The sequence below is a fragment of the Falco peregrinus genome, chromosome Z (genome assembly GCF_023634155.1).
Source record: "Falco peregrinus isolate bFalPer1 chromosome Z, bFalPer1.pri, whole genome shotgun sequence".
NCBI lineage: Eukaryota > Metazoa > Chordata > Aves > Falconiformes > Falconidae > Falco > Falco peregrinus.
Genome location: NC_073739.1, coordinates 37,123,163 through 37,195,251, shown reverse-complemented (window position 1 = coordinate 37,195,251; position 72,089 = coordinate 37,123,163).

The following is a 72,089-nucleotide window of genomic DNA, read 5'->3' as shown; positions in this document are numbered from 1 at the left end:
TAAGGATGTGAGGTGTTTTTCTCACTTCAGCCAATTGACAGCATAAATATGCATATGTGTGCCCGCACATTTCCTCTTCTGTTAGATTACCAGTCTGCTCACAATGTATGCACCAACTATATTCTGCCACACTGGAGAACAGTCTGCTTCTTTCCCCACTCGCATTATGGCTGGAAGTGAAGCTTCTTATTAAATGAGAGAAGTAGATGAGGATTTATCTTGCCCTTGGGAGCTGCTGTGTTTTTATATTCTGCTCTGTAAAAACAATTAAATCTTTTCTTAATGTACTTAGGTGTAGAATGTGGCAGTATATTGCAATTGGTACGTAGAAAGCACCAATGAATTGAACCGGCATTATAGCCTGAACTGCCAACTTGTCATGTCTGATTTAGGGATGTATAAAAGTGGTGATCAGGCCATGAAGACTTTGAAAATACAGCTAGCATGCAAAATTGTGTGGCATATGTGGGGCCCAAAAGCTGCTTTTTTTGTCAAACTGGTAAAGACCTTGGGTTTTGGTTCCCTATTTAGATATAGAGGTTCATTAGGCTGGGCTTCATATAGCCCTCAGCACTTTTGTTTTATTTCCTTCCCCGCGCCCCACCCCGACCCCCAAGTGGTCACTACCTCACTGTATTCAATACTCCATTCTGAGAAAATTTATATACACTTTTTTTACCATTCAGTGCTCTAGGGGTTTTCCAATAAAAGTGGCTGTTAAAGGAATATTAACTCAGTTTAAAAGGCAGAAGATGCAAATGCTTAAGGACCTAGTCTTGGTTACTGTTGTAGCAAGTATGATGAGGAACTGAACTATTTATTGGATCTGTATGAAACAGTATTATTAATTTTAACCATATTTCAGTGTATGTATCTGCCACAATCGTAGCAGTTGTGTATTATAACCACAGCATCTACTGCGTTATTTATATAGCAGTAGCCAAGGGTGCAGATTTCAGCAATCCATGGGACAGACAGGTAGATGGGGAAAACACTGTGCTATTGTAACTTCCCCAATGATTTCTTAGTCTGGATAGAAACCTGATGGTATTGCGTTTGTGTGACGAGGTTTAGGTAGCAAGGGGGCTACTGGAGTGGCTTCTGCTAGAAGCATCCCCTATGTCTGACAGAGTCAATGCCAGCTGGCTCTGAGCTGGACCCACTGCTTGCCAAGGCTGAGCCCATCAATGACAGTGGTGGGCCTTCTCTGATAATGTCACCGAAATTGGGAATATGAAACTCCTTAACACCAATGTAGCATTAAAAAGCAGGCATTCTTTATTGCAGCTCTGGATGCATGGAGGATCACTCTACCTAACGTGCATGGCTTCCTTCTCTCAGGTAGCTCTTTTTATGCAGTACATGTATACACATTCAACAAATTTCCTGGAAAATGCATAAATATTCATAATACTACCCCAAACTAATTATAAAATTTTCCCCCTCCCTCACACATGCCCAATTGTCCAGAGTGAGGGTCTTCAGTGGACTCAATGGTCTGCAAATCTGCCCACTCCTCTGTTCAGTTTACTAGAGTTCTCCTTTGTAGTCCCCATATATGCCTTAACCAGGTCATCCCAGTCTTTTTCTTGGCCTGGAATCACTGGCCTTGGGCCAGTTTTCCTTCATCCTCCATGGCTACCCCTTTGTTAGAACCTGAATTTATTGCTTATAAGCATACCATGATTAGTTTCAAACAAACAAGGTACCTTAACGCTGACTGTTCAAAACTAGAATGCATGACTACTTCTAAATTCTTAGGATTAAACCTTAACCCTTCTGTAACAATAATATATCTTACAACAAGGGGGAAAAAAACCAAACCTGGCAACTTCAGTGGAACAAAGGAATGAGAATATATGAGAGCAACAATGCTGCAGACATCAAGGTCAGTGAAGAAAGAGGGGAGGAGGTACTCCAGCTGCTGAAGCAGAGACTCCCCTGCAGCCTGTGGTGAAGACCATGGTGGGGCAGGCTGCTCCCTCGCAGCCCAAGGAGGTCCACAGTGGAGCAGATAGCTACCTGCAGTCTATGCAGAATCCCATGCCACAGCAGGTGGATGTGCCCAAAGGAAGCTGTCACCCCATGGAAAGCCTGTGCTGCAGCAGGCTCCTGTCAGGACCTGTGGATCCATGGAGAGAGCCCAGGCTGGAGCAGGCTTGCTGGCAGGACGTGTGACCCCACTAAGGACCTACACTGGAGCAGTCTGTGCCTGAAGGGCTGCACCCCGTGGGAGGGACCCTCCTGGAGCAGTTCATGGAGGACTGCCTCCCGTGGGTGGGACCCCACGCTGGAGCAAGGGAGGAGTGTGAGGACCCTCCCCCTGAGGAGGAAGGAGCAGCAGGGACAGTGTGATGAACTGGTCCCCCTGCTCTGCTGGAGGGGAGGAGGCAGAGAATTGCAGAGTAAAGTTGAGCCCAGGAAGAAGGGAGGGGCGGGGGGAAGGTGGGTTTAGATTTGCTTTTATTTCTCATTAACCTACTCTGATTTGATTGGCAGTGAATTAAACGGATTTTCTCGAGTGTTTTGCCCCTGGCAGTAACTGCTGGGTGATCTCCCTGCCCTTATCTCCACCCAGGAGCTTGCCATTGTATTTTCTCTCCCCTGTCCAGCCAAGGAGGGCAGTGACAGAGCGGCTTTGGTGGGCACCCGGCGTACAGCCAGGGTCAACCCACTACATCTGGAAATTTGGCCGTCTGTGTGAGACAGACTGCGTAATGTATTTCAAAGAAATATTATTAAAGATTAACTAGAATTATTATGTGAATGTTCTTGTATTCGGAGGCTGCCACTTCTATCACGTTTTTAGCCTTTTCTAATTTAAAAGGCAGAATAGAACAGCAGGTGTCACTATTGTAGTAGCAAAAGGAGGAAGAGTAAAATCTATCTTCTTACACTTTTTTTTACTCTTTACCGTTTTTATCAGAGAAAAGGATCAAAGGCAGCGTGATGCTTGTCCTGGTCTCCTGACTGTCCGTTTATTAGAAACCAGCTCAACTTATGTCAGAATTTAGAAGCATGAAGAATTTTTGGGAGACTTTAGCACTGAGAGATAAAAGTATTTTCTCTGATTTTCTGCACAGACTAGCAAAGGTACAGGAAAAGATACTACTTTTTGGAAACAGCCTTTTGTACTTTCTGATTTTTACTCAGACCGGGGAATTTTCAGTGAAATGGAAGTGAAAACACTGAGAACAATTCATGTATGTTAGCTTTTGTATTTTGACCGGAGTGCCTGAGGCTACTAGCCCCCTAGCTTTGTAATGAAGCACATAAACTAATGTTGTGATACAAAAAATTGCTGGCCTCCCTGGAGCTGCTCTTTCATTAACATCTTGCCAGTGAGCTTCACTTTCAGACTCAGTCATTCTACTCTTAGTATGCATTAAATGAAAAATCTCTGTCCGGTAAATGACTGCTGCAGCGTACTGAATTCCACAGACTGTTGCGGAAGAGAGCATCTTCCTAAAAAGGGAATTCTGAAGTGGAATAGAATATTTATTGAAATAAGAGAGTAACCAGTAAGTCCAGAAACTGACCAAATGAAACTTTCGATTTTAAATACCTGTAGTGTAAGGAGAGACGAAATATAGTTACCTATACTGTAAAGCTGTGAGTGTGTAAAAAGGGGCAGAAGGACAGGCCTGTCCATTTCTGAGTTTCAAAATGGTGAGGGTTTTTTCAGTAATGGTGAGCTGAGGAAAACCTCTATGAGGCTTTCCTCCTTTTCTGAAGTCCAGACAGTGCAGTAATAAATGTCAGTCAGGTATGTCTCTTGTTGTTTTATAAAACTGCTGCTCTCCCCTGAATTCTCCAGAATGGGTGGCAGCCTGTTCTGGCGTGGTATTTCTTGTGCTCCTAGGAGTTATACTTCTGTGTGTGACTTGTTTTCATTGGTGCTATCCAATTATTTCCAGTGGGTTTTGTTTACTCCAGCCATCCTGGAGGGACAGATTAAATATTTTCCAGAATTGCATTACTATGAAAAGAGCACAGAAAAAACTGGCAACCAGACTAAAGCCCCATAAACCAGTCTCTTGATCTGGCATTTCAAAGGGCACTTAAATATGGGTTTACATCTCAATACTGCACTAGGAAATAAAACACTTCCCAGTGCAAAGTGAAGGATATAAATTACCCAAACAGTGAAACTAATCAATTGATATAACCCCCAGCCTTTCCTAATATCCCCAAACTTTCTTTTACTAGCATATATGTCTCTTTACAGGTGCGATGCTTAGAATGATAAAAAAAAAATTATAACCAAAACTGTATGAAATTGAGAACAGTTACATCAGTTTAAGAGAAACAGATAAACCTGGAAAGCAGTATTGAGGTGCATTCAGAACCAACATGGATTGTACCCTGAAGTTTGGAAGAAGCTCAGTTATGCTGTTTTAATGCTGTGCCTTCATGCTGCTGGCCAAGACACAGGCTGAACCCTTGTAGGAGAGACCAATTTCATATAACTTTGAGCATCTCTGATAGCATTCAGTACCTGTTGCACTAAAAGGGATTGGTTTTACAATTTACCTAGTTAAGACAGATATAGGTTAATGACAAATACCAGTTTTAAAAGTGGTTTGAACAGCTATAGTTAATGTGGCTTTAATTGTGATTTTGAAGTCACAGTTTCGGTTGAGTCTGATGCTGCAAAGAGTCTCTGCAGCAAAGGAGCAGAGCTAGCTGCTTATCCATGTCCATATCATTTGTCTGTAGCATTGCTGATCACAGGGGCAGAATGGAACGGAAGAGATTACACTGCTGAAAATGTTTTAGACCTGTGTGTTTTAAAACTATCAATTAGATTAGAAGCTGTTGGTGACAAATACTGAGCAGAATTTGTGTATGCTATAGTTCTATTTGTCTTTAGGATCAAGGACTTCAACAGAAAATAACACAGTGGCACGTTTCTCTCAAATTTCAGCTTTCTGTATACTACTTTTCTTTTTAACTTTTGATGTTTACATACTGTTAAAGTCTAACCTTGCTTTTAATGCAGCTATCAACTTGGGATTTAGCTATAATTTGTCAAAGCTTTAGAGTGGAACTTGATTTTAATCCAGACACACCATGTGCTTTCATAATCAGGCAAGTTATAAGCTATTGCCTTTGTTTTCATGCTGAACAGCTATTGTGTGGGTCATATCTGTTGTGTGCTTCAACAGACAGCCTAACACTGCTGGGAATAAAACTTGCTAGAAAAAAAAAATCTGGTTTTCTAACAGCACAACAAAATACAGATTAAAATCAAGAATTCTGACATTTGGTTCTAAATAAAACGAATGTTTTGTTGAAAATACATACATTGAGAGGGGAAAAAGTTGAGAGGTCATCTCATTTCCACATTTTTAAAATCAACCTTTGAAATTATGGAAAATACTTGATTTTTTTCACTTTTGTAACCACAAATGGTGCAGGAAGTACACTAGTTAAAACCTATTAAACACAATTAATGAGTTAATGAACTCTGAGGTTACATCATTAGAATAACAGCTTATGAAGATGAAAGCTGTTCATGACCTAGGGAAAGAGAAAAGTGAGTGGCCTGGCTTAGAGTGAGTTTCATGATGCTGGGTACAATTAGGACTCCAGAAAAGGTTCATTTGTAAGCTAGACCAGTTCAGGATGGCCGTGACATGGAGGAATTTTATATTAAAGGAGCACCTCTGGATCTCATTTCTTGAAAAAAGAAGAAACAGCCCAGGAGCCTTGATGGGGAGACTGGAAATTTCTGGTCAGTGGAAACACTGCAATTAATGACCTGAGTCACAGCAGACATTCAGCTGCAGAGTGGGAGCAGGTGGAGGGAAGCAGCGGATGCCTGCCTGGGTTCTCAGCACTGCTGGGGTGTGAAAAGGAGTGCAGGTATGCATGCAGTTCCACCGTCCCTTACCTTTAAAAATAACTGTTTTGTTCTTTCCTGTTTGCTTTGAATGCTCTAAGTCATGCAATGCTAACAGGTGAAGCTTCTGCAAATGAATTTATTGGAATCTGAGTGAACTGAAGACCACCTTGCAGAAGCTGTGGTTTCAGATAACCCTGCAACTTGAGAAAAGGCGTCAAAAGGCCTTTTGGGCATAATGAAAAGGAAGGTCTTTCCCTTGTGAGAAGGATTAAACAGAGTTGTGTGAGCATAATGAGAGCCAAGAGTTTGCCAATAACTGTAAAATGTTGCTTCAGTATCAACAGCTGTGTAAGTGCTGCATATCCTATACCATCATAACAACAAGCAAGGCCACTGTGGTACCACCCAGATCTTTATTTCTGGCTGACTTTTTGATAAGGACATCTTCAGGATGCAGTCTCAGTCTCTTCCATGACTTAAAGTCTCCTTGTACCCTTGAGGACCTCCAAACAAATCTCATGTTATATAATTTCCCTTAACACATGCATTCCGTACCAGGTTCTCCAAAGAGGGTACTGCATTATCTTGGTTTCCCATCCTTATCTTTGCTTCCCCACTTTTTCCTACTTTAAATTCTGTTTCACATCACTGTGTAATCTACTGATTCCTTTAAAGCAGCAGCAAACTTCAAACTTTGACAACCACTTCATTAATATGTGGTAATATAAAGGAGATTGTAGCCTTCCAGAAAACTGCACTAACTTCATCATTCAGGAAACAAATCTGTAATGATAATAGGAGAGAAGTATGTACACATATCCCTGGAAAAAGCAGAAGACAATTGTAGTGAACGCTTGAATGGTGATGATTAATTGAAACCTCATAGTGTGAAATGAGACTTCTGAAATTATGGTTTGTGCCAATTGGCATGTATAGCATGCTTGTTTCTTCTTGGTATACCTGTAGACGTGAGTCCTTCTTGCTTCAGCAAAACTTTATTGATTTAAGCTCTGTAAAAATCTGCAAAAATAAATAAGGAATGCTGGGGACCAAATGCTTCTGAGACTTGTGCAATCGTTTTCACTTTGATCTGCATCAAAGGTGCTTGCTTCAAAGTTATTTTTAAAGGACAGAGAATGAAATTTAAATAGAAAGGGAAGAGAAAGTAGTGGATGAGTGTAATGTGTTAAAGAGCCTTTGTTCTTCAGGCTGCTTGGTTTCCATGTTACAATGAATGCAAGATAAGAAACAGAGCAAATGAACTCGAAATAAGTAGCAATACTAGCAATGCATTTGAACTATCTGTTTGTGTTGTTAGTCTGTTAGTTTGTTGGCCACAGATTCTACCCAGAGAAATGCTAGGAATATTGTATTTGAGGAGTAGAAAAGGGAGAGTAATGGAGGAAAGAGGGGAATAATAGTGGGGGAAATGTTAAGCATAAAAGACATCTATAATAAACATGAAGGTTAAAAGTGTCTTTCATGTGGCATGACATCCGGGTTTTATTAAATATATGAGCTCCCATAAAGACACACTTCTTACCTGAAAGATGTTATAATATTAACACATTTTTATTCAGTGGGCTAACTATTCTATTTCAGTTAGAGTAAGCTGCAGGGTATTTATGCATATATAAGCAAGATTCTGCATTAATCAGGGTTGCCCAACTGACTGTCCAGCATGCTAACTGCATCTGTCAGCATAAGGCACAGTGTCTACAGTAGCTACTTTTTAGATTTCCTAAATAATTCATAGACCTGTTGTCTAAGGGAGGAAGTACAGGGAAGTGATATTAAGGCAATTCTCTACCTACCTGACCTACTTCCAAAAAGCACCTGACAAGCTTGGACAATGACTGCAGCTGAGATCAAGATAATCTGATATTGCTTTTGCCTTCTTTTACTTACACAAAACTTAAAAAAAAAAAAAAAAAGGTACAAAAAATAGTTCTTCTGAAATGGTCAGATAGGAAGTAATATTCCCATTTCCTATGCAATTAACTCAGTTAAGTGAAGTTATGTGCCAAAGTTTCTAATAAAAAACCCCAAGATATGAACAGAGTATATATTTGAATAATTTTCTATTAAAAGGAGAAATATGTAGAAATGCTTTAAAAAATCAGTAGCATTCTGTAATGGTGTTGTCCAACCTCATCATATTTCTAAAATCTGAGGCATAGAAGTCTATAAACAAACCCCGATTTTTGGACCTTTTTTAAAAACACAGACTACTTCTCTGAGGTGTATTGTATTACTTTTTGAAACAATCAGGCATTTGAATGTATTTCTTGACACTATGTACATGCAAGAAATTGATACAGGCTCACTTGTCAAGAAAAACAAATGGCATCTTGTTCGAAGCTAGGACGTAATTTAGGCTGAAAGGTCTGGGGAAACTATATAAAAATGAATTAATTACAGCTAAGGAATAAAAATACGGGAATTACTACTTCCTCATCAATTTTACGATCCTAAATATTCCAGAAGATAGGAGTTTTGAATTTAGGAAATGTATTTAGCAATTCCCTATCATGAATATTTTCATGTCTAGGGTAAGTGGACGAGGGGAATTAGAAACTTCATAGAAACTCCAGTGCTGGATTGCTGAGAATGAATTTTTGCAGACTCAGGGATCAAAACTGGAACCGAATGTTGATATCTCTCTGAATATATATTTAAATGTAATGGGTAATGAGACAAATGTAAATATTACACTTATTTTTAGTAGGTCTTTTTAATGGAGACTAAGGAGTAGTCTTAGCACCAACGATATCGCTGTGGGCTTTGCCTTTGATTTCAGGGAACTGAGGAGAGCAGTAGATAAGCACAGATTCCTCATTAGCCAAGGAGCCACACCAACAGGGCTAACATTGCATCATCTCAGTGCTGTGGTTTATAAAGAACAATTGGAAATGGGAATCAGGTTTGTGGTTTTAATTGCCTTACTTCTTCATGACATATTTTTGCTTTTGTCTTTGAAAAAAATGGATTAATCTTTATGGAAGCAAGTTTGAAATATGCTGAAATTCTGATCAAGTAAATCAATAATAAGCATCATATTTTAGGGATGTTTTTTCTTGGAACATACGATGTTCATCAAGAAAATCCAAAACTGCCTGGATGACTGGAACATGCTCTGTATAAGGTGAGGAAAGAATGATGATGAAAAAGAGCTCAGCTGGTAAAGACTGTTTTCAGAGCTTAATGCCACAAGTGTGAGACTTCTTTTGGATGATAGGTCCCTGTTCCAGTTGTGTGTATGATTTATCCACATACAGTCATCTCAATTATAATGCAGAGATGGCTGTGATTTAGGGCATAAGCTTGCCCTTTATCCTGAGTCACAATTCTGTGCAAGTGTAACATTTTGTCTAACTTAAATTAATACCCAGAGAAGCTGAAAACAATTCCCTATCTGAATTTGGGACTTCACTTTTTCCTGGCCTATGGTTGTTTTATGTTCTTTTTCATTTGAAATATGCTGCAACCGTGTCATTAAATTAGTCTTTTCCTAGTAAAAAGTTTTCGCATTCAGGAGTAAAGTTAAGCCTGGGAAGAAGGGAAGGGTGGAGGGAAGGTGTTTTAAGATTTGGTTTTATTTTCTCATTATTCTACTCTGATTTGATTGGTAATAAATTCAGTAATTTCCTCAAGTCAAATCCGTTTTGCCCATGACAGTAATTGCTGAGTGATGTCTCCCTGTCCTTGTCTCAAGCCCCGTTTTGTTATATTTTCTCTCCTCTGTCCAATTGAGGAGGGCAGTGATGGACTGGCTTTGATGGGCACCTGGCATCTAGTCAGGGTCAACCCGCTGCACTGTCCTTGGGTTTGGCATGTAAATTTGATGCACTAACACCATAAAAAAGGAAGCATTTGGGTTTTTTTTAAATTTGGTCCTGCATATAAATCTCTCTCGAGTAACCTTTTTTGCTTACTTTTTGCTTCCTTTCTTTCCCACTACTGCCTTTCTCCAGGGACAACCTTCAGCTGAAAGTGAAGACTCAATCCTATAGAGCTGTCTCTTTTACTTTATCTCTTTTTGTGATCAGAATATGAATTTAATGAGGAATCCCCAAGAGTTTTGGTGGTGCTTGTTATCTAGTGCGTATCTGAATATTTATTTTTCCTTCAGGCTAAACTTCAATAACAAGACATTGCTAGAAATGTGTTGTCTCCTTTGAAATATTGGAACAGTAACAGGAATTTAATTCATACACTTGAATTTAACCATCTATTAGAACAGTCAATAATAACGTACTCTGCAAAAGGTGCTATTAAAATGTCAGTGTTTGTTACAGCTAGGCAGTGTAGCACTGCAGGTACTGCTTTCTCACTGCTGTTCTTTCATTAGGTATTTTGGGGCAGCTCCGAGTACCTCAGAATCATCTGGGCTATCTGGTAAGAGTGGGCAGAAGAGGCAATAAGAAAGATGTTGACTGAAGTGTTACTCCCCTCTGATACAATTGTGTACTTGTTCCTTGGAACAGTCTGTGATGGGTTTCCTCCTGCAGCTAAGTAGCATCCTTTATTGATAGACATGTGCTCTGAATTCCAAAAATAACATCCATTTTCCCATCCTAGCTTGAAAAGCAAGAGAGTGGTCCTTGCTCCCTAGATATCTTCCTGTCGCTATCCCCACTCTTCTCCGCAACAGAGGTATCTATGTCTATTCCACAGAAAAACAAACTGAGGCTCTGGCTGTATTTATCCAGTCAGATTGTAATTTATTTATAGAGATGACCATAAAGCAAAGGAACACTGCCAGGTTTTGGCAGTAATTTTTAGGTTAGAGTTGCAGTACTATTTGTGCTCTGAGTTACTCCTTCTATTATCTGAAGGGGAACAATCTCTGAAAAAAAGTAAGCTAGATTTTTTCCTGTTTGCAACAGCACTAATCTTATCTAGAGCACTGAAAAGGGCTGGAATCTTCCTCAGAGAAGGCAAAATCTAACTTGTATGATTTAGCGTTCCTTGGTGTGTGCTGTCACTTGGATTTCATACTAGTGAGACACCATGCCATAAACCATAGCTGTATTTAGACAAAAATAAGCAGATTCCATTCAATGACTGAGGCACTTTTCAGATGCAAAGGGGCAGTTCCTGACAGTTTGGTGTCCCACAGGAGCTGCTGAACTTCAATCTGCAAGGTCAGCTATACTGTTGTAATGCAGGCTTGATTGACTTCCATTACTGTGAACTCTTGTCCCAGGCAGAGTGCAGTTGTTTTTTCAATCTATAAACTGCTGAGGGTTTTGGTTTTTGGGGTTGGGGGTTTTTTTTGTTTGTTTGTTTGGTTGGTTTTTTTTCACTTATCTTTCTTCTGGAGAAATAAGGGGGAAATGAGAAAAAATGGTATTTGCAGCAGTAAGCATGCTTTATAGGAGCTAGCCTTAGAGGCAGGCAGACCCAGGAGTTAGATCCTACCTGCTAATCATTCTTGGTTCTCATTGCAGAATGTTTTACATGGAGTCAGCAAGTTCACAGTCAACCACAGCTTTTGAGCTTTTTTGTCGTTCCAGTGAGGTCAAATTCAATTCCTTAGCAATAATCTTGCTCAAGGCTGTGTACTGTGGGTGTCCTGCAGTGCCATTGCTGAGGATGGATCATTTCAGAGGGTAGACACACAAATCAAAGCTGCAGGTCTCTTTCACCCTTCCTGCCTATTCAAGATCAGTATAGAACTGAGCCCTTTTCAACCTTTTGGGATAATCATCCACTCAGGATGTATTCAGTGTTTTTCATTGTCTTTTTCTTACAATAAACCCCTTTGCATTTACTACTCAAGGCAGTGGGATTTTTTGGACCAGCTGGCTGTCTGCAGGTATTCTTTCCCATCACTGTATAAATGTTTGTAACCTGGTAGTGGAGGTTGTTGTTGGGTCGGGGTGGGGTAGTGCTATCCTGGGAACACAGATCCTTTCACACAGCTCCTAGATTTCACTTCTATGAGATCAGCATTATCAAACTGGGCCTATTTGAAGGTGAAGTTTTCCTCCTGCAAAAATACTGTAGAGAATATATGGTCTGGTTAACAATGAAATGAACTAATCAAAGATAGAATTGTCAGTTTAGAGAAACGTATCAAACAGGAGATTATTCCTTTGCTTTTGCTCTTTTGTTTTTAGCAACAGACAACTTTTAGTTAAGAAAGAGAGGCAGAATAAACTGGCAATGAGCTGTAGCCATACACATGGGGGAAGTAGGTTTGATTCCCTTGTCTGTGGTGACAGATGTTCTTCCAGAAAGTTACTCCTAATTTAGGCACTCTGCACCAATTCCAGGGAGAGCTTTGCTTCTTTTGAACTTAGCCTCCCAAGGCATACCTAATTTAAATTTTCATGTCACCCTGTGTGCACCAGATTGCTAATGTTCGCTTATGGTGACAACCTGAAGCAAAATTGGCTGAGAATTACACTGCAGTTCATGGACACACAGAAGCAATAAAATAAAATAAAAAATAATCATATCTCTTCAACACTCCATATACAATGCAGAAAACCAAACGACGCACTTGATACTTTTATTTGTCATCTCTGAGGAAAACTAAGTATTATGTAAGTACAGTGGGAACAATGCTCCTTATTCCTGCTGCTTATGTGTCGTCTCTGTGGGATGGCAGAGCTTTTCCTGTCCTGATGTGTTTAGCATAATTGTTCAGGAAAAAAGTTTTGATCCACTGATCAAAGGGAAATGTTATATATGCTACAGACACCAGCTCCATTCTTTTTATCTGTTTAAATGTAAAAAGATACAAACTGCAGCCTGGTAAGAGTGCTGCTTGCTTTTGATGTCTTCACTGTCTGATGTCTGTACTGGCTCAAAAATCAGGATACATGAGAGAAAGGGAAAAGGAAGGCTGTTTCCCCCTGGTGTATTTAACCAAACCAAAGTGGAGGAGTACCTGATTTCTTTCATGTACTGTCAATCTGTGTTGAACTCTTTCAGCCTTAAACCCAGGCCTGAGCATCTGAAAGCATAAGGTTAACTGGTATCTCAGGTGTTTTGCAGAACTTTTCTCCAGTAAACATGGAAAACCTCTATTTTTGTGGGGATGGAGTGAAGGAAAGAGAAAGCTGTAGAACTGTGGCAGAGCTTTTACACTTAGGAAAAGCTAAGCCAGACTGATGTGCAGAGCTCACCTGGGTCCCTTAAGTCAGTGATACTTGAACAAAGTTCAGCAGTTCTAAGAACTTATTCCCACAGTAATATACCCGCATCTCTTGACCTTGGTTCTTTCCACCCAGCCCTCTTTTATGCACTGCTTTCTAGCACAATGTGGTGAGTTTTGAAGTCTTCAATAGATTACACCTACTCAATTCAGACAAAGTATGCTATCTGCAATTTCACAAGACAAAGGTTCTCTCAGCCTTGTGCAAGTGCAGTCCAGACCTGCCGTTATAGCAAGAAATGGCTTCCATAGCCTTCCTAGTACCACATCAGAAACCTTGCCAGTACATGCAGTCCTCTGCTGCATGATGAATGTCACTAATAAGAACCTGATTTCAGTTTGTATTGGATATTTATTGTGATGCGACTCTATAAAATGCTACTAGTACCTTCCTGTTGCTCCGACTGTGACTAAAGCTAGCATCAAGCAGAAGAGTTATTTTCATGTACAGCTGCCGTGTCCATAGCTAAAGATATTTTATGAGCCGGGTAACCATAAATGACTTTACCTTGAAGGCTTTTTATGCACATATTTCTTTTCATCTGCTTTGGCAACTGTCCTGCATTAATTGTAGAGTGGGTAGAAGGCAAGAAGGATTGATAGTCTTCAGTATTCAGAAGACCTTCCACTGTCCAGGCAAAACCTGATGGGTCTTGATTACACGTAAGAGAAGTAAATAATGCAGCTAAAACTAACTTTTCTATGTCAGAAAAGTGACAGACTAATATTTAATGGCTGGGTTTTAGGGTTTATGACCCATATACAATTAACTATGCCATTGTAATGAAACCATTGTCTCTTTTTGACAAAGCAAAGTTGGACCTTTCTTTTGAGTACCAGTTTTGAGAAAGGGCTGATCCAATTGTGTTAGATTGGGTTAGAAGGATGTGAGTTGTGACAGCAATACTGTCACATGGACAAGAGGTGACGTGCCATGAGGTACAAAGCAATTGAGAAAAAAAGCTTACAATAAAACCCCTTTTGTTCTCCTTCCCAACTAACTCTCTGTCTACTCAGAAGCTGGTCTTGGCCTCAACACATTTAGAAATCTCAGGAGAAAAGGAAGGCAGGTGGGCATGTTCCAAATGCATACTAACAGCATAAGAAGACTTATGATTGTGACACCTCTTTTACCAAGAACCATTCTTTATATGAAGACTCCAATTAAAGTTTTACCTATATTTAGCACCTGCTTCAACCCAGCTGGAGCTCCTGAAGTGCCTGGTTGGTCCTACCCAATGAGGATTCAGTTATCTAGTTCATCTGTTTTTCAGCCAAGGCTTTTCAATAGTAAGTGCTGAATAGGTCTGCTGTTCTTATCCAGTGATTTACAAACAGTTGAAAAGTAATATCTCAAAATAGTGAATACAACACTCACAATGCCATTGCCCCAGAGAACTCTTTATTTTCTTGGCAGTGTGTGCTGATGCTAGACTAGTTTCAATGACCTGTATGTTCCTGATGGACCTTCAGAATCCCAGCTTCCAGTTCTGTTTTGCTTACCATATCAGATGTGCACAACAACAATATAGTGTGTCTCAGTTTATCTAATTGCTAGTCTGTATTTTAGCCTCTTTATATGTACATAAACTAAAACACTGAATGCAAGAAGTATCTACAAGAACTCAGATCTGAAGTGGCAGTTCTTCTTTCCCATTTTTTAGCCCTCACTTTTCTAATAAGAACATTATCATTGATCAAACAGAAGGCAAATTGAATTTCATTCCACGTCACAGCTTATTTTAGAAATGTGTTAAGTATGCCCAAGTGAAGCAAAATGGTTGCATTCAACTTTTTATTCTACAAAGGACAATTGTGTTTTCATTAGGAAAAAGAGCAAACTTGTATATACCGTTGTACATATTAATGAAAAGAAGGATAGAGTCTGCAGTTCCTTATGCCACCAAAGCTTCTGCTGAGAGCAAGCTTCAGATATGTTTACAGAAAGGATTGTGCCATGTACTATCTTAAAGAGTACAGGCTGGACTCCATGACCCAGAAAGACTACCAATTTTTGCTTGTATGAAATGAACAGAAATTGTGTTGCAGACTTGTGGAGTATTCACAGGGCCTGTATTTGGCAAACTAGCTTCTGTAACAACAGCAGCTCAGATAGGAATGTAAAAGTAACAGACAGTGTGGGGTATTTAACTCACATAGACTGAGGGAGTGTCTCTCCAAAAGGGATCATGTTGGAGATTATGACTGCTGGCTGTATTAAACAGCACCTGGGGAATGACAAAAGGGACTCCTGAAGCAAAGAAGGTGTCAACCTACAAGAAAGTCTAGAAGCATAAGACGTTGCAGTGGTGGAATGGGCCTTGGTGTGGGAACAGATAGAGTCAAAGCTCAAGGTGATGCCACCCGAAGTCACCTGGGTACATGCCCACTTCTGCCTGCTGGTGCGGCACACCCTCCCCAGGGGTGCCATGAGCAGCATCTCCCACTGCCTGAGTGCTGGGGGACCAAGAAGGACCCATGCCAAGGTGCTGGCTGGGAGCTCACATGGTGGTTCCACCCCAGGAGGGTGCTCAGCTGGGGATCTCAGGAGGGGTGAGCCCCTCTCTGCCTGGGGCTTCCCTGAAGGGGACTGCAGGGACTGTACTTGGAATAAGTTACAGAGGGGTAGTCAGAGATTTGGGGTCAGATATGGGGGTGTTTATCAGCATTGTCTAAATGGCGCCTGATGTGGTTTATGGGTTGCATTACTGGCACTGATCTAAAATGCGTAGCTTACTCATTGCTAGTTAATTACACATTGCTAATAAATCAATAAACTGCTTCCATCCTGATTTGGTTTACCAACATGAACATTTTTTTCCCCTGTGATACAGGGTTTATTCAAGTAACTGAACAGACCAATACAATGTTTGGAAATGATATATAGAGAGACTATATGTAGCTATAAATACACTAAATCATTGCAAGTACAGAAGTGCTCTCTCTTTGAACATCAGATTGGACACCAGACATGCCAGTGATTTTTGCTGTATGTGTGTTCAAAAGTCTGAGTTTCAGGGATGGAGTCCTTTCAAGGGGAGATGCCTGATATTTGTAAAATGCACTTTCTTACTGTCATGGCCTACATCACTTTCCTGAATCTAACACAAGAGAATGGACATTTGGATGGACTTGACTGACAAAGCCAGTGACTTGCAAAATGCAAAAAAACAACACGGAGAGTTAGAATTGTCCCCACTCCCTCCCCTCCCCTCCCCTCCCCTCCCCTCCCCTCCCCTCCCCTCCCCTCCCCTCCCCTCCCCTCCCCTCCCCTCCCCTCCCCTCCCCTCTCCTCTCCTCTCCTCCTGTGGCCTTATGTATTTATGTCCCAGTCTGCTTCTGAGCATGCTGTTGAAGGAAGAAGGATATGGTGGGTTTTATTCAAGACATGAAATTTTTATGACAAAGTTTTTCTTACAGAAGCCTGAGGGGTCTGCTCAGCTATTTTTCATGCAGCATGTGACTAGGTTTGAAATGTTTGGGTTAGGCTTCTGGTTGTCTCAGAACTGACAAGGATAAAGAATTGCTGTTTAAATTTGTGTGGTCCTTGATCATTCATCTTTTCTGGAATGTTCCACAGGGGTTTATTTTGCTTTTTTCTGCCTCCCTCTATCTTCACTTGTATATTTTTATACTGTATCTCTTTAAACATGCCTAATAAGGCTAAGGAAGGACATGATGATGGTAACATTAACCATCAAACATGCCAAATTGTTTCTTTTTGTCCCCTTTCTTGCCTGTATCTTCCTCCTGGTTTTTATTCTTTATGGCTCCTGCTAGCTTAATTGTATTAGTGTTTATTCTATGAAAGGAAAATCTTGAGTGACTCAACAGTACACTCTTTTAGGATTTGGTTAAATGTTCTACAAATAAATGTGTTTGACAAAGAAGGTGAATAATAACAGCAGAAAACTTGCCACAAAATACTATGGGGGTGGTGGGGAGAAAACTGTGGTGCAGTGCCTAGGCAGTGGTAAAAAATCATGGGGGAAAATGGAAGAATAGTAGACATTGTAACCTCCTCCTAAGCTGAAGTGGTCCCAGCCGTGAGGAAGAGGATATCATTGTTCCTGCAAGCAAGAATGCAGTGCAGAGGATTTGCACGGAAAAGGAAGCACAGGGCTTAATGGTAGACAGAGTTTGTCTGGAAGAGACATGCATGCGCTGTGAATGTATACAGCTTAGAAATAACTTCTGTCTACATCCACAAACTTTATCTTTCCTAGTCCATCATGGTTTCACCATCATGACCACTACAATGAAGCAAAAGGTTGCCAGTAGTTAAAGCACTGAAGTATGCATAGCCCACCAAAATCTCTGGATTTACTGGAGTGTTTATGTTGATTATGCTTCTATTGTTTGGTATATCAAGGGGTAAACACAATTGTTTTTCAACAGGAAAACTGGCACTGTTGTTCATGCAGCAGTAAGCTGATCACAAAACGCTACTGTAGTAAGGAAAAAATCCTAGTCTTTAAATAAGAAGAACAGCATGGAACAAAAGCCTTAGACTGAAACTAAGGGAGGCATTTTAAGATAAACACTAAGGGTGTATTAATTTTTGTAGTAAAACTGAAAGGATACCATCCTTTTTGTGAAAGGTTCATTCACATCTTGATGTGTCTTTGAGTTAGCAGTGAAGAGATTTCCTTCCTCAGACCACAACTATCAAAAATGAGGTCTGTTAGATTAAAACAGTTCAGCTCTAACGGCAAATGGAGTCCTTAAAATGGAAATTTAGTGCCCTTCTATCATCCAAAGTATGGCTTTAGCCGGTGACTTTTTTGGTGAACACTTTCCACTTGGGTATCAATAGGCTGCAGCAGCTACATAGAAAGCAGTGGAATTGGTACAAACAGGTGGTGGCTGTGTTCCAAACCTGGGTTCTTTACCCGGTGTGCAATAAGCCAACCGACACACACAGAGTCAAGATACTTGTTTTATTTCAGTTTTGCAGAATTGTGTGGTAGGCATCTGATGCAGCCAGCAGACTTTTTAGGAAATAATCAGTGTCTTTTATACAAAATGGTTTAAAGAAAAAAAAAAGACATTAAAATAGCTGATTGGTCACTTGTTTAAAAGATTGTTTGTGCATGTCCTAATTTCTGTATAGCTTATTATACTAAAGTGGTCCTACATTTTCATATAACATCTCCTCCTAGAGGTGTATTTTTTAGTATTATAATTACCTAAGGTAGCTAGTGGTTATATCTTTATCCTATTACCTACTACTAAGTAATTATTTAAACTTATATCCTGTTGCAGCTCCCATTCAGGCAATAGCTGACCACCAAGCATGTACTTGCAGAATCTTATTTATAAGGACTTTCTACTCTTGCACTCCAGTTGCTATGGTCTTAAGACAGACCATGATGATCGCTCACTTGTAAACTTTTAATCCCTGTCGACATCAGTGTAAACCTGGCTTACTAACTGTGAAGCTAGTCACCTAGCTGGAAATACCATAGATGAAATACTGGCTTGCACAGGAGACAGTTCTGGTATTTTCTTTTAAACTGCAAATACAAAGCACCAGGGAAACAAGGTATTGGTATTGCCTCACTACAGTGCCATGGCAAACCACATGGAGCCCTGCTGAGTGATGAATGCTAGAATTACCATTGACAGCAAGGCCTCTGACTATAGTCACACTTCTGAAAATAAACGGAAATGCAATGGTTTTTTTAGTCATGTATCCTAGTGACGCACTGTTTTTTGGACAAGTCATTGAAGGGATTTTAAAAATGTCTGTGTACTATAATAATGTACTTGGCAACACATCAATAAATGATAATTGTCTTTCATCTGTCAGATTCTATTTTAGGGATCTGAGCTAGTAGTATTAGTCTTGCTTCTCTTACTGGCCAGAATTTTCTGTTACAGGATTTTAATTTTAGTTTTATTTTTGTCTTAGACATCTAAAATAATGTGTCAACCCAAATCCAAACAAATTCTTAGGCTGATAAAAATATATTTCTTTTCCTGTTTCACATATTTCAGTATTACTGTAGTCAGTCAGAGTGAATATGAAATTGAAGAAGTAATATGGAAATAAAACATCTCTGGGGTATTTCTGTTGTGATCCCAGGTATTTGACTTCAGAACTCTGAGAGACAATATTAATATTAACAGAGTTAATAGAAAGAATACAATTTTATATGAATTTATGAATCTATGTCAGAATGGTGTTACATCATGTAACTGTAAATAGATATGTAAATAACACTTCTTTACATATTCAAGTGGATTCTGTGGTCCTGAGGGGTTTTGTCCTGCAGATTTCTAAAGAATTATTTCCAAAAGAGATTTAGAATCTTGATACTAAACTGAGTCCTGGCTTCTGTTGTTTTATAACTTGACATTCAAGGTAGAACTCTTGTTAGAAAATGGTACCATATCTTTATCCACCCACCTTAAAACCTTAAAAAAAATGGTAGACATGCAGTAAACATCCATGTTCTCACCCTGTCCCCAGTGAAAAACACTCTTTAAATAAATTTGCTTTCTGACAGAAGATCTATTACAATGTTATATATTATTTAGATAAATGCCAGGCAAGTGAAAGACATTTTGTTTTGAAATTTCACAACACCAATCACATTTTTTAAAATGATATGTTTTTGTGATTGAATAGCATCCACAAAGTGAGCTTCTGTATAGTAAGAAAGTTTCTTAATTGACCTATGCCTACAGACATCAAAGACTGCTGATTGGGAAAAAGAACAATACTTGGTTTATTTAATATCCACACCACCCAACCACCCCCCACATCCCTCAAATCAGATCTAGCTTTAGGTTTAGCTTATAAAATTAAATCTTGATGCAATTTTACAAACACTCATTGTGGTCTACTAACAAATCATTATACACTTAAAGTTTATTTACTTTAAAATTATTGCAGATAGTGAAGCATATTCCAAGTTTGCTCCCATAGCCATTGTGGCTGAAATAAAATTCCTGAAGTTGTTTCTTACCTAATACTTGTTCTTTCTTGTTATCACCCTTAGAACAAGCAAATGTATAACATGAGGAGTCCTTGTGCTGCACCTGAGTGCTGCCCTATCCTGTGCTTTGGGTTTTTTGGGGTTTTTTTTGCCAGTGCTGCAGTGGTGGGGAATGGGGAAAGTTGCCAAAATAACACAGAATGCTGTTAGTAACTTAGTTAACTCTTTGTAAACTGTTAAGGAACTGATTACTGTGTCTGACAGTTAATCAAATGGCTGACTGATATTTCCATAAGCATAAAAAAGATTGGATGATTGTCTCAGCAGACATTTTATATGGTGCACACGACTCTGGCACTGTAGACTCTGTTACTGCCTTTTTGAATGAAATGCTAGCTCCTCCCTTGATTTTAATAGCAAAATAACACCTTGTTTAACCAACTGACTAAGCACAGCAGTTCTACTGAAAACAAAGATCCATGTAGGATATTTAAAAGATTTGCTATAGATGCATGACAATCTCTTGTTTATATTTCTGCAGTTTTAATGCATGAACAAGAAATCAAGAACTTGACTTGATCTTTTGCATTGCTTTGGAGAAAATTTGACTGTTAGAGTAATCAATTTTTAATTACCCTTTTGGCGCTATAATAACATGGTGATTAGTATTTCTGACAGAAACCTGGAAGACAAATGCACAACATGAATTATTCAGAAAAGTGAAGTTACTGCTTGGGAAACAAGTAATAGATCCAGGGTTCTCTCACCTGAAGGAAGCTTGCAGGAGGCTCCTTAGCTAGGGCATCCTGCAACTTAACTGTTGTACAGCTGTTTGAATCATGAATAACAGAACTTGTTAAACAGTCCAAGTGTTCTGAAAATTTCTGTAGTTCTGACATAGCTTTCCTGCTTTGTGTAATAAAAGCTCTTATTTATGCTATCATTTAGAAAATTATGTTTTAAAACATGAGGAAAGAAATCTAAAACTTGCTTAAAGTTTTCCTCATGATTTTTGTTCCAGTTCCTCCTCCTCAAAAAAAAAAAAAAAAAAAAAAAAAAATTGCTACACTTAGTCCCTGTAGAGTGTCTTTCTTCTTATTTACACTGCAGGAAGTCAAAACCTATAAATTTATTAGTGGATTGTTTTTTCACAAAGCAGGTAACTTTCTGCCTTCTATGGGATTGTTCAGATCAGTTTCTCTTATGCTGCCTTTATTTCAGCATAAGGTGATGTACATACACAGTCACAACCACCCTCACTGATGCCATGTGTAGTTTATAAGAACAGTGATTGCTTGTTTTGTAACGAGTATGGGTTTGTGTCTGCATGTACAAGTAGTAGCATAATGAGTTTTAACCCAATTTTAGTTATGAGTCATAATAGAAGCAACTATAAATCAACAAAAGTGCCACTAATCTGAAATGTTCTTTAATATCAGTTTTTCTCAGCTATGGGTTTCAATAAATGAAGGTGTTATGGGCCTAGAGACAGAGATGTGCATCTTGAATTGACAAAAGCTCCTGTGTAGTGGACAGGAAGTGTCCAGATAACATGTACTGCCATGCAGGCAAGGAGACATTGGCTCTCCATCTGACATCTGACATTCCAAAAGTTTTTGGAATCAGAACACATGATTGTGTAGCAGAAAATGACACATAGAAATGATGTCTCTTAAACAAAAAGTATTTGCTGTGCATGCCCACATTTCACCAATACTGTGTCAAAGGAAATCTCAAGGCACCATCTCCTTTACTTTTCTGTTTCCTGCCTGCCCCAATGAAAAAGACAATCCTCGTTTCTCAGATGTGTTGATTTCTTTACCCCTGTCAAAAACCATCTTAGATAACTGAACTTCCAAGGTAATCTTAAACTTTTTTATTCCCTTGAGATTTTATGAACATATGAAGTACTTAATAACCAGCGTGTATGGAAATGCATGGAGGGCTATGGCAGCCTTACCTGAGTCCTGACAGTGCTGTGTCATGCTGGCAGTAGAGCAGCAACAGCTGGGAGATTCAGGTAATATTTACACTGATGAGACAAATCAATGCTTTGACAGAGCATCTGAAGTGGAGAAAGGCCCAAGACACAAGACTTGGTTTGAGATATAAACTATTTCTGGCTAGTCTTATTCAAGTTTTGGACATAGAGACAAGTTGCTGTTTCATTTTTTTAATAGAGAAGAGAGTTGATGGGACAGTTTAGCTGTATGTGCTGCAGACATAAGAATTCCTAATTTATTCCTAATTTATCTAACAGACTAGATCCCCACTCAGTAATTTTTCATTTTGCATTTCTGTGTTATGTTCTTGAAAACTACTTCCTTTGCATTTTTCTTACATGTTGAGTACCACTGAAAATACACTAAATGATATTCATGCTACTGTGCTTGCTGTAACATTTAGTGTAAGAAGACTGTATGGTCTCTGGAAAAGATAAAGAAGATGCTGAACAAAGAACACTTCAGGAAAAAAGAATATGCACGTGGCTAATACATGTGGTAAATGACAGATTTTTCATGCACACATTGGTGGTAAATGACAGATTTTTCATGCACACATTGGAAAAAAACTTTGGTCAAAAATAATTTTATCAAAGAAAATTGTAACTTAATTTTAAATTCTGCCACTGTTAAATATTCTAGCTTCCTGATACACAGCTAGGGTTTATCAGCAGCCTTGATAAAGTGCAGTAGTTTACAATCCATTAAGTAAATGTGAGATACATAATTTTACACAGTTGTTACTCTGCAAAGTCAGTGCTAAATCTCATTCTCAGTGCATTTCCTAAATATGGAAGCACTGGGATATCAGAGGTCTTTTAGGGGTCTGCAGGCTGACCTGCTGATTCTGCAATAAGTAGGTTAACAGCCCAAAATAGCTGAAGTCCTCAACTGAATGTGTGATTTAAATGTGTCCCTTGTTTAAATGGTGCAATGCAATGTGAAAAATGTTTAGAAACAGGTTGGATATTGAAACCAGGTGATTACTAACAGAGTTACGTGCTCAGAAGGGATTTTTTTCTTAAACTTCCGTATAGTACAAGAGCATAAAACTATATATATGAATAATGGAATAAAAATGCAAAATAAAATTTGGTCTGATTGGCAGCAAGCTTCGGACAATGAGATTTCTGAAGCTACTGAACAGCCTCCCAAGGAAACCATGTGGCATTGGCAATTAAGATTGGCACGGTCCTTGGCAGGGTAATATCCATTGCTCCTGAGCCTGATGACTCAATTTGGTTTCTTTTCTTTTACTAATAACATGGTGTTCTCCTGCAAATGCAAGTGATGTGTTGTCTCATTTGCTGCCTTATGGTCAAATTGAAGTGTATACAAGAAGAGACTCTGGGTATTTGATAGCCATAAGAAATCATATTTGATTTGAGACTCCGTCATTCAGGGGTATCTGAAAAACTTTCTTAATGTGAAATTATCTTCAGTGAAATTCTCATTTTTCCCAAAGGGATAGAAATCTTTTTCCATCCCATCTCTGTGTGATCCCAGCACCAGGTGTTAGGTTCCACAGCACAAACTTCCCAACTATGTTATATGGTGAAAAATTATCTGAATTAGAAGCATGTGTCTTTCTGGCTTGTGAATTCTGTGCTTTTAATGACAATACATGTAAGTATTCCTGTATGCACTACAGGCACTAGTTATGTAAAGCTATTTCTGATCTAGTATAAACTTCTTTGAGGACAAATAATGTAAAATGCAAACTGAAATGAACATGAATTCATAAGCCAGCAAATTTCCTGGCTCTTAATTTTTGTCATTAAGAAGAAAATTGCTTTTAAATTGGTCCAATAGTTTCATCTTAACAGTTTGTCTATTATTTTGTGAAGTCAGATCAGATGTGGGATTACAGATATAAAAATTACCAGTTTCTCCCCTTTTCCCACCATTCCCTTACATGGAAAATTGCACTGCCATGATGTCCCTTACCTAACTGATACTATTTGAGAGCATTGCAATCCACGGCATTATTGCATTAGACTTCAGATGTGTCTTATTGATCCAGTGGCTGCCATGTTCAATGTTTCTCAAAACCATCATGCAGTGGTTGGAGTCTGCAAGTTGTTGCAACATCTTTATATTGTTAATGCCTTCTACTCTTCCCACTAATATGCAATGCTGTGATGCTGATCCTTAATTCTCAGAGACTCATTTCATAATCAAACTAATTGTCAGGCAGACACTATAATGTTTGTCCTACTTGTCAAATCTCAGTTTATTTCTAGCAGCCACCTTAAGAGTGGCATAAGTGCTCTTAAACCCCAAGGATATAAAACAGAATTCAAGCTCCTCAGAGGTAATTTCTTTCCTAGAAGGAATGGGAGTTGTTTTCATTGGTTATTGTATTTTCAGACCTTTAAATTTATACATGAAGAATATAGATGAATATAAAATAAATAATAAAATTAGAAATTTTTTTTCAGTGTTTGTACCATCAGTTATCAAATGACTAAATATAACACAAGCTGTGTTATTCAGACTACACAAACAGTATCTTTAGACCATGGTTTATCTGAAGTTCAGTGTATGTGAATTTATTTAAGCTTTACTTTCTATGAAACCTGGCAGGTAAATAATTCCTCCCTAAATAAATTGGTTCTGTCTTGGCTGAGGATAAAGGACAGGCCTGAACTGGTGAAGTCTCAGGGTGAGAATCTTTTACTACTAGACCTGAAATACATTTATTTGGTCAGACTTAGATATTCATGTTTCTAAGATATACAGAATATATTTCGGTTAAGTGATGAGGGTCATGAAGTATGCATATTTTAATCTGATTGAGTGAGTCCTTATACGAAACTAGAGGGGGTGGTGGAGGAAAGAGTGTGATATGTCAGGCAGAAACCCACATTTCTTCTCCACTTGATTCAGTCTTTGGGCAAACCTGTTCTTATATAGATTGTGCAATGTTCAGTAGAGTTCTTGCCTTTGGGCCTGGCTGCAATTTAAATATCATATTAACTGGTAAATCTTTCTTATCAGATAGCTTTATATCATAATAGGGAAAGTTGCCTCCTGCTCACAGACAGTGGATTTTCAAGGGTCAGGTATAAAGTCTTGTCCATTCAGAGTGTGACATTTCTTCAGCTAACCTTTAGCAAATATTCCTGGTTTAAATGTTCATAAGTACACAACAAATGAATGTTTCTCTAAGCCTTTCAAAGTAGTTCTAAAAATTATCCAGAAAAAGGAAGAAAAAACCCCTGAAGTCTAAAGCATGACTTACATTTCATGTTGCTAGCACAGCTAGTGAAATGTCTTCATAAACAGTTCAGCATAAGGGTGGTTTCTGCATGTTTTTAACAGTTAATGTTTCATACATGAAAATCTTTTATGGTCTTAGGTGAATGACATTAGCAATTATACAGTTGGGTCTAGCTGGCAAAACGAGGAGTGATGCTGCCGTTCTTAGTCATCCCGTTTGAACTGTCTGTTGAACAGTTGAACATCTCTTTACAGTGCTTCCTCTCAAAGTGCTGCCAGGTCTTTTTATCTGACGTCTTTCAAAGTACCCTACTTTGGTTAGTTTCCATGCTTTCTATGCACTACAGCATGCAACTTTCTTTAAGGAAAACCATTTTTGGCATGGAAAGGAGCTCCTGCTGTTAGCTGACTTGGAAAGCTTGTATAATGCTCAATTACATATGCTGAAATTTGGCTAGAAATAAAACCTTCATGTTCCTGTTATGTAGGCTCTGTTCTTCTAAATGTGGAAGATATTGGCCATCCAGCCAGTTTACCCAATACACGATGAGCTTTCCTGTATTCATGGAATCTTTTATAAAATAATTTTGCTTAGGGGGAATTCAGCTCTGAACTGAAGGTCCACAAGCTCTCTGCTGGCCAATTAAATGCTACTGGAACAAATTATGCAGAACCTCTACTCAGAAGTTAATTGTGCACCCTTCAAGTCATAGTCATCTGAACTTTCTTATAAACATACATTTTAATACATTGTTGAGCTACAGGCTTTTGGTGCAGAGATTGCCTTAGCAAAACAATATACAATACCTGTGTAACATGATAGTTTAAAAGGATTTTCATTTCAGCTGTGATTTGCTTGACATAACAAGACATCATTAAAAGTCATGTGACAGAAAAATACAATAATTTGTAGAATTTCAACGTGACTAAGAGTGATAAAGGGCTTTAGCCACTTTTTTTGGCCATGAGCTCAGCACAGGCTGAATATGAGCTCCTACACATAATGATCCTTTCCCGATCTCAGAACCAACTGAGTGGTTTTATGGTAAAAGTCAGATGTCTGCTAGAAGATGTACCAAATCTTAGCAGAAGCATCAAAGTGGACTGGGCAAATAATAGGTCACCAAAATAAAGTTCATGTTCTAGGTAGTGAAGGCAAAGTATGCAGGTGTGCTTAATAAAAACAGGATTTACACAATAGGAGTGAGCCTTGTAGTTGCCTAAATGAAGTTGTTGTTATAGTCCTCTCCTTTATCCAAAGTGCTGAATAGCATTCTACTATTAATATAACAGTCTTGTTTCTAATTTCTCCTACATTTTTTTATTAGTTCTTCAATTTATATAATTCTTGTATAATGGAATGAGAACTCATTAGAAACTACATGCTGAAATTTTAGGGGAAATTTAGCAATGAACTGTGGAGGAAGTGGAGAAAAAAACACTTGGAATTTCTACGTGAACTGTGTAGTTCAAAAGTCCAGTGGAAAACGTGGTTGTTAATTTTGTCTCTGATTTGATGGGAAGAAGATTAAAACTTTTAACTTTTCTCATAAGAATCAAAACCTGGTAAGTGTTAAAAATTACTGATAGGCATTCATCAGCTTTGCACTTCAGGAGGTATTTAATTTTAAACCATATTTTGTTGTAGAAGTATGAATGATACAATGGAAAAAGAAAGTGTTCAGAGACAAAAAAAATACTGAAGATGAACAGATGATTAGCACTTGAAAGGAAGTGAAAGAAAACATGTATGAGAAATATGTAAGGTCAAAATGCAGAAGGATCATTTTTGATAACCCGGACAACCATGGAGGGGTGAAAAGAAAATGGAGAACAGATTGAAGGGCAAGGGCAGCCTAAATTTTTTTTTAATAGAAAGTAAGATTTACTGAGGCATTTGATAAAGACAGAGCTGCTCAAGAAAACAGCAAGCCTCAGGGCTGTAATTGAAAGCATCACTGTCAATTGCAGATAATAGAACTGTTACTAAAAATTGTACCCAGGAAAGCTCTCCAAGCCCAGTGGCAGTTTAGAAAGCCAACACTGCTTTATTGCAGTGCTGGGTGCACGGGGGATCTTTCCTCCTAACACGCACACCAAGTTACTCCAGGGTACACATCACATACAGCAGAGAACTTGCACATTCACAGTACGTCACACATTCGTTTTCATTCACGCACAGGACTGGTTACAAGTTCCTCACTTCTGACGCAAATCAGTGGCAGCCTCAGGTAGCGCTGCTGAAGGGTTTTGCCAACTAGCTGTGCTCCCCGAGCGGGCTCTGCCCTCTCTCAGCGGGGCTATTTGAGTTGGAGGTCAACATCTCCCATGACCACAATTACCTTTATTCTACTTTCAACTAATTTTCTGTGGGTTGCAACACCTTATCAGTGTGTCTCCTCTTGTGGCCAGAACTTTCTCACTTGGAGGCTTCTTTCTGCATAATTTAGAAAACGGTGGTGTTATCGTTATCTGTTCTTTGTTTCTCAGGGCTCGATTACAAGTCCTTTCATTCATCATTTTTGATGACTTGAAATGGTGGCTCATCTTGACCTAAACTTTGTGCACATACTTGTTTAGCATATAGTTAATTTAGGAGTTTAGGCAACAGTTTATTCAACAATTTATTGCAAACATACAATGGACACAGTTATAAAGGACTACCAGTTTAACTGAGTAGGTAAATTCCCTTCTAAACTTCAGAAATTTGTAGCTGCTTGCCATTTTAAATGTCACAGTTGAGAGTTTTTTTGCCTTTAACTGAGCTCGCTGATTCACCATGAATGTTTTTGTTTTCAAACACTTAAAATAGCTAAAGGACAGTGGCTTGAAACACTGTTGACAGAGGATGCATTGACTTCAATGTGTAATAAAACGGAAATTGTTGTATCAACAGTACAACCTGCTTTATGTTACTTCCTCCTGGCTGTTTTCTCCTCCCTGAAGTAAACGTAAGCATATTTGGTCTTGTAGAGGTTGGTGATACTCGTAAAAGCTAGACATGCTCTCAAAGCAAAAATATTTGTGGCAGTGAACAGGATGTTTGGGAGGTGGACACAGGCAAAGGAAACCCTTGACATCTTCTGGGGGATTACATGGCAGTTGCACCCTACAAAGTGTTACTCAAACTGGCTGGAACAATCAAATTCCCACTAATTTGGGGGACAGGGTGTGTGTTGCTTTTGTGTAACCATGGCTTAAGAAGGGAGACAAGTGTAGACATTTTGCATTTTGAGGATGGAGATGTTATATAAGATGGCAGAGTAAGGAATAAGACCCTTGGATAAAAGGCTATATTTGCCATTAACAATAAATTCACAGAATGCATCTTCATGTTCTTTATACTGTCTTGGGAAATAATTTGAAAATTTGAAGGGACTTATGGGAGTCACACTGTGAACAATGACTGTAGATATAGATTTTGACAAAGTCTGTTCCCCCTGACATGAAGAGACCCTTATGTAGGTACACACTGTCTAGTCACCTTTTCTCATAGCTGCTTTCCTGTGATGGAAGTGTAAGTCCTGTCCCAAGGCTCCACAAACTAGTGCAGCTATGGTCATTGGGAGATGCGGGCCACAGCAGGTTTAACCCAGCTCTTTTGTTGTGGGCAGTCCTTCTACTTTATGGCAGCTTCCTCAGGAAGGGACCAAAGGTGTGAAGGACCATCAGCAACTGTGTCATGGCAAATTATGAGTTCTTTTCCTCCTAAGCACTTCTGTAGATGAGCATGCATGCAGTGTAGCCTTTGCAGCTGTTTTTGGTCTGTTTACCAACAGGTAGAAGTGGAGAACTCTTTAATTTCCTCAGGGTGACGTGGGGAAACAAACTCTGCAACTCACAAGGAGTTGTAAAGCAGGTATGTTTATTATGGCACCGTGTGCAAGGGGGGATCACTCCTCCTAAATTACACAGCTTCTCAGCTACAGTTTCATAATTTGTACATGATGATTACCAGATGCATAAGATTTCCAATAGCAGGTGGGGATAGGATAATGAGTTCCAAGAAATCATTTACATGGTCTCCTCCTTGGGTCCCACCTCCTCGAGTCTGCGCACTTGTCTCTGAGGGTTGCACATGAGGGTCTTTGTGATGAAGTAAGTCGTCTTCCTCCGAGTGCACTTTTCACCTTTGTCCTGATTTTGTTGTGTCAATCATAAAGATCAGTTTGTGCTGGTCTTACTTCTTATTACCTTTGTTTTCGTACCCAGATGCACATCCAGTTGCAAGGTCTTTCAACCGTTCATATCAAATTGGAAGTTACATAACCTCAAGTCATGCCCCCCTCCCCAGCAAGACCGATTACTTCTTGCAGTGAACTAACTACCTTCCGTATGTTATTCCTTTTGAAGTTAACTACCTTCACTATGCTATTTCAAGAGTAAGGGCACAGGATTTAAAGACATTTCCCATCCTCATTTTGCTAGCTTCTAACCTAATACTAGCTTTTACTTGTGATGATTATGCCTCACAGTAATTGAAAATGCAAAACAGGAGCATATTTGTTGCAGAAGCAAATTGCCACCTTTATACTTATATATATAGTATATACATATACTTACAAATAGGAGCTCACAACTAAAACCCAGATTGTTGCAGTTCTTAAAAGTACTGTGTCATGACCTAAATTAGATAAAAAGACAAACATGCAACCAAATAATCTGTAATGGATATTATTTAAAATGTTTCATAAGTAGCCTTTGTTTTAGTAGCGGATCAAGGTTTGTGTTTCTAACAGACTGATGGGGATTTACGATTGTCCACAAAATGAATGACAGCTCTACAAGACTGAAGTAGCAATTCGTAGCCTTGTTTTTCAGTTCAGCATCAGATGAAAATATTGTCACTTTGCTTTAACTTTCCCTCTTTATATAGAAGGCACTTCTTTATCTGGGCCTAAGGAAGGGGATGTTTTGGGGTTTTACTTTTTCTTTTTTTTTTCTGTATTTTCCTTTTCACACATGCAGTGGTATTTGCATAAGATTTTCTGCAGTAGTCCACTATACACATGATCTATTTATTGAAAATATTTATTGTAGTTGCCTTCATTTGCATTACTTCCATTTTTCAAAAGTTGAACATGTTGTTAGTTTCCAGGTTTGGTACTTCAAAGGTTTTTAAAAAGAGATCTTAAATTCTAGCATACCCCTACAACTTCTCACAGTGGTCACATTCAAGATGTTGGTTTCTTCAAAACAATGTTAGGGACACTTAAATTCAAACCTGAAAAGTAGAAATGCTTTTTATTTTCTTCCCTTATCTGCCTTATACTGGGGATGTGATGTGTCCTCTGATATTTCAGCCTAATGCATGACTCTAATAGATTTTTAAAATTATCCACGTATATAAAGAGGCTTCTACACACAGAAGAAAAATGTGTCCAGAGCTATTGAACACAAAGACACTTTCCATAGCTCACAGCATATCTGGGCTGTACATCACTGGCAAATGCGGGTGTACACAGGGGCAGTGTCAGCATTTGGCTGCCTTGCTGTTGTTCACTGTCTGCCCTTACCTAGTGCTGGAGACTGCACTGCTGGGATGGACTTTTGGTCTGAGCTGCTATGGGTCCTTCTGACAAAAGACAGTTGTGAAACTGAGAATAGAAATGGTAGATGAATAAATAAATCTTCTCTTTGTCTTCATTACACATAGACAGGTGAATAATTTCTGCAATGCCTTTTGGCAACTGGTACTGGAGGAATTAATTTGATAATGAATATTTTTTGCTTGTTATTGATCCTTGTCTAGAAAAAGAAATTGTACGGTCAAGCTTACAAACTAAATATTTATTGTTACTTTAAGTTTTCTAATCCAGGTACAGTAGAAATTCTGCTGTTGTAGTTCATATTTTCATCCTATTATAAATTAAATGAAACAAAATCTGAATATAAAAAATACAACACTGTCAATAATCAAGCATGTGCATCACTTTGCTGCTTCTTTTTACTCAAGAAAGTTGCATGCTTAATTTTTTAAAAGATCTGTTAGACTGGATGGTAGGTAAAATATGTGTGATGGAAATGCGATATCTACTACAGAGTAAATTAACATTGTCCTTACACGTTCTTATAAATATCTAATTCTTTTTATTGCTAGGCAGGAGTTACAAAATGTTTTTTTTTTTTTCTAATGTGATCTTTGCATGCTAAATTATGCAAAAATGTATTTTGAAGCCTGGCAGACTGATCAAAACAAGAAAGAAACTTGGAGTTTAAGACTCATAAATTAATTCAAGAAAACATTGTGATTTTCCCTGAATTAAGTATATATATTGGATGTAACAAGAATGGGAAGTTGATTAAATGAAAACTGAATGTTAGACATCACTACATTGATAAACATGGAATGATGCTTACTTTTACCAAGCTTTGGCTATATTTCAGTTGAATTGCATCTTGTTAAGATTTGAATTTCCTACCATATTTTTTCTATTATTTTTTTTCATGGATTCTTTTCATATTATTCTTTTCATAGATTCCATATTATTTGATCATAACAAAATCAGAACTGCTTAGAAAGCTGTGAAACCACGCAACTGAATTCAGCTCAGCTGTAATTAGAGAACGGAGAACCTCAGTCCTCAGACCCTGAGGAGGTCTGATTTGTGATAAAAAAGAAAGGGAGAAGACATCTTTTCATGACCAACAAGATAAAAAAAACCCAAACACGAAAGTGCTAGAAAAACAATGCATGATTGGGAAGTCAGACTGCACAAAAGCTTTATGTTTGAGGCTGCTGAAACACCATCTCTGAAAGTATCATTCTAATATGTTTTTGTTTACCTCCAGTTCTGGAAAATGGAATAGAGTGGAAATACGTGCCTCATGGTGGAAGAGTTGCAGCTTTGTCTAAAAAGCACATGTCCAAACGTGTTCTTTCCAGATCATGAAACTCCTTAATATTCTGGCTTTCATCCAGAACTTACCAGCAGGCTGAAATGTTTTATTTCAAGAAATGAAAATATCAGAGAAAGAAATTCAGTGTTGAAACAATTTGGGTCAGTTCAGCATGTACCTTTATGGAAATGCCAATACACTTGACAAAGTTTTATGGTTTGGCCACGTCCTTTTTGCCCTCTAGTCAGACATCTGCCAGATCACACCCTGCTGCTTTGTCCCAGAGGAAGGTTTCTGTGCATCTGTAGGCTTGTGGGGCAGTAAGTGGCGCTTGTGGTTTAATAGTTAAGCAGGGGGCAACATCAGCACTGAGATGTGTTTTTCCTCATGGTAGGATTACTATTCAGTGGAAATGGTTCTTTAGAAATACAGGCAGGCAAATGCTGTAATTAACCATAATGACTGCAAAAAAAAAAGGAACCCCTTACCTTTGCCTTTTTTGTGAGCATGGAGTTTGGGGCCTTTCAGAGAAGCTACCATTAAGTTTTATGAACCTGGGGAGTAATGGCACTTTAGAAACGCCCTTTCTACATTAAGCGACAAACAAGTGTGCATTAACAATTGCTGGCTAAAAAGTCTGAAGAAAATAAATGTTATCCTAGTTTAGCAAATGAAACTGAAATGCACAGTCTTGCCTAAGGCTATACACTGGTTCTGTGGTAGAAACAGCTCTTCCAGTCCCCTGCAGGAGCAAATCTTCATTTCTTTAAATGCAGGTTCACCTGAACCTTTTAGGAGAGAAGCAAGGGCTTGATAGAAATGTTAAGATGCATCAACTTTCTGTTATTTCCTCTCTCAGGCAGTGGTGCAAATCTCTGAAAAGCAACTTTTTAAAATCGACTTTTGGTCAATTTTTACCCGATGCATAAATAAATATTTAAAACCATTTACCTCTTTTATCTTACTACACAGAAAAGTCCTGTGGCTGTTACTTTGTTTAGGCCAGTACTTAAAGAATCAACAGCTGCAGTGAACATCCAAAAGAAGCTGGTACTGGTCTCATAAGAAGAAAACCTTACTCAGTGTTATGCAGCAAGCTTTTTCACTGAGTCTAGGTTATAAAATACTAGTGTCTCCTTTCCTAATCTTTTGTAGAGGGCACTGTTTATATATGTCACATATATATGATTCTGTGTGATTCTGATTGTTTTCCTGTTTCTGGATTTGTCTTACAATGAAGCCTCATAAATGCATGTTGCTTCAAACAGTATTCAGCTGTGACAGGTATTTACATGGTATTCTGAAGCCATTTTACTGCTGGGAAAGTTAGAACTGTTTGATGCTAAGCCACCGAAACTTGTCTTCAGACATTAGTATTTCAGTGATGAATCAGCTCACATAGCATTTCGTGAAGATGTTCAGAAGCAAAAGTTGTCATCAAGCTGTTTATGTTCAAGAGAATAGCATTATTCTGGAAAACTTTGCCACACACAGCATACTGGATTAGACAACTGCATGCTTAATGTACTAAATCAAGTAAAAAGGAAGTAAATCCAGAGAAGTAATTACTCTCTTGCAATTAAAGCATAATATGTTTTACTGAACAAACATTTACTAAGGAGTTAGAAAATGCGATTAAATAATATCAGCTGGGAACATTAATAGAGGAAAAGAGTCCATAAAGCAGATGGCATAATTCAGTAACTTGTGCATCACTGTGATTACATTGGAAGCACCAGCTGAAGTCAGGGGTTGCCTGTATTCCTCAGTTTTACAGAGATATTTTCACGTTTGTGATCCTTCCTTGAACACCCAGTATTAAGTCTGGATCCTTTGTCTGGAGAAGACCTTGTGATTGACCATGGTATTATAACAGTGAATTTGCCAACACTGTTTATAAAACAAAACTACCTCTTTTCATGCCACCTTCTTAGAGCATACTGTGCTGACCCTTGGAGCCACATACCATTGTTTATCCAAGGAAATTGCTCATAAAATCCTTTTTTTTTTCTTTTCTTTTTTTTTTTTTTTAGAGTCACGTTTCTGTCACAAAAGGGGATGAATTATTAGTTTGCAAAAAAATGGTAGGGTAACAAAAGATTTGCAGTTTTTTAAGGCTTGGTAAATACCTTGATTTAGCTGTGCACTGAGTTTGCTGGAAGCATAATGAACTCTTCTTGCCTAAAATTGCTCAAAAAGAATCTGACTCCATAATTTGAACTACTTTGTGAGTGGATAGTGTGGAGGTAGAGCTTCTGGAGTAGTAATAGAGATGTGGCCACAAAAATAAATCTACTTTTACTGTGCATAGTTCCACTGAATTAGGGGTTGTTTTCTTCCAGTTGCAAGTTGTGAGTGGGACATTTATTAGTCATAGGGTTGACTGTAGTGGTGGCAGCAAAATGAAATGCAACCAGATATTACCAGTAGGAAAGACGTAGGATAAATACCTTTCATTTTGAATAATTCCACTGAGTAAGTCACCATGAATGGCAGTGTTACTTTGTGACCATTTTCCAGCATTTCATACCTTGAAAATCGGGGTTTTTTTGTCAAAGGTTTCAGCGATAACGTTTTTTCAGAGCTACTGAGGTTTGCATTTGAATAAGAAATTTAAGCACCTAATCAGGTTTTCTTGTGAAAGAAGGAGATGGGAACTAAAGTGTGACTGTCATTCAGAGATAACAAACAAGCAAAGCTGAGGATGTTTGCATTCAGACTTGGTCTCCTTGCATATCTGAGGCTTCAAGAACAATTGAATAGATAATGATCTGAGCCTCTTCACAGCTGCTGAATATAATGAAATCCAGAATCCTCATAGCTGCTAGTTTTACTTTCAATAAATCAAGTTTATATTTAGAAAGACAGGGCTAAGAATGTAGAACAGAATGAAAGGATTTTTATGTGTCCCAAAGGAGCATACTTCCTCTATGCTGAACAGGCACTAGAGGGAAACCCCATCTGTGCTGGATATCATACAGACAGTGAACAGACCTGAAACATTTTTGAAATTTTACTATTTTAGATTTTTTCCTCCATATTATACAGGCAGGTAAGCACGAACTTTTGTCTGAGATGAAAGGTAGGTAGATTTACCACTGCTTGCTCAGATTTAGAGTTCATTTCCTTCTGAATCTGACCATTAATTTTGCTAGGAGTTACGGAATCTTCCAGAGGAGAGCTCTGCTGGTTAGGCTTTTTGTGGTCTTGTGTTTTGGTTTTTATTTTTTTTTTTTTTCCAGTGTACTAGTCTGGCATTTCTTTATGGAAGTATCACAGGAAAAAAACACCTTGTCAGTCTCTGTTGTAGTCTATGATATAAATAGGTTAGCTGTTAGTATGCATCTGTTCTCACCCCACCCTTGGCACTTGAAATATGTCTTTATTAATTTATTCCTAACACTTGTGCTATAATATGTATATTTCTGTTACAATGTGCTGTATTATGCTGTGTGAGTAGGAAAACTACAACAACAATGAAATGTTGAAATACCTACTAAAGGGCTTGCTTCCCTTTAAAGAGACATAATACATCTTACATATGATAAATTTAACACCTTTCATGCTTCTGAAGTAGTGTTTGTTAGATTGTACTTCTTACCTATACAACTGATTGACATTTCTTCTAAAATGAGAAATGTGCTTAATTTGATTTTAGAATGATTAAATTTTATTTTATATATTGTTCACTAAGTGAACTTGTTTTAAAAGTAAAGAAGCATCAGAGCTGTCATCTTTACTTTTACACATCATTTTCTGATATGTCAGCATAGTTACTGTCAGTGGAAAGCCAGCGTATCTCCTGAACAATTTAGATGATGCAGGGCAGTTGCCATAAATCCATTTAATTTTTCAGCTTTCACTGCTTCAGACACTTCCAGTATTGATTATCAGTTCACTATTAATAGAACAACTTCATTATTGTTTCTGTCTCTGTGCCTGTCCTCTCCCTTCAGTTCCATGCCAGCTCACACCAGACAGGATAGGTACACTGCCTATGCATGATGTATATTTTTCCACAAAACACAATGGAAAAATTTCAAATTTTGGCCCTTTGTGTTTAGAGAGAGCCACAAGTCTTGCAGAGGGAGTTACTACGGAGTCCAGAAGTTTCTTCAGTTGTTTCTGGAGTCAGCTGGTCAGGGCAAAGCCAACTGACAACATCAAACAGGAGCATATGGTTCTGTTGTAAAGCTGACTGCACTATAAGCTAAGGTGTAATGGATGTGAACTTACATTCCTCTAAGTGCCTGTAGGCTCTGCAGCATGTTGATTGAGAGTGCTTCAGCTGAGCACAACACATAAACAAGCTAATCAAAAAGGAATGGATGCATATGGTGGGTGCTCTGTCAACTGTCCTGCCCCTTGCAGAGGTGTTTTGCTATCCTAGAACTGGCCACAGCAAAAGACAATTACCTCGCCTATACATGCAAAAAGTTGTGTACAACTTCAGCCTACAGCAGTTCTTGATTTGCTTCACTATGCCATTTCAGAATGCTTACTTATTGTTCACTCTTGTAAACTGCACCATATATTGTTCTCTTCATTTTGATGTGTTTCATCTATGGATAGTGTTAGAGAATGTCAACTGTATTAGCAAAAAATCTCCTTGGGAAGGTATCATTACAATGCTACTAAACCTGTCACTGCAATTTTGCCACTAAACACCCTTAATTTTCTTGCCAAAGTCTTTCTTGAGTCTTAATTATTAGCTGAATAACTGATGTGCTGCCAGAGACTGCATACCCTTTCTAATATACCTCTCCTGGTGTCTATGTCTGTCCTGATTTCTCTGTAGAAACACCTAGGGAATTAATGCAAAAGATTGTACAGCTATAATGTGGCACCTGCAGAAGAAAATTGACCCTCCCCTATGAGAAAGTATTAGCAGAGTTAGAAAAATATTCACAAGGGATGATCTGAAGACAAATGCTTTTTGGCAATGTCTCACCTCCGTATCAAATAACTTTGTACTTAATACACTTTTGGCTGTGCGTGGTTTGTGTCAGACTTTCTTTTTGTCTCATCAAACTGATGAACAAATTGCAATTTCCTGAAATGGATTGAGTTTACTAAACATACCCTCCATGGGTCTATAATCCCTTCACTTTACTATAGATTATCCATAGCATACTAGAGCATACTGACTGCTATGTCTTATCCTGGACACATACTTGTTATTCTAATTTTGAAATTCAAGCAAACAGGTTGTTAGGTTCATAAGACCTGCGTTCCTTGATAGGAAGAGCAGGGAGTGCTGAGAGAACTTACATTCTAGGAGGATTCAATGGGTGATGATTTAATTACATCTGAGAGTGTGGACATAATTCACTGCTTTAACATACATGTTGTGAGAGCTGAACGGTATAATGTGAAAAGAAATAAGCAGCAGCAGCAGCAGCAAAGCATTCTCTGTGTGTGTGCATGCACACACATGCGTGCACACATTATATTGTTACAAAAATTCTTCCAGTTCAGCATATATCTTACCTCACTTAATGAACACATGCAAGTCTTAATTTTTCTTTACAATTCCTTATTATTAGACAGTACATTAGCTATATGAGCAGCTTACATGTTCGAGTAATGTTTGTATTGCTAGGTAGAAAGTGATAAGAAATGTCAGAAGAAAGCTTTTGAAGGTTGTTTGCTATAACTTTTCCTTTTTCTTCAGCCTCCAGATGGTATTTGACCTGAGCCAAGAATTAATAATGCTTTTCTACCTACCTGAAGCCTTTCTGCTTCATGTCAAATGAAACACAGGAAACAGGTGACTGTCCTAGGTACAGGCAGATGCAGCTACCTGTACTAGATACAGTGAGGTAGTCTCTATCTGTCAGAAGCAGTGCTGTAGTAATAAATCGCAGCCAGATCTGTGGTCTCTAGACCAATTGTTAAACTTTTGTCTGGAGCATCAGCCCTCTCAGCAGCGTGTTTCACTCTGTGTTGCTGGAAGCATACATGAGTGTGTGAGTGGTGTGTATATATAAAACATAAAAATTTATGAAGCCTTAGAAGATGACAATGGCTGAGTTAGTTAATAACATATGGACAAGACAGATATCCTAAAGGTGTAAAATGCCTCAATCAACAGTTTTTGCCTCAGGCTATATTACTGTCCACGACTACAGTGAATTTGCAGATGATCATCAATCACTTCACGCAAACTAGCAATATGGCAACACTGATGGGTCGTAACACAGAAATTACCACGGTAACAGTGAGTTAGTAGTTAATTGATGAACTGTAATGGAGAAAAGAGATTTGTTCTTTCTTGCTTCCTGCCTCACAAAAATCAATTCAAATAGCTGTAGTATGTAGTGTCTAAAAGATAAAATGAGGTAGAAGTCATCTTATATTGGAGGATGCATGCCTTGTAGGGGAAAATGCTGAAAATTACACATGATTTATGTAGCTTTGCTATGAATAGTAATATAAACTTCTCATTTTTATATAAAGTCAAGGAATCATCAGTCATTTTAGAGCCAAAGAAGAAGTGAAAATCTGGCTGATTTTTGTAGTGAATGTACATATTTATATGCATATGTAATCAAGTATATATTATGACATGGTCTAATAATGGGAAGTGCAGAACTGATGTTCCTACAGAACTTGCAGGTCTGACTCTCTTCTTGTGCCTGGCTTTGAGATCTGAATTTCTTAGCAGCAGACTAATAACAATATACGAGAATTATACTCTTTCCAATAATCTTTGAGGTGATGAAAATGCATGAAAACACATTTCTACAGAGGTGTACATGTGTATGTACACATACGCACATGCACATGGTCTATGTGATCAGGTCAGCAAAGGACTCAGTAATGCAATGTGTGTGCAAATGGGTATTTAAGGTTCCTTTAATAACTTGGCATAGATTACCTTTTTTTTATGGTATAAAATGATTCATATCCCTTGAAGTCAATGACCACATAATCCAGAAGATTAATCCTATTTTATGTAGAATTATGCAGAAAATGTTCAATGTAAAACACTTCCTGAATGGTATCATTAGTAGCTCTGTCTCTCATCAGGTCTTGGGATATTTTTGTCAAGGATAGTTTCAGTATCCTGGATGATGTATAAATGTAAGAAAGTTCCTGGTCCCAAACCAGATATGAACAAGAGCCAACAGTCCAATAAATACACAGTGTCAGAAAAAGGTAGAGGTAAAAAAAGGAATTTTCAAGAAGTCATGTTAAGGCGCAATGGTGGTGTAAACACCAGGCTGGACTACAAATTGCAGCCTTCCTATTTAGTTTCATTTTCATTTTTTTGTGATGTAGTATGTGTTAATGGTTTCATACCAGTTGATTTTTTCAGTCCTTTTCATGCAGGAGTTTCTCTTGCCCACTGTACTAAGCATTGTTAACTTTACTGTGGCCTTCCAAACTTCTTTGCCATAACTTGATAGAAAGGTTTAGTAGAAAAGGTGTTGGTGGAAAGAAAAAAAACCAACCAACCCCAAACAAAAAGCATCTGTGAACTAAACCATGCTTTATAAATAATAATAATTTTTAAATCTTCATGTTCCAAGGGAAAAGTAATCACAAGTTATGCAGAGATGAACTGGGGTATAACAATAACACACTAAAGCTCTAGGAACTTTCTAGACTATCCCAACAGAGCTTTTGTAGGTCTATGCAAATCCTTGGACAGTCAGAACAGCTCCTGAGGTTTTTGTAAGTGAATTCCAAAACACCACCTCCTCACATCTGACTTAAATGTCTTCATTTTGACACTCTTCTTCTTATCTCCATAGACTGAGATAGCAGCTTCTTTCAAGTGGGTCAACTCTGTGCAACAAGTTTTCTGTTTTTAAAAAAGCAATTAAAAATAAATTATTTTGGATTTTGAGAAGAATGCTTCATTCCTTTTCTGTTGAGATAAAACTTCAATTAAATTAGAAAGTGCTTTCTTGACTGCAACATACTAGATAAAACAGTCCTCTGTCGAAAGACGAGAAATAAGTTTTTTGTGTTACATTTTACTTTTCTACAGCTAGAAGCAATCTCTAAAGAATGAAGGTACAAGCATGGGAAATCATCTCAGAAAAATGAATGTATTTATTAAAGAACCTGTTGAAACCTCTATCTTCAAGAGATCACTTTTGCCTTTAAAGCATGTCCACTTTCCAAGAAGGAAACTGATAAAATATCAATTATCCCTGAATATCAAAGTTGTAGATCAACTGTGTTGTAAGGAAAAATGTTTCTGCTGTATGTTTGAACTATCTGGGATCTGGAAGAGAATTTGCTGGTTTTGCATAGTGCTGTACTGAATTGACTCAGACTTGTGCTAACTCACTTGCCTCTTTCTTTTCTATTATATTCTCGTTTTACTTCCTGGATAAGAACCTGGAACATAAACAGTATATGCCAGTAAGACTAGACCATCCATTTAGGTTAGTATCTGTTACCCCTGGCAGCTGCTGCTAATTTTAGTGCTTTTACAGTCTCATGAATCATAAACCCTAATTCTATAAAGGCAATTTCTGTTCAGAGAAGTTTGGCAAATTCTGTGTGTCTTCCTTATTCTGGTCTTCTTCACTTATTCATCTCCTTAGGGAAAATATGCACCAGTAATACACCTTCAACAAAACAGCATCAGTAGTGAGAGTGGAGAGACAGCTCATTTCGCACCAGCGGACTATGGATTGTTGTAATTCCAACAGATGATTAAAAAAAGTGTAGGACATGTGGTGTGACAGTTTTCCGTTTCCCATCCTGAACACCATGTGCAACTTTCTCTGCCACTATGTGAAAATGTAATATTTCAGCAATTAAAAGCAAGGCAACAGCATTGAAGCAAACTATGTAATGGCTGCTGTTTAACAAGTCTTTCAAAGGATTAAAAATCTTCTTGAAAAAGATGTTATTTGGGAACAGGTATGAGATGCAGAGTTACTAGCAATATTTAGAAAGAGAGCAAGAAATAATTAATTACTGTCTTTTCACAACACAGAAACTAGAAGTTACCAAACAAAATCATCAAGTAAGAGAAATAAAAGAGGAAGACAGTATTCTCGTAAGGCATAATTAAAAGGTGACACTCATTACTACAGGTTATTTTATGGATGACAAAAATACATTAGACAAATTAATGAAAGTCTAGCAGACATTATTTAGCACAAAGATGTGAGTTCATCTATTTCAGGAAAAGCTGGAGCTGTGAGTAGTTGGAAGTTGGAAAGGTAACCCTAAGAAAGTTTCCCTGGGTGCTTGCCATGCTCTCATATGCTTTCTGAGAGCAACCTAAGCCAGTGGTGGGTTACATACTGAGCCACGTAAAAATTATGATACAGCATAGCGATTTTGGTGTAAGTGAACATTTGTTTTTGTAGTGGTACTATTTGTCTAACAAGAAGAATAATAAAACTAACTCTAAATAGAAGATGCCTTAGGGGGAAAGCATGGTTCAGGAAACGACTGGCAGTCATTTTTTCTACCCCCATTACTGCAGAACTATCTCCAGTATCCAACATATTGTGAAACAACAGCTTCTGTTTTCAGAAAACTTTTTATAAGCTGGTACCGTAACACCGTTCAGGCGAATGGCCTTTAGTTTTTCTAATGTTAACTCCTAATTTCAGTGGTACATTGGCAGGAAAAATTAAGAGTGACAGATGGTTTAAGGGTACCTTTCTTCATTGTATGATAGAGATACCAGTCACTTATTCATGTACCAAAAGGTTGCTCAGCTATTTCTCAATAGCTGAGGACTCTAGAATTATCTCCAGAGGGGCCTTGTAAGTGGTTTGGATTGTTTTGAAGACAGATACTCAAAACTTTCATAGAAGTTTATTATAAAAATAAAAATTATTATTTTTTGCCTACTCTTGTTACCACAGAGTCTTCAAAATTGATGTCCAGAGCTCTGTGATTTCCATTTGCAGACATTTTCTGCTCCCAGGCTGCAGTGGGTCAAGATTTTATTCTGCTGTTCAATGAGACAAGATTTCTTGGTTTTGGTTGATAAAAATCTAGTGAAGACACTTGAGAATACTTAAGTACATGTAGAACAGAAAATTGTTTTAAACTGATTTAGGTAACAGCTGTTTCAGAACAGTGGTGTTCTGAGATTTTTCTTGAATTCAAGTGTGACTTCATTCTTTTGTCCGGATGTCTATGCATGTGAAAATATGATATTAAGTAACTTAAATTCTATATCAACAATGACTGTAGAGAGCAAGGAGAAAAAAATGTTATCAGCCTGTTTTTACCGTGTAGCGCACAGCTTACACTTCAGTGCAAGAAAATAAAAATGCTTGTATAGCAAATGAATACTGTAAAAAGAGAGATGGGCCATGGGAATTTGTTTCAGTATTAAAGCTGTGAAGTTTTGATGCCTTCACACAAGTGGTGAGTTGCTCTTGTACGTGTAATAATTTGGAAGGTTAAATATTATCCAAGCAGATGAGTAATCTTGAAAGCAGAATGAATGATTGTGGACGGAAAAAAGAATATTTCTTTTAATGAACTCTTCCACTTTTTAATAAAGAAATACACTGATACCTTTTCTGGATGAAACGCATTCATTTTATTACTGCTCTTTGCAAAACAAAGGAAGTTCGATAACACTAGGGTTTTCATCTCTGCCAAGTAATTTGGAAACATCACCAGAGGTACCTAAAATGTGGATAATTTTCAGAAAGGTTGGTAAAGAGCACATTTAGGCACTGGAGGCAGGAGCAGAATGTAGAAAACCTTACACCATCAAGTTAGCTCTGTCTTGTGGTCTCCCTGCAAAAGCTGATATGAAAGGAGGATTACAGCCTACTTTTACTGTAAATTGCTCTTGTAGCTGAAATTAAAAGAATACCTTCTGAAGAATGTGGCTGCTCAAATAGTGTGAAGGAGATACGGTGATATAGCTATATAGATACATATGTGTATATATATTGCTTCCTCAAAATCAGTTCTCTGTAGGTACGTATACATTGCAGTAAAATAGAAGCTTAGAACCGCCTTTAAGAAGGTTGTTACATTTTTACTGTAGATGCCAGTATGTGCCTCTGAAGTTTTATATTGCCCCATTCCATTCCTTCTCAATCTGTGCCTGCAAACTGCTCTACTTAAACTGCTGTGAGGAATTAGTTGAAATTCCCATGGACAATTGCTTAGTATTTTGTATTTGCAGTGCAAATTTTGGTTAATAAAACTCTTCATTTAATGCCTTGGAGGAGGCTGTGAAAAACGTGTGAAAATCTTCAGTATTTACCAAGACTTTCTGTGGCTTTTTTACAGCTGAAACTATTCAGAAAAACCTACATTTACTTTCGGTTGCTTTGAAACTGAAGCCGTTTTTTTTGGCTATATGACTCACTAAGAAGCATTTTGCCCAGCTTCACATGCAAAAGCAAATATCACTTTTGCACAAAGATTATATCGATGGCTACAGTTCCATGGTTTGTTTATATATATGTGAATTTTTACCTTTGAGATATTCAAATGTTGTTTCATATATTTTAGAGCCAGAATCAGGAAGACATTTCTATTTAATCTACTGCAAATTTTTTCATAAAAATATGATGATTTGCCTCAGAGCAAAGGACATTTCATATGAATTGCTAGCTAGGGAGTTGAATATCCATGGATTAGCTCTAACTGACAAAAACTTCTTTTTAAATTGATTAGACTCATCTGCTAGCTACACAAATAACAGTTCTTGATCTTGTAATTTCAGTGAAAGTATGAGTCTACTTCAAACAGAGACCTGGATATAGCAACACCAACAGGATACTGGCTTGTCTAATCCCTTACCATATTTAAAGCTTAGCCATAGCTGTCGGCTGTAGATCTGTTGAAATTACAACAAATCTGAGTGGATGCAAAAGGGCTTGACCCTGAAAATCTCTGCTTAATCTTCTCTTGGCTTTCATCAACAGATCAGTTCTTGTTATGCAATAAGCCTTCAGAGTTATCAACTAGGATTTCATCTGGTAGCGGCAAACATGCCATATGGGAAAAGTGAGTATTTAGTATGCGTATTTTAGGTTGTACTATACGTGTCATGCTTATGATTTCTGGTTTCCTTTTTTTTATATAGTACTGACATCCAGCATGTGTAGTTCTGAGTCTCTGTTTTTTGCAACAGGGTTTTTTTTTGTGTCATTCTTTTACAGCTTGTGGTCCCCCCCGCCCCCCTTTCTTTTTTTCTTTCTTGGTATGTGTCCAGAAAGTTTTCTGTATTCTCCTTGTGCAGCATTCCTCTTACATATTTTTATATTTGCTTTTCTTTTCAATGTTCAGAGCAACCTCACATCTGGTACAAAACCACTATTACAAAATAAAGCTTGAAAAAGTGAAGAAATAATCTTTAAATTAAAAAAAAAACCAGGCTGTGCTTTCACTGGACTGTCCAATATACATAAATACATAAATATTCCAAATCTAAAGTACATAAAATGTTCTATAAAATTATTTCCAACAAGTTTGTATATATTGATTGTGATGTAAGATTTGAAGATTTTTTCCCTGCTTTGTAGAATCGTTATTTCCCTTCTTGCAAATGTAGCATGTGGATTTGTTTGTATACATTTTTGGTAATCCTGTATTAGACACTCAGTATAACATAGCAATTCTTAAGTAAATTTTGGGCATATGGATCTTCACTACAGAAATCTGCAGCCAGTATGATCCTACCCGTTGATTTTGGGGGAATCAGTTCCCTGTTACAGAGCCACTGTCTATCAACACAAATGCATGTACACAAATTATATTTTTTGAAAAGAAATATAGTAAGAAAAAGCTAACAGCACTGTGCTGTCAGTAGGAAAAAACAGGCATTGAGCAAAAGCATTATGCAAAGTGGTTAAAAAATTTGTTAATTATTATTGGATACCCCCAGGAAGGGAGGAATTTAGAAATTTCAGAAGGAATCTGTCTTTCTGCCAAGACAGTTATACTGTATTCAAAATAGCCATCTTGATCATCTCCCTAAACTCTGACCCTCCTTGTAAGTTTTCTGTCAGCCTGGGATAAAGAAACTTGTTTAGTGGTATAATAAAGGTTACCTACAGTATGCCGGTATAAACAGAACATTGGTGTCTGCGTGGATTGGTAGGCAGCTGTATCCTTTTGCTGCTGGGATGCTGGGGTCTTGCAAGCTGATAAATTTCAAATCCTGCTGAAAAAAACTATCGTTGAGCAGTCCTTCCTGATGGTAGATTATGTAGAAACGAGCAAGCAAGCTACAGGGAAAGCATATTTAAGATTAACCTAGAAGGTGATCTTATTATTTAAATCAAGACTCTGGTCTGAAACAATGGGGTGCAACATTATTATGAACTAGCAGTTGTCAAGGTATTTGCTTGACATACAGCAGAGTGCATGGTGTGCAAGCAGAGGAATGATCTTTTCTCCTTTGTGAGGTGTCATGTATTATGCTCTGCCTTCAGCTGCCAGATAGAACTTTTTGGATTTTGGATGGCCTAGATGACAATTACTAGCCATTGATATGTCTATTCTTGTCATTAATATGTGCAGAGAAATGTCTTGTTCTCTACTGTCAGAAGGCTATCAAATGTATTTCCTGACTATCTTCAAAATTGGTTTACATAATATAAATTTATGAAGTAGTATAGAAAACGTATTTTTTGCTTGAAATTGGTAAAGACTTAGTGGTGAGAATGTCCAGGGTTTTCTTGAAAAGAATGTTAATTTAATCCTACTTAATGTTTTGGGGGTTTTTATTTTTTTACTGCAAGTTTCCAGGAGCCTTTCCTGCATGCAGGCTCTGCTACCTACTTGAAATTTTAAGTCACAGCAGTGGAAATAACTGTTAGGTTACCAATCATACCTTCTTAACAGGTTTTTCACAATATCATCAGAAAGACTTCTTAAAGGGAAGCTTTATTTCACAATAGCCAGCCTATCAGCTGTCATTTTAGAATTTACATTCTGAACGTTAATGATTGTTAGAAAAGTTGAAAATGTGAGCTAAGCTCAGAGGACAAATAAGAAAAGTTTAAACCTGGTAATTAAAAATAAACAACAATAAAAATGCATATCATCATGTGCGAATGCAGACAAATCACCTTATTCTTTCTTCCTCTACCCTGATTCTGCATTGTGTATTTAAATCTATCCAAACCCTTTACTAATGGGTTTGCCAAGAAGAGCATATATGTGTCACTCTTATGCAATTATATCCTGTAGCATCTGTATGCACATCACTCTGATCAATCTATTGTAAATATTCTATAGATACAACTCCTCCTTGCTTTGCTAACAGACTTGTATTATTTTTCAGTTAACCATAAATTCTCTCTCTGGACAGTAATAAAATCTGCCATTTCTCACTGTCTTGTTCAATTTCCTCTGTTTTATTGAAAGACACAGATCCTTCTAATGATTCTCTAAACCACAGTTGTAATGTTATATTCTGTTGGAAGTATGGAATATGTTAATGGAAGTATTCCTCAGCTAAATCAATAAACTTAAAAAGTACCTATATGTGGATGATTTTGAGGTTTTTCCACATTCTACTTGCTACCTTTGATTCGTATTTCTGGATAAGATTCATTAGAAAGTCAGATGAGCTCTGGTAAGTAGCCCTGTCCTGCATTATTTTGTTCTTTTTTTTTTCCCCCTCTTTTTTTCTTCTTCTTCTTCTGTGTGGTTTTTTGTTTGTTTGTTTGTTTGTTTTTTTAATAAGAAAGGAAAATGCATGTTTGTATATCTCACCATAGTCATGAAATACTCCCATGGTCCTTCTGCATGATGAAAACCAGGGAATGAGTTAAAGATTCATTTATAACCATAAATTATTCAGTTTTCCATTTGATATCTTCCCAAATGTAGAGGTGTGTACATTTTGCTAGTTTTGCTGAAAGTTAAATGTATTAATCATAATGTATTACTGCAGAGAATTTTATATTGCTTTTATATATATATATATAGTCTTTACAATTTCTCCACATGGATAATAAAATAATGTGGAAAAGAGCTGTTTGCTTGCTTTCAAAAAAAGGTGATATGAAAAGTTGTGCTACACATCTAATAAACTATAATTCCTAAGTTAAATTACATTTGGTGCTTGCAAAATTCTGTGTGATCTCTTAGGTGTAGCACCAAAAGTATCTTTGATTCTTTCTCTCTTTTCAATTAGAAAAACCTTCAGGTTCTGTTGTTTGATGTCAGGTGAATGGTTGTAACATTTTATAAGAGACTATTGCAAACAAATGCACAATTTTGAAGGGTTTTGGTTGATTGTGTCTGCGTGTGGCTGAACATCTATTTATCACAAAGTTGTTTAGAATTGGTTTGTATGCATAAACTGAATTGCATGCAGTCTTCAGTGCTCGATCCTCCCAGATCAAGAGGAGCTGACACAAGAGGACCATGAAAAAAACATTAGGACATCACATAAACAGGCAGCAAGCCAGGTCCTCAAGATTGCTGTTTACAGGGGTCTTAACTGTGAGGTCTTAACTTTTTTTCCAGATCAAATTCTTTGTAAAATAATAGTAATTTTTTTCCGACTTTTATCACTGCTCCAAACTTCCACAGCAGCATCATGGTTAACTTCTGCTGACATATATATGGGACAGCAACATGACCAGTAAAATGCGACTCTATACTTGCAAGCCCTTTCACTTGCCTTAGTACTAACATAAGACACTATTACTGTTCTAAAAGTGACAAATAATCAAAACACTGCATAAGCAAAAATAACTTTCATTGATGAAATAATTTTCATCTCAGCAAGTGAAATAACTTTCAAGAGAAAACCACATTTTAAGGACACTGAAGATTTTAGTCCAGTTTTCTCAGCTCCCCTCACACCCCCAAATATAGGGTCTTTTCAACCATTCTTTAGCAAGTACTAATAAAAGGATATTCTCAAAGCTTTAGGCAAAGGGCTTCTATTGATGGAGGGGCTGGAATCTGAGATGTCCATTTCTGGACACTGCTGGCCCTTTGGCATGTTGATGTGTCCAAGAGCCAGCCCATGGAAATGAAAAATTCTGATGGATCACTCTTTTTTCTTGGGGAATATCTCAGAATTTAAGGAAGAGAGAAAGAAAGGAAATCTTGTCTCCAGTATTTATTAAAAATCTAATGTATACTATTGCATAGGTAATTTATCTGGTGTTGCTGACTTTTCTTATGACCTTTGAAGACTAAAATCTGCATTTAATTCTTAACATAATTTTTGAGGAACACAATATACTTTTTTGGGTTTTTTAGGTATTGTGGCTTAGACTTTTGAGGCAGTATTAATAATGGGAAAACCCTATATTTAAAAATCTGAGTAGATGGTACAAAGTCCAGGGGTATGACAAGTATACTCCAGATTAATACTGCATGTGTTCTGTGGGAGAGAACTTTAAAGATTTCAATCGAACAGCCATTCAGAAGAACTGCTAAGCTTTCAGCAAGCTACTAACATGTGAAAATTAAACATCTTTGTGGGAGCTCTGTGTTTTTTATATACGTACTGGCTGAGCTATACAGCACTGAGCTGATTTAGAAGACCACTGATTTATAATCCTTTTTGTTTTAACCATAACATCTTTAAGACCTTCCTCCTTTATCTTTTTAGTGTTCAAACAAACAAAAAGTTTTGTGCTATAGTAAAAAAAAGAAAAAGAAAAAAAAGAAAAAAGGAAAAAGTTGGTCATAGGCAGCAGAAATAGTTCAGGTGTGCTTGCAGTTACTCCTTGAAAACAAATAATTATGATTACCTGAAGAGATACAATACAGTGTGTTTGCAATACAAAACTGCTATGAGAACGGTGAGTAAATTCAATTTTGTGAGGAAGAAATATAGCATGTTGTTCACATGCAGAAATCTCTTTGGAAGGAAAGTACATCTGTTGATTGAGAAAGAATGTCTGGTGCAAAATCGAGCACAGATTATCTGAACCACTGCCTGAGGGTAGGGAACAACCTAGTCATCCGCCTGCGGTTATACTACAGCAGCTGAAGGCAGTGCTGTGGCACTTCCCATTAGATCCGTAAGCCCTCCAAGTAAAATTCAGGCTTGGGAGAGATCCCAAAAATGCAGACGTCCTTATCACAGGAGTATCCTAAATGAGAACCTGAAGCATAGGATGTTCATAGGCAGTAATGGTTAACCTCCACACAAAACCATGAAACTTTTCCAGTGAAATCTCATTCTGGAATGGTGCACCAAGCAGTGGTCTCTGTGACAAGTTTTGCTGGTTTTTGGGTAAGTGCAAATTCCCCATAAGCTCTAGGTGAGAGTTTATCAGCACACTTTGGCTGGATAAAGGAAGAATTATTGAATGGACTGATTAGCTGTAAACAACAACAAAAAAAAAAAACAAAAACAAAAAAAGGGGACCAAAAAATTCCTAGCCAAGCTTACAGCTCCTGGCTTCTGACTCCTGAGGAAGCACTGCTCAGACCTGCAGGGTATATCAGGTAGTATGAACACGGGCAGACTGGTATGGGCCAGAACTAGATCAGTGTGTGGCTTCTCTGCAGTTGCTATAATTTGAGCACACACACCCACAAGACAAAACCACAATGACCTTTAAGCCTTGCAGGCTTGAGCTCAGAACCAACCTTAAGCTGGCTGGAACACACTGTTTGCATCACTTTCTGCACCTGCAGCTGGGGATGGCTTCCCATATTGCCTTACATCAGTAGAAGGCAGGTTTGCGCATGATTTCCAGATATCTGTCCTGCATGTTCTTCGTGCTAGATGACCAGTTATATCCTGACCTCTTCCCACCATTCCCATGACTGGCAGCCTGATCCTGGGATATCAATATAAGCTCAGCCTCTCTGGTGAAATAAGGTCATTCTGCAGAAGTCTGGAAGAAAACCGCAGCTTCTGCATCCAGTGACCTCAGAGATACAATCCCATGCCTGCAGTCCCAGCTGATGCATCGTTTCCCACCCCACTGACTTACCAAGCCCAAGACCACCATTCTTCTTCCTCTAGTAATTGCCAGCTGTATCTCTAATACATGAAGACAGAGCCAGAACATAAAGTTCCAGCAGAAAAGGTCACGGAGCACAAGGTGGTGTGCAGTTGTTGGACCTCAGGCAGAAGAAAGCCTGCACAAAGCACAGACCTAATCCAAACTAATTCTAATCATTTTGTTAACATTCTCTCACTCAGCTATTCCTCTTGCTCCTAATTTCTGCCCTCGCAGTGTCTGATGGTTTGCTTATGGTGTTGCTGCAGCCTGCGTTATTGTCTGGAGTCTTTGTGACCACTGCTGCAGAGGGAGCTCAGAATGGCAACTTAACACAGAATCAAAGTTTAGTATAGTTGCTGAAAACAATTTCATTGATGAACATAATATAATATATTGGTATTTATATTGGTAAAGCAGATTAGCAAGTGAAGATTAATGTAGCAACCTCCGAAAATACTTCAAAATCTCTTGAGACTCCCCCCGCACTGTTCATACTTTATAGATGTTCTGGGGTAGGAAAGTTCAGATCTGATCTGCTTAAATTTATTTGGAAGTTTATTTCACAATCAAGAAAGATGTTTCTGAACCCTTATCAGCAGCAGCAGTAAATACGTGTATTTGAGGGAAAATTAGTTTCTAATGAAGCTGAAGCCAACTTCTGAGCACCTGACACTTGCAACCATTGTTTGAGTTACAATAGCAGTAGAGCAGCCCATAATTTAATGCTAAGGGATTCCATCACAAAATGAAAGCAATCTTGAACAAATCTTGAGAGATTAAGTGACAGCTTGAATGAGGAAAGATGGCATTTGCAGTCTACAAGAGCTTAAGATGAAAAGAATGCAGTATGATAGCATTTCAGAATGCAAAAATGTTACTATGGCAACTGTGTCCTCTGCAGGGACTCTTCTAGGAAATGCTGTATGTGGGTGCATGCTACAAAATTACGTCTATGCTATAGAGAACAGAGAGGAATTTTAATCACAATTCACAAAAAAACTTGCTGCAAAACCAATCTTTTGTACAAAGATGTAGGTGGTTTTGATCCATTGTTTAAGCTTCTAACAAAACAGATGTCAGAAAAGACTTCTCCATCAGCTTTTCAACCACCAGTGTAACTACAGGTGATTTTCTTTTGTTCTGAAATATTTTTCTTGAAGTATTGAAAAGAAAACTCCTTTGTCTTGGTTCCACAGGGGACTACGACTGGCTGTAAACAGGCTAGGAGGTGACTTGTTTTCTGACTAGTAGGGCAGCATGTTAGTTGTTAGGGAGTATGAGACAAGAAAAATCTCTGCCTCAAAAACAATCTTTAAAGTTTGCTTTTCACATAATTTTGGACTACAAGGTGCAAATCTGGAAACATGCAACTGGTGGAAACATGTAATGGCTATTAGAGAGAAACAGCACTAAGCTAAGCAGCCTGAGGCAATGCAGACTGCCAGCAATTCTGGGTCAGTATGGATATGCATCCATTTGCAGAAATGGACAACTTAACAGCGTGCCAGGGATTCAGAATTATGTAAGAATATAATCAAATGGCAAATAGTCATCAAAAAATGAAACAATGAAACGACATAAAACCTAGCACTTTGACATAGATTTTCAATTTTTCAAAACAGTATGCTTATTCCAAGTCCCTTTTAAAAAAGATAGAATTCCCTAACTTTGTTCACTGATGAACTCATTATCAAATTTTAAAAATGAAGTTGTGTTTTTCTGTTCCCTTACTATGTTAATGCATGCCTAGCCACACAGCATCACATCTGTTCAGTATTCTGCCCCAAACAGACACCAATGCTAGATGGTCTAGGAGAGAAGGTGCAAAATTCCGTATTTAGATGTGAGATGCATGTTTATTCAGCCTCATGTCTCCAATTTATCTTTCTAACTTACATAATGCTTTATGAATCACGTGGTTTATTTTTGTTTCAAACTTTTGCCCTAAGCTTAGAGAGTCTTTCTAGCAGTGGAAATATTCTGTCCTCCTTTAAACCTTACAGGATTCTTCATCTCTACCTCTTTTTGTGATGTATAGAAATATACAAGCAGAAAAAAAGAAGCTTTAAGGCATCTGGGAACAGAGTGATCCGTTTTGGCATGTCCTTTGATAATAATTGGGAGATACATCCAAGAGGGATGTTAGTGTGCTACCTCATTAAACCTGTATTTTCTCTCAGCCTTTGGGGCAAGGAGGATGGGCTGACCTCTGGCCGAGCAATGTGATGAGTATTGTGTGGCGTTATAGAATTTGCAGCAGCTGAACTCCAAAGTGCATGAAAAGGCTAAGAAAAATGTATTCATATGCATATGTATGTGTGTGTGTCTGTCTGTACATGTGTGTATATATGTATTTCTATATATGTAAGTTAGGTTGTGCCATAAAGCCCATCTGAACACCCACCAAGGAGCACAGAGAGACAACAGTGGTGGTGGCGTACTGAAACAATACACTTCTAGGCTACTCCCGGCTCCATCCCAGGAGCCATCAGCCCTTTACAAACCCATCTGCACAAGCCCAGAGAAGTACTGGGCCAGAGCAGCAGGTGGAAACCCAGATGACAGATTCCCCTAACTTCTTTGGGCCCCTCCCAGTGCTGTCCCAGGAGAGCCTCAGCCCACCTGCCCAGCGTGAAGCTGCCACCACCAGCCACTGGAAGCAGCCTCCAGGCCATGTTTCAGAGTGAGAGGTGGGCTGCTGCCCAGGGTGGGGGAAATATTGTGTGATGCAGGGCAAGAGAATTTTGGGATTGCATAGGATTTATTATGGGATGCTTAAGGAAGGAGAGGGAAGCAGGATGAGGCCGTTGGTGCTGCCTGCATTTGTGTGAGTGCTCTGGGTGCTTGTCTGATCCATGTGGTTCGATCTGTGTGTGGGCACATATGTGTGTATGTGTGCTCTGTGTGTGCCTGTATGCATGCCTGCTGGGAATGTATCCCCAGCCTCACTGCTGGTGGGACCTGGGGATGTGGAGGTGAGCAACTTCTCTTCTCCAAGGCTCTTGGATCCAGCAGGATATAATTTTCCTCTGACAGTATATATACAAAATTCATAAATACACAAATACCTGCAGGGTAACTCAGTATAAGTTTGTGTTAAAGCTAATTGCAGTACAGGGAGCTGTTAGTGCTAGATTACACCATGTGCACTCACCTATACCATAGAGGCTGGTATTACACCTGATCATCTTGTGTCTCTGAAACATATTATTTCACTAGTAACAGAGATACTGCTTCAGTCTCTGTTAGTAAAATGATTCTTCGTTGTTAGTTGATTTATCAGAGGAAACAAGAATCCTTCAACTCCAGTGGTTCCTTTTCATTGGAAAGATCAGTCTTTTGAAACAAGTAAGCATCACCGATTTTATGCTTATATTAGTTTTACTTATTTTGTGCTGATCTCTCAGTTTTGTTGTCAAATGAAAACAGATCTTTCCATGCATGCTGTTTTGGGTGTGTACGTATTAATTTTAGAACTATTTTCAATAGAATATTTTCAAAAAATGTTTTGAGATACTGAGGAAAGAAATATTTCAACATTTCCAAAAGTAGTGAACTTTTTCAAATAAATAGTTCTGGCATCTCTGTATTTTTTAATTGGCTGTCATTTCTGTTTGGTTATATTGAACTTGCTTTAAATTTGGAGACAAAATGGGGTATTCTCGTATTCAGAATGAGAAAGACATAAGGAAACAAGCTTCAGGGAGGAACTGAATTACAGAAAGACAAAAGTAGGCCAAGAGAAAGACATTGGTCTGGTCTGGTCACATAGGATACAACAAGTGGATAGATGGAAGTGTGTGGAGGAAAGGTTTGGGAAGATCAAGCAACAATAAAGCAGGATGTGTAAAGTAGTAATATATCATTTCCTTAGTTAAGCTATGGCTGGAATAATGTGAAAACCTTCCAAAGATAGGGGAGGTGGGAAAGAAGGGCAAATCAGGCAGCAGGAGAGTAAATGAGCATATTTGAGAAAATAAGGGCAGAAGTACTCTTGCTAGTCAGTCGTGAAGAACCCTCTAAGGTAAAGGCAAAAGATATCTGTTAAAGGATGGAGGGAACATACTTTGTAGCGCATAGCTGTCCCAGACCAACATCATCATGAATATTGAAGACGTGGACCAAAACATGTTATGGAATAAAATGGTGAAAGCCGTACAGCAGAGGCTGTGTTAAGCTAGTGAGTAGATGCAGGTAGATGGGACTACTGTAGGCAAGTAATGGCACAAAGGGTGGGAGAGGCAACAGCTTCTCTTCTGTAGTCACCAGGAGACTAACTACATCACCAACCTTGTCAACCTGCTACACCTTCACCTCCAGCTCATACAGTCTGAGTAGGCAGTGAGATGGAGGCAGTATGTGAAAATAGGGCACTATGTTTAGCAGTGGCTACAAAACATGTGCTTCCAGCGTGACTCTTTTTCACCCATATTTAAAACTTCTGCAGGAAACTGTACAGTTTGGAAAGAGCTTAAGGAAAAAAAAATCACACACTTCACATTGAAAGTAGGTTATTTCTACTTGTTTCATCTTTGCTTTTATTTTCAACTTAAACTTCTCCTTTAATATATATATATTTATGCTGTCTATGAGCAAATTATTACAATAATACAGCAGATAAGAAAATGACATGTCAATGTATCCCTTTATAGTGAAAAAAAAGATAATTTAAGCTCCACTGAAACAGAAGTGTTATATATATATATCTATATATATGAATATTTTGACAGCAGAAAAGAATGAAAAGATATATCTTTATATTTAAACATGCACATACCAGGGGTTTTCATCAATCTGGGTACACTAATCTGGTGATAGTAGGGATTACATTTCAGTAAATATCTCAAACACTATCAGCCTCTAGGGATAAAAGTATTCTGGAGTTCTGTTAAGAATAAATACTTATCCTAGTGTTTGCCTTTTATTTTTTGTATCAACCCAGTTTCTGTAAGAAATGTCTCAACCGTAGTCCATTATTAACCTTGCACCGTGTTATCTTAATCTGTGTGGTTTGTAATCTTTCTTTCCATTGACAATTTATGGAAGAAGTCCAGGTTTGCTCTGTGTTGTTAGCTTTTGATTTGGTCCAGCCTCAAAGCAGAGTAACAAAATGGATTGTAAAAGTCTTTAGCCCACGCATTCCAATAATACTTTATTCATGGAAATACTATTATAGTGTGAAATTAATAGCAAGAAGAGATATCACAAATAGTAGTAACCAAACCAAATTTTAATATTTAACTAATCTGTGATTCAAAGGCTCCATTAGCAGGTATATTGTAATCATAGAACAACAACCCTTTAAAAAAAATAAATAATAATCTGACGTGTCTGTCTTGCAGTGGTTTGGACTGTAAATCAGATACTTTTTTTGTACACTTTCTCTTGCATATTGTTGACCATAATTGAGTTCTATTTTTCCTTGGCCTGCTTTATAGACTCATAGCCAAATCTGGATTCTGACTTTCTGAAGTTTGAATGTTTTCCTATCTGAATTTGGTGTGAAATTGGGAAGTGGTTTTAAAATTAAGATCAAGAGAGGATTTCAGATCCTTTTTGCTTTCTACCTTCATTGTCTCTAAGTTTGATATTGAAAAGCATTTATAGGACTTTTAAAATGGGTTCTCTCTGGGAAAAAAAATGGTTTCCAGGCTTCAATTTTATGATTGGCTGAAGCCACATACAAAGAGATGCCTCTCCATGGAGAAGTGTATGGTGCATAGAACCCATATAACTTTTCAGTCTGGTTTGTGTTTCCATGATTCTTTTCTTCAGGAAAATATTTAGCAGGTCCACAGATTCGTTTCTGAGCTTGAAGATATCCACAGGCAAGTTCTTCCACACTCCACATCAGTTTGCAGGAAAAGTATTTTGATTTGTAAGAGCTGTGTTCTTATGACTCCTTCATTCATTCAAAACCCTTGTACCTTGTAAAGGTAATCAGAATCTGGATGTTTTCCTATGCTAGCCATAGTCTGATGTCTTAGAAAGGCAAACATGTTGCACTGCATGTAGATGCAATTTTTAGTTTCTTGATGAGGGCTGAGGGGGCAGTGTGTGTGTCATCAAAGTTCCTCTGTGAATGTCTGTTGAATGACTTGGAAAAGGACAACGGAACAACAAAACCTAGTGTGGAGCAAGCAATCCACAGGGTAGTCTGTGGCTTGCTGCATCCCCCTACTCCACTGAACCAGAGCAGAGCTGTCAGTAAAGGCAGGTAGCATGGGATCAAGCTGAGTTATTTCTGTAGGCTTGAAGAACCGCATGGACTAGAGCAATACATTCATAGCTAAATTTTTTCTAGTAATAATGATTTGCATGAAAGCAGCTATGGGAGAACAATAATGGATTGAAGACCTAAAAGGGAGGTAAATTATCTGTCTGTAAGTAACTGGATATGTGTTTTCCAGGTAAGGTCTAGTCTGAATGACCATGGACTTTTTCAGAAGACAAGGGAAGCTAGCAAACTGAAAGCCCTGGCTGATTTGCTGAAAAAGCCATCGCATCCTCTAGATGGATTTATCAATGCAATAAGGGGTTACAGTGAGAGGTGAGTACATAAAAAGGTAAAGGCAAACAGAGAGATCTACTGTCTCATATGTTAGAACGTAGCTTATCATCAGAAATGATGGCTGAGTAGTCAAATAGCTCATCCAGGATGCCTAACGTCAACACGGTGGAAACAAGCCAGAATCACAGGCTTGATTCATAGCTCAAGGTAACTGGGTATGGGTTAGACTGCAGACTTAGGTAACAGTTTTGTGGTTTGCCATCATCAAAAGGTAAAATAGGGAGCAATTAATAACTGCAAGACAAGTGGGAGTTATTTCAGTACAACATTTCAAAATCACAGATGGAAATTGTGTTGTACAGCTGCAGGTAACCTGGAAAAACAGATTGTTACAGAAAGCACCAGTGTAAAGTATCTGGCAAACTCAGACTTCGGGCTGATAGATTTTGTGCAAATTGCCAGATCTATGTAATTTGATCACACACTTTTAAAATCTCAAAATACATTGATGTTCTAACACCGCCTTTTTAAACCAACCTCCTAAAAGATGCATGGAAATAGAAAACCTTATCAACGTACAATGAATCTCTGCTATTAATGTATGACTGATTGAACTTGGACATACCAATTCTGGAGGTAAATGTGTGAAGAAGAGATCCCTGGGCCAGATATGTCAATGTATTCTGTCATGAATTACACTTACAGACTAGACTACATTTATTGGAGAATTATTGGACTGGAGTACACATGCTGGAGTAGGTGGAATGACACTGTCACTTGCAGAAAGAGAACTAGATTTTTATATGCACATAGACCCTCTGTCAGGGCCTCTGCAGCATTGCTTGGCCTGTTTGGGTGACCTGGGACCTGCTGTGCATTCTCAGCTGCCTGTACCATCACGTGAAGTATTGCTGTTAAGGTACTGTGAGAGCTGCAGCAATCAGTCAAAGGCATGAAAGCAAATTATCATGCCCAGCTATGAACGTTGTGTAGTTTTACTCCTACATAACAGTTAATGTGACATAGGTTATTCTTATCCTGGCAATGATGGACTTGCCTAGGTGTGCATGTAAGATGAGCCCCTCTTACGATTAACATTTTCAGCACCCAACTGACTCTGGCTGAGCCCATTTAATAGCTTTCATTTCTATATATACATGCAATCCCTGATGCTGCTGAGAGCTCAGGGTAATACCTCGTACCTACACCTCTCGTTAATCCATAAAAGTCTACAGTCCATAAATGCCTTTGACTAGCTTATTGCAGGAGGTGTGCAGGTTTCTTGTATATCTCTGAGGAGGAGATAGGTGAGGAAGCAACAGAAGAAACTCCTGAAGACATTTCCTCTGTGGTTTGCAGTGCTCTGCAGGCAAGGCTGGGTTTGCTTCCAGGATCCATGTCTCTTCCTACTCAGTGTCAATAGGCTCAGTACAGCTGCACTGCACAGCACTATGCTGTTTTACCAAATCACTGAAACGAAGTATTTGCTGCAATTCAAGCCTAAGGAAAACAAAACTAAACATGAAAGAGAGCCAAGAGAAATACACTTTTTTAATGTTAATTACTCAATTAAAGTGCCTTTTAAAATATCTGCTTGCAGTGTTACATACAAATTCTCAGCTATTAAGTGTAGTTTATGTACGTAATTATTTTATTCTAACAAGTTTTTTAAGAAAAGATGTTGCATTCTGTGGGCTTCTGACAGGACAGCTCACTCATGCCAGATCATTGGCCTGGAGTCTTTCTTTATGTATCCATTTCAAAACAGAAAGGTGTGTATATATACATAAGTAAAAAAAAAAAAAAAAAGTTTTCGGGTTTTTCTTCTGTTTTCAGAAGTCTAAAAATAACTACTCTTACTTTTCTGACTTATGACTTACATACCATTTTTCCAGTTCTATGATTGCCTGGTTGATGCTCCCCAGCTTACCCCCTGAGACCTACTCTATTAAATATACCCTGCAGGTAAATTGAAGTGTTATTATGGGTCCTTAAAAGGAGATCCTTTGGTGTCTTTAATTGACAAAGTTTGTTTGTTAAGCCATATTGTTCCTATGACCTTAAAATAACTCCCAGGGAAGTAAAAAATATTGAAGAACAAGTTGTGCAGGCTACTATGGTGGCAAAGGTCACTACTTATGACTTAAATATATGAAATACTGAAGGACTGCATGTATCTGTTATGTGATGGGAAGGCACTGTTTTTGAGGAGTGTCTTCATCCTAACTGAGGTACCAAGGCTGGAGACTGAAACACTAAAAGCCTCTGGAGAAGAAAAAATTTTTGAACGTGTTAGATAATTGCTAGATAAATGTTAGGGTGGGAATTGAAGTGTTAATTCTGTTTATGCCATTAACATAACCTATTGCAAATGCCAAGGGACAATAGGGACTAAGTTATACCAGTTTTTTTTGAAAGCACATCTGAATATAAATGCTGCTAATGTGGTGTTTTATTAATACTGTATTTGACTGTCCTGAGGGCAGTTTAAGACAGCTGGGTTTCATTTATGCTGGGATTGGTGCTCAGTGAGTTACCCCAGCTCAGCTGAAAGAAAAGTAAGTTCCCATTGATACACATTTTCATGACTCAGCCCACAGCCACAGGCTTATTTCTACCCTCACTAACTAGAGCACCTGTTTGCAGTGATCAGCATTTAACCAGTGTGGCCCCTAAAGTGAACAGTCCCTTAATATTTCCTGATCCACCTAGACACTGGAAGACTTTCCTTTTTTTTTTTTCCCAGCATACACTTAGTCTTTTCTTCAATAAGATAACTCAAGTTATTAATGAATTATTTGAGTCTACAGAAGACTTAGTCTTTACAGGTCTTTAAAAATGCCTTCCCCAGAACATTTTCTCTCTCAGTTGTCTATTGTTTAAACTTTAATTAAAACTAATCTGATTTAAGTTTGTTAGTTTGGTTTTTTTTTTTTTTTGTACTTGCTTAGGCTTTTCTCCAATTATAGCTCTTACCATGATTCATTGCACTTCTCCCTATTTTTCCAAGCCTTCTGTTAGAAGGTCACTGTCCATGGGGATTATAGAGACAAAATAAATTTTATAAGTGGGTTTTTTAAAGAGGTGTATATAACTTGACCACCCAGGCTTTCAGTGGGTGCACCTGCATTTGGAATGCATGTGCAGGAAGGATACATCAATGCCATCTTTGCCAGAAATGATGCTCATGCCGTTTCTTGGTCCTAGATGTGTGTTGTGGACGTGCAGAGCACTAAGTGCATCTGCACTGCACATTGGCATGTTTTCCTTGGTGTCCTGGGTGTACAGCTCCAGCCTGCTTCCACCCAGAGCAAAAACTCTTGAGGTTCACTCCTGGGCACCCTATAAGATTCCAAGTACAGACATAAGGGATATTCATACCAAAAAGAACAGCCCCCCTCAGGCACTGACTTGGTAATATAGATGGATCCAGCTAGTTGTCCAGGACCAGAGCCACAGAAGAATTTGGGTACCCAAACATAACTGGGGTGAATTTTAGGACCTATTTTCAGGATTAATGAAAACATACAAACCATACCATGCCACTGACTGTGAATGTGGAAGGAGGGTAGAGTACACAGAGAAGCATCATCTCTGCTGGCTCAGCTCATCTACTTTTTCCTGGGCATCTGCATTTGTCTGATGCTAGATATTGGATCTTGGCGACCAGATCCATCAGCCTTTGGGAGGATCCAGTACGGCTGCAGCTCTGTTTTGATGGATATTTTCATCTGCATTTAGAAGATTGGTTGCTAGAGGAAGAGATAAGTTAGCAATGAAAGGTGTTTGTTCACATATAATTAATTAACTATAGTCTGGCTGTTTATTCATTGTAAATTATATGTAGACCTGAAAGCAGGATTCAAACCTCAGAATTTACATTCCCAGTTGAGTGCCCCAGTATGTCTGACATGACAAATTTCAGTATTGTTCTTTCTTGCTTTTTTTTTTTGGCCTCATGAATTTTAACTTCTGTCTTGCGCTATGCCACAGGTTCAACAGGAAGGGATGGGAATCCCTGTGGGTTTTCATTATACCAAAGCCTGGAAAACACACTGTTGTAGAGGGGGGTGTGATGTAGATTTAAACCCCCTGAAACTAAGGAGGCCAAGAACAATTTCTATTTTCTAGCTGATTGCTTTTACCATTAGTTGGGAAAGAGGCATGTACTATCAACAGCGGTTGCTTTTCTCAAAGGCCTAAGCTTTATTCTGTCTTTCAAAAGATTTCTAATGTTTAAAAAAGAAAAAAAACCAAAACCCCCAAAACCACAATCCCCCACACCCTTCACCCCTCTCGTTAATTTGAAATGATTGATCTGTGGTGGATGGAGAGGCCTTTGTACAAAGCTGATTCAGATGACTAAGCTCTGGAAAGGATTAGCTATCGAGGTCTAAATGATAATGTTATTGTTTTCCTTGAAAACAAGCATACCACGGCTTTGTGGACAAGGGAGGGATTAATATGGTTGTGATTTCAGTCCTCTATAATAGCCATAGCTCTGTACAACTTGGGTCATGAAGCAGGGACAGCCTTGTGTTTTCTTTGTTATTTTGTATTTGCAGTTTTGCGTAAGTGATTTTAGAATACTGCTCAGTGCTAAGGAAGCAAAAAACCAGTCAGATAGATGCCTATGCTAAATAGTGCTACTCTTTTGTAATAACATGATTTTTAATTTAAAACATGCATTATTTTGGGAAAGGAAGGGGTAGCTGGATAATGTAATAATGAATAAAAGAGCAGTGGCAGGCTTTGAAAGAGGTATTGGATAGAAGCAACTGTTTTTGGCAAACAGAGGCAGATAACTGCCACTGAGTTACCTGCAGTATGGGAGAAATGCATATTGTTTTAAAGTGTTGAATCTAAAACTGCTGCAGCCTTTTTTTAACATTTTGTCATGCTGCCCACTGAATTAGTAGGAGGACTTGTTAATAATCTACCACCTACAGCTCTAATAAGACACATCTAGGTACGGGATTCTATTTTGCTTCACAAGCAGAGTATCCTCAATTATCTTGGAAACTTCTGTAGCAAATTTTCTGAGCCCCGTAGGCACCTCCTACCTTTTTTTTCAGTCCATTTGACATTATATGCATTCTGGGATTTATATATAAGCCTCACAAATGTAACAGAATATGAAAAAGGTGCAGATTCTTAACTTCTGGAGGTTAATCAGAACAGATCTACAAACCACAAAATCATCGACTGTTAGTGAACTAAAAAAACCAACCCAAAAAACCACAAAACACCCCACCAAAAAGCCACTGTTTATTATTTCCTTTCCTCCTGTAAAGACTCATGAAACCTAATCACAGCTCAGAATTTCACAGACAGAATCACTTTTATCCAAAATCTTTGTGTTTTGAATGTTCACCCAGAAGCTCCTTTTCCAGTTTTGCCAGAATGTAGAGAGTTCATGCTTGCTTTTCCTCACGCATACACTTTGTCCAGCTGAATTCAATGGTCTTACAATAATGTTTTAAAAATCAGTGTAAGGGCATGATCCAATAATCTTTGAAGCTGGTGGAAATTTTCTCACATATTCGGTCATTTTTGGATTGTGACCAAAGCGAGAAGTGCTTCCTCTGTTGGTCCCACCAGCTTTCTGCAGGAACTGGATATTGATGCATTTGGAGCCCAGCTTAGCATTAGGGACTTCGTGACAGAAAGAAAGAAGGAGAAAGCTTAACATTTCATGCCTTGAATCACATGCAGTCCCGCTCTGTGTCAGACACTGTATGTTTTCTAGACTTTGAAAGTTTTGGAGAAAAAATGTAAATTATTAAAAAGGGACCACTACAGTCAACACTTCTGCAAAATTGTTGTTGCAACTGATATTAGCCTTTGATATCAGCAGTGCTGTATACCTCACAATGCTCTCAACTACACACCCATGCTCCCAGGCACCATTACTGCATGACAGGTAAGTCTATAATACTGCCTCCATTTTCAGATTTTTTCTTACTGCTTCCATAAAGGAGAAAATAAAAGATAATACATAGAGGCAAAGGCTACCTTTGTGGCATAGTACATAGGTGGTTTGCTGAGTGCTTGTTTGCATGTGCATCCATGTGTAGCAGCTGTCTGTGCCAGGGTCTGGCTCCTCTGAACTGATCACACGTGAGCACTGCAGGGTGACAGCCGTGACAGTGGTGGCTCCATGGTGAACACCCACTGCCCTGTGGTTTGGCAGCAACTCATGGCACGCTGGTGCCTCCAACTCCCTCTAAATTGTTCTGGGGCTCCTTGAAAAAATTGTGGTTGTTGGTTTTGGTACCAAGGGCTGAATCTGAACAGGTACCAAGTGTGAGATATTTCCAATGCACTCGCAGGGTTTGATTTAATGAAAAACAGAGTGGAAAGAAGTCTTGCTATTGTTCATCTCTAGGAGCCGAAGACAACAGTAAATGTGAGCTTTGTATGTCTCAAAGGCCTCCTTTTGGTTTGGCATCTATTATTCCTGTAAGGGCTGCTATCTGTTGTTTGTGTTGTTTACTCACAAGTTCCTAAGCATTTACTTTGAGTACATTGATGTGGTAAAAAGCAAAGGAGAAAAGTCATGCAACCACAGCTGTTGTAAACTGTACAGGAGAGCAGCAGAGGAGAATTTTGTTTTGCTTTAGATTTCTTCTGTGGACTGAAGTTAACAAATGGCATGGAAGATAGAGAAGATTGGCAAGAAATGTTTTTTACTCCACTTGATGAATGCAATGGTGAGATACTGAACAGTATTTGGTGAAGATTTTTTTACTGCTGTATGATCAGGCAGTAGTTTTAACACATCTGGCAAACTTTTTCAAATAATTGTCAAATATGTGATTGTGTTTATGTTCCTGCTGTTTTCTTTGCATTTTTACAGCTTAGAAAGGCTACAGAAAATATCATTAATCTTTTCATTAAAAAAAAGTCCTAAAACTAGAAATGTAGTGGGTGGGTTGACCCTGGCTGTACACCAGGTGCCCACCAAAGCCGCTCTGTCACTGCCCTCCTTGGCTGGACAGGGGAGAGAAAATACAATGGCAAGCTCCTGGGTGGAGATAAGGGCAGGGAGATCACCCAGCAGTTACTGCCAGGGGCAAAACACTCGAGAAAATCCGTTTAATTCACTGCCAATCAAATCAGAGTAGGTTAATGAGAAATAAAAGCAAATCTAAACCCACCTTCCCCCCGCCCCTCCCTTCTTCCTGGGCTCAACTTTACTCTGCAATTCTCTGCCTCCTCCCCTCCAGCAGAGCAGGGGGACCAGTTCATCACACTGTCCCTGCTGCTCCTTCCTCCTCAGGGGGAGGGTCCTCACACTCCTCCCTTGCTCCAGCGTGGGGTCCCACCCACGGGAGGCAGTCCTCCATGAACTGCTCCAGGAGGGTCCCTCCCACGGGGTGCAGCCCTTCAGGCACAGACTGCTCCAGTGTAGGTCCTTAGTGGGGTCACACGTCCTGCCAGCAAGCCTGCTCCAGCCTGGGCTCTCTCCATGGATCCACAGGTCCTGACAGGAGCCTGCTGCAGCACAGGCTTTCCATGGGGTGACAGCTTCCTTTGGGCACATCCACCTGCTGTGGCATGGGATTCTGCATAGACTGCAGGTAGCTATCTGCTCCACTGTGGACCTCCTTGGGCTGCGAGGGAGCAGCCTGCCCCACCATGGTCTTCACCACAGGCTGCAGGGGAGTCTCTGCTTCAGCAGCTGGAGTACCTCCTCCCCTCTTTCTTCGTTGCCTTGGTGTCTGCAGTGTTGTTACTCCCACATATTCTCACTCCTCTCTTTGGCAGAAGTTTCTATTGTGTAGGGTTTTTCCCCCTTCCTTCTTAAATATGTTGTCCCAGAGGCGCTACCACCATCACTGATGGGCTCAGCCTTGGCCAGCGGTGGGTCCATCTTGGAGCCAGCTGGCACTGGCTCTGTCAGACATGGGGGAAGCTTCTAGCAGCTTCCCACAGAAGCCACCCCTGTAGCTCCCCTGCTACCAAAAGCTTGCCATGCAAACTCAATGCAGCATTTAATTTGGCTTCCACCAACAATGAAAGTTAAAAACATCCAATTTATGAATTATTAAAAGATATGGTTCATTAGCAATTTCAATTTTAAACCTGTCATTGTGAAAATGGTTTCTTAAATGCATATAAAAATATCAATAATGTTTCTTAGACACATTAGTGTGTTTTACTGGATTATCACATGAAGATAGGCAATCTATGTGTAATACATTTTTTCATTTTCTTAATTGCCCTTATGTTATTAAAAAAACAATTTAAGAAGATAATTAATCTTTAAAAAAAATAATTCATCATACTGATTCAGCAAAATAATTAAACATAGTGAACCTGTTCAAATGGATGTAGCTGAACCAAACTCTAAATAAATATACTTCCTAGTCCAGTTGATATGGACTGTACTGTGCCAATAAAGCTGTGTTGTGCATGTCAATTATTCTCAGCTTGCAGAAGAGATGACCAAGGTCATCCTGTAGGTTTATGCAAAATCTGATTTTGAATAGTATTTTACTACCTGACAACTAATCTCTCCAGAAAACGTGTCTGATTTGTCTTCACTGGCTGGTTACTCTGTATGAATGGTTTCTCATTTGCATTTACTGTGCCCCCATTATACTGGAGGTGTGGGGGGTGTGGAGGCAGAGCTCTTGCATCAGTTAGTGTGACAACTCCTTTTGAGCAAATATCCAGGTTATTCAGGGTTTCTTGTTGTCTTTAGTCTGTTAGTAAAGCATCTGAATAGCAATTAACAAGTCCTTGTAGTTGGTTCCTTCCACAGCTGACCCTTTGCCTCCCTGCTGGCTTGACTAATTTGGCTAAAATCAGCCTTCCCAAAATCAGGGACTATTCCACTGCAGTCTCCAAGTGTCTGGGATCATGTATTTACTCTTTTTCTCCATGGTAGTAAGCCTCTTCTTAGCAAAATCATGGACGGATTGATGCTACAAACATAGAGAAATCACCATTGAACCAGTAAACCTCCACATCTGATGGAGGATGTCTACTCTGCAGTGAAAGGTGTGACTGCATCTTCAAGCCAGCTAACACAGATACCACTAAGCACATAGCTGGGATTGCATGTCATGTGGAGTAGGCTGGCCATCTGGACAAGTACCTGACCAGGTCCTGAATTTGATACCACTGCTGCTGAAATTTAGCTAGCGTTTAATTGCACAAAGGTCAGTCATCCTTTTGTCCGCTACGGAGACGAAGCCTCTTTGCCTTCAGACAGCAGTACTCACTGTGATGGTGTTGACAGATTTAAAAAAAAAAAACCACAAACAAACAACCCCCAAACACCAAAAATACTTCTCTGCTAGTGCCATTAATTCAAACTAGGTCTAGAAAGTAGAGCCAATTTTTTTTTGGTGACAGCTAGAATGAAAGTGTTTCTTGCCTTTATTCCTATCTTCTTTGATGCCCAACAACATGAAGCCTTATAGAATCACAAAGGACCCCCAGACTGACAATTCTCAAGCAGCAGGAAGATAAAAGATATCCTTGAGCTGGTATTTGTGTTATGCTTATCAAGTAGGGATTCACTAGAGAGTTTACTCACGGAAATACATGGGATCATTTAGTGCTGCAGTAAAAAAATGAGTGAAATAGCCACGACACTGTTGTCAGCATCTGATCTTTATAAAATGGCTGTATTACCTCTCCTACCTATAGCAGACTACATTGTCTTCTTTTCCCCCTGGTCTCCCTCTTGCACAACAGCTGTGTAACATTTTTGAGAGTTGTTTTCCACTAGACAAACTTCCAATTTAATAACTCTTTGGACCATGTCCTGTCTTTTAATCTTTTTTGTATAGCATAACACTGATCCCTGCCTGACATATTACCTTCATCATAACCTCAAAAGACTAATATAATAACTTTGTGAGGTTAAGCAGGATCTATTGAGTCACTGACTCACATCTCAGAACATTACTGTGAATTCCAATATCCATCATTAGTTATGAATTTTCATGGTAGAGAACCAAGTCTTGCAGATCTCTTACTATTGCAAAACATTTACAGGGAGAGTTAAAAACTTCCATTAAGCCAATGATACACTTAGACAAAGAAAAACAGGTTCTGGGACTTACAAACCTTTATCTGGTTCTACAAAAACATTGCTTCTACTCTGTTGGTAAAACTGTGAAATATTATGCTATATTCCTGAAGGAATTATTAACAATAATAATTATTATTATAACTCAGAGGATACCGATTCTAATTTATTAGGAGGTTTAAAATAAAGCAGATGACTGAAAAGTGAAACCACTGCTTTTCAACTGTTGAATACATTCTCCAGCATTGATATATTCATTTCACACGTTGTAAATAAAATATGATTTATTTTTACAGAACCTTCTTCGAAATTTTACATTAGTTTATTCCCCTTTTCTGAGTGTCTTTTACATATTTGTTACATCTCATAACATGTCTTCCCTCAGCAGATGGTGTTGTTGAATGCACAGCCAAGTTATTTTAGCACCTGTGAGAATGGGTAAAAACATACTGTCCCAAGATATCCGTAACCCACGCACAAGTATTAGGAACCAGTATATAAAATTGAATGGATACAGATGCTTCTTTGTTTCTTAAATTAAGAATTCATTCTATGGGATTTTGAGCCCAGATTATGACTTAAAAAAAAGCCATGGATATGACTGTGAAATTATCCTGCCAGACACTGATGATGGATTAGGCTAATGAAGAAAATGACAGCATGAGCAAACACACCTTATTTCTTCCTTGCAGGTAGGTGGGGACATAGACATGGTGAGCTATTTTGGCTCAGCAGGCAAGTGGCTTGTCATTAAACTGTGGTAACTTAGTTACTTTCAATTATTTGCCCATAATTCATGCAGAAGCAGCTTGCTTTAGAGAAAAACAGAAGCTGAGCGAACAAGTGTCCACAGGGGACTAAACTTCTCTAGGTTGCCCTTATAGAGAGATCCACTGAAATCACTGTTGTCATAAACAAGTGTTGTAACCAGAAAAACAACCCCAGCCTTTACAATGCATCTAGTTTTATGACTACTCTGGCATATTTTCACTGCCTCAAGCCTGAAAAGCAGCTATAAAGCCAGCTCATAGGCTTGTTAGGCTGTGTGTTATTGTTGTTCTGTACTACCAGGACGGTGAAGAATGGCCATACATCATAGGAGCTGTTTTGTCTCAGTCATTTTGTGTGGTTGCTGCTATTAAAAATTTTCAATATATATATTGAAAACTGGAGGACTAGGATTTTTTATAGTATTTTTTAATGCAGGCACTTAAATTTATAAAAATAATATTAAAAAAATTTAAAAGTGACCTTGCATTTAGATTTGCTTTTTGAAAAGTGTGAGAACAGCATGTAACACCTGCAACCTATTTATCCATGCAGAATTAAAACAGTGGGCAAGCTTTGTTCTTTTTATGTACTTAAGAGACGATTACAGGCAGTCCAGAATGTGTGTTTCTAACACCTCTAACACCCTGGACATTGTAATAGAGAAACTGATTTTGCTTTTATTGAGACAGTAAGTTTAAAGCAAAGATAGATATGCAATCCTATCAAGAATTGCTTTAACAAATGCCAAATGACACTGCATTAAATCCTCAATTATCTTCAGTAGTTTAAGGTCACCTTGGAAAACTATGGATATGAAAAGTGAAGTAAGTAACACCAGTTTTGCTTCTACTAATTGCTGTCATCAAAAAATTATATAAATAATTTTTAATCAACATCCCCTCATTATTTGAAGTGAACAACCTGATTTGGATATTTTCTCATTGTACTTTATAGAATCCATTGCTTTTTACTGTTATGAGTTAAACTGAGATTAAGAGTTAAGATTGATTTTTCAGTGAGGAATGCTGTGAATGTTTTTTCTGGTTTTAGCAGAAGCACCATGTTTATTGCCTAAACACACAGCCACCAGGTTGATGAGGGTGGTATAAAAAGCTGGGTAAAATAAGCATACCTCTATGTTACTGCCTGTATTTTTAGAGTTATGTAACATTGATGTAAGCGCTATGTACCGGGGAGGAGAGAATCTTTTTGTTAAACGTATTCCCTCAGCCACTCCAAGAGGAGGTGAATGGCAGTACAGCATGTCTTCTCTTTCATGATGGCTACTTTCAGTGCAGGCATCCAGCCATGCATCAAAATAGTATTTAAACAGCTGAACATTGCCTCAGTATCTCTGAAGTTCCTGTTTTGATACTTGAAAATAAATTCAGGTGTTCCAAATCAATCTAATTTGATTGCATATACAGTGTATCACAATGCAATTAAAGTTTGATGGCACTTACAGGAAATAAGGACCTTAAACATGCTAAAGTGCTTTCTGGTTCTAATAAGGAATCAGAAAGCAGATCCATAGCATAAACTGACACTAATTTTGTTGGATGTGGGGTTTTAAATTTTTCTCTTTGCAATGTTGATCAAAAACTTGAAGTGATATGTTCAGAAATAGTTTCTGTATTAAAAACCCACATTAAAAAAATCTTTGTCTTTCTAAAACAAAAGAAATACACACACAAACTGGAAAATTGTAGCAAAAGAAATGCATGTACCTTACTAAGTTGCTTTTTAAGTTAACTCCCCAAGGCCCAAGTCATTGTGTTAGAAAGTAAATGAAAAAATTTCATGACAAATACATATTTAGATCAAGAGCTACTCGCATGTAAATGTATTTAAGCAAAAGCTGGTTCACATGTTTGAGTTATCAGTCTCTCACATATGATCTTTTCCTTATTTTCCTATGACTTTCAGGTTCTGGATTAATCTGAAATCCAATTTTATTTAAGCTGCTCTTAACCCAATGCCACCTAATCATGGGCACTCATCCATGCTAGTGAAGGGCTTGCTGAAGAAGGACTCATGCAATGCCACAAAAGAACAGACACTAACGAAAGATGGCTTATTTAGTAAGAGTTATACAATCTATCAAAAATCTTAGAGATACCATGCTATAACAGGACAGAGTTTGTCCAGAAAAGTGTAAGGTTCTCTCTGAGCTTTGTTGAACTTAGTCAAGACTGGAAAACTTCTGATTTGGGAGAAAGAAATTTGACATTAAGAGTCCTTAGCAGAATCTACATTGCCTTTGGGGTTTTTACAAAGATGCCTCGTTTTATAATGCATGTGCATTGTAGTTTACTATCTTTACTATCTTTCTCCTTATCCTGTTAGTGAGAAAACTTTGACTTGTAAGCGTTGTAAAGTATAATCTGGGGAGCTAGCTCAGTGATGGTTTTTATACACCATTGGTTACAGAATCCCTCCACACACAATTTCACACTGCTTTCTGGAGTTAGTCACTTATGAAGTTTTAAGCCAGTATCTTAAAGGAAATTTAGCTTCTCAAATGCCAACAGTTACATCTAGTTTCAAAGTACAATCTTGTGCTTTCACACCATTTATTTGTGGAACATGTTTTGGACTAATATAGAAGAGAAAAGAACTCTACCATTTCAAAGACTACTATATGTGTGGGCTGGCTTATGGTAGGATTTACTACTGTTATTTATTGTAAAAACATTGTTTACTACAATAAAATAAAATTGTTGATTAAAATAGAAAAAATCTGAAACAGAACATCGCCCTGACCATTGCTTCAATTTTAAATATTATTTTTGTAACTTACAATAGAATCTACTGGTCTGTTTAGGGAGATATTAGCAATGACTAACTTTAGTTGTAGGTGAGTTAGCTTTCTTGTGGAGCCAATGGGGAGAGAGACTCTTTAGCAGACACTTTATAGGCCTGAGCTTCATATACAAAGCCTTCCTGAAGATTTCCCACCTCCTCATCTCAGCAACAGCAAAATCAGAATTATTCCTCCATCTGGCATATCATAAGTGTATACCCATAAAACATCACCTTTTTTCCAGTCTGAGAAGAACTTAACTTAAGCAACTAGGAGGCTGAAGACAACCTATGGAATCCTCACATGACCTGCACCCATCCTCAGGTTTGTCACATTGAAATATGGACCATGGAGACAATGATGCCACCTCACAAGAACCCATCTGCTGTGTTTTCCACTCCATCACCTATTGGAGCTGCAAAGTGAGGTCCTATTCTTAAAATTAATCTTGGAATGGAAGAGCTTAAGCATCATGAAAACTGAAAGGATCTGAGAAATGTATCCTGTTTAATCTTTGTGCAAGTATGTGCACAGTATACAATGAACATTTCTGTAATAAAATTTCATGCTTACAATTATAATGAGAGAAGTATTCCTTCTGCATGAAAACAGTTTCTCAAAAGAAATGGATTTGATTATGCTACAATAAATAGATCATAAATCCAGAAATGAGAATCCAAGGTGACAAGATTAGTGGAGTGATAATACCAAAACCCTGTTATCATACGTATAACATAATGGAGTGCAATCTAAATTTTCCAATATGAAGTTAAAGAGCCTAATCTTTCTGTGCAGATAGCATTGTTGAAAACTCCTTATACTGTACCTCTTTAACATATTAATCACCACATCTACGTGTATGTGTGTTCCTTGTAGTATTTCTAAGTTTTTATATAAAAATTCCCTCAAACATTTTAAAGGAATTTCACAGGAGAAATTAGAGCTAACTGCAACTTTTGTGCAGAATCAGCTTTAAAATACCCATTACTCTTCAGCTGGAGTCTTGTTAATATTAATTGCAACACTATGTCTGCAGTTTTAAATGGTCTTTTTTTATCCTAGCAAATGTATTTAAATAGCTTGTCTAGCAAGAGATTGCTAGAAAAAAGGGTTGCAAGAGAAAAGTTACTCTTGTGCCTACAAATATTTCACCAATTTGCCATTTGCAAATGATGATTATAAGTCAAAATTGAAAACATTTTCATAAAACACAGGTAAGTACATATAGGTACACAGGTGAAAACACTGCTATTCAGGCTAGTTTTAGCGCTGTGTCTGTGGGGAGCATTGGGCTCTGGTTTAGGCTACTACGGACAGCAACCACTTTGCAATGTTTACAACTAAAACAACAAGGCCTATGAGACGTGATTTGGTTTATCCTGAAAAAGGATGCACTTACGACTGTGAAAAAGAGGCTCCATTGGCACATCCATTGGAGGATTCATGGCACAACCATGATGGAAGTGCCAGAAGGTTTCCTTGCCTTTCTGTGTCCCAGGCTGGAAGGGGTTAGTAACGTAAGACTAAAACTGAGGCAGAGCTATAGCTACATTGGGATTTGGACCAGTAAAAGCTCATGAATCATCTTTGCAGTTCATCTCTGGTGCAGTGAGCAAGCTAGGCTTTGAGCTAAGACCAGCATAATTGTAAAGTCTAGCTGAAGAGGTTAGTAGATCAGAAATAAGGTGCTAGTGTTGGTTCAGGGTAGTCCTGAGGAGCCAAGTTCAAGGCAAAATCCAGAAAGGTTCACTACCTGTTAAACTAGCTTTGACCATCGCCCCATGGATATCTCTTCCCTTTATATATTAATTAACATCCATAGACTTTTAAAGTATGTATTAATTTCTGTGTCATATATGCTGTGTACATGGAAGGTCTGCATCTAGAATCCTTACTCTGGTGAACAATTTATGTAATTTAGTTAAGTTTGAACTTCCTTTTTTACACCAGAGAATACTCTAAAAATGTTATCACGACAATGTAGAAACCCACAGACTGTCTTTACCCACAGCTTTTTCCACAAAGTGCCAATGA